General features: G+C 43.0%; 1 protein-coding gene, 1 non-coding gene and 1 pseudogene across 2 annotated transcripts; all 3 read right to left on the reverse strand.

Moving 5' to 3' along the window:
• Positions 1-19,011: 19,011 nt before the first annotated feature.
• YWHAQ (tyrosine 3-monooxygenase/tryptophan 5-monooxygenase activation protein theta) lies at positions 19,012-50,772 on the reverse strand. Its single transcript, XM_049784540.1, has 5 exons — positions 50,444-50,772; positions 25,489-25,612; positions 23,822-23,985; positions 22,170-22,265; positions 19,012-20,319 (listed from the first exon to the last, which is right to left on the reverse strand). Exons 1-5 carry the CDS (start codon positions 50,735-50,737, stop codon positions 20,260-20,262), a joined length of 738 nt encoding a protein of 245 aa, XP_049640497.1. The 5' UTR covers positions 50,738-50,772; the 3' UTR covers positions 19,012-20,259.
• Positions 26,002-34,826, reverse strand: LOC126024562 (heterogeneous nuclear ribonucleoproteins C1/C2-like; annotated as a pseudogene).
• LOC126025426 (small nucleolar RNA SNORA58) lies at positions 36,133-36,271 on the reverse strand. Its single transcript, XR_007501431.1, has one exon. It is a non-coding gene; the product is annotated as a small nucleolar RNA SNORA58 (small nucleolar RNA).
• Positions 50,773-72,089: the final 21,317 nt, after the last annotated feature.

Here is a 72,089-nt window from a genome sequence, read left to right on the forward strand (position 1 = left end):
AAACCAAGATAATATTGACTATTGGTAGCAGTACATGGTGTAGTAAATCATTATCAATCACTACCTAGTTTCAAAAAATTCTAATCACCCTAAAAGGAAAGTCCATACTCATAAATCAGTAATTTTCCTCTACTCCCTTTCCCCAGACCTGGGAAGCACTAAAAATTACAGTTTTGCGATTAAAAATTCTTTTACTGTTCCAGGATGCAAACCAGGATGCCACATTGTACATTTGGGGAACCACTAGGCGGCGCTCAGGGGTCACTCCTGGCTCTGTGCTCAGAAATCGCTCCTGGCAGGCACGGGACCATTTGGGATGCTGGGGACTGACCCTGGGACATCTGCGTGCAAGGTAAATGCCCTACCATTGTACTAGTGCTCCGGTCCCTCATTGCACTTTATCAGTCACATTAATTTTTTTTGTTTATTTTGTTTTTGGGTCACACCCGGTTGATACTCAGGGGTTACTCCTAGGTATTTGTTCAGACATTGCTCCTGGTTTGGGGGATCATATGGGATGCCGGGGGATCGAACCGCTGTCCGTCCTAGGCTATAGTGGACAAGGCAAATGCCTTACCACTTGCGCCACTGTTTCGGCCCCACACATTAACATTTTTATACTTTTGATCCTCTAAAACTGTTTCTGAATATTTTGTTAAAGGGCTCAAGAGAAAGTACAGGAGGTAAGAAAGAAACATGCCTTGCATGTGGCCAACCTAACACCACTTACAGTCCCCTGAGCACTGCCAAAAGTCAGCCCTCAGGACCATTGGGTGTGGCTCTAAACAAAACAAAAAGTCCTCTTAATAAGTCTTCAGTAGAGAACTGTAGTCAACATCATAAACTGGAATACAAGAAAACTCATATCTTCACTTGTCCCTTGTGTGCTTGTCTAATAACCTGTGAAGTCATTTGTCTCTGTGTTACTCTCCTCCAACACCTCTATTTGTCTTAGGCAACATATAAAGTATTCCTTGTGTCTCATTCGCTTCTTTTATGGCTTATGTCCATTTATTTTTCTGTGGGGGAAAAAAGTCAAAGATCTTTATTAAATAAATATTAGTGAGTTAGTTATCTGGCAGCAGCCAGATATATCATGCCTTTTTTTTTCTTTTGTTTTTTGTTTTTGTTTTTGTTTTTGGGCCACATCCAGCGGTGCTCGGGGGTTACTCCTGGCTATCTGCTCAGAAATAGCTTCCGGCAGGCACAGGGGACCATATGGGACACCGGGATTTGAACCAACTACCTTAGGTCCTGAATCGGCTACTTGCAAGGCAAACGCTGCTGTGCTATCTTTCCGACCCCCATGCCTTTTATTTTTAAAAAATGATAGACCAGGTGATTCTGGTAGTAGAAATAATTGTAATATATATTTTGTAGTAAATGTAATCCCCAGCCAAAAGATAAGTTTAAGTCTTATCACCCAGTATTTGTGCCTGTGACTTTACCTTGAAAAAATTGCTAATGGAATAGAGCTTAGATAAAGTCATGTTTTTAATGAGAATGGGCCCAATGTTACTATGAAAATGGAAGTGACACACACAAAAATAAAATCTATGAGGAGGTACAGGCAGAAACTGGAGAGATGTAGCCACAAGCCAAGAAATCCTGAGATGGTCCCAACTACCAGAAGCCAAGAAGTGGCAAGGAAGGATTCTTTGCAAGGGCAGTCATGGGAGACCAACCCCTCTGCCATCTTGGTTTTGGTTTCCAGAACTGTGCAATATGCTTATCTTGCTTATTTATTATTTAGGAGGCTGTACCAGGGTTCAAGTCTAGGGAGCATATATATATTCAAGAGATGGGTTCTACCACTCAGCCACATTCCACCTCTCAGATTTTTATTACTGAAAACTACCCACTCTATGGTCACTTGTAATACCAACTCTAAGGGACTAACATCAGTTACCCAGGGTACAGACATTAAAGTTTCCTCCCTTCTGCCATTTCTTCTGAAACTCCTCTTGCCCAAATGTGGCTTTAGCTATCATCAGGAGGATTGAGCAGAGCCTCAGTGCAAAGCCAGGAGGAGTGAGCCCTCAGTATTGCCAGGGGTGGCCCAATCACACCCCACAAAATAAAGTTTAATGTGATATATTTTAGTTTTCAGAATTGAAAATTTAGTTGTGCAAATGAAAATAGGAAGTATACTGTATGGTATTAAATGACATAAATTTATTTATATAAGTTAAAATAAGCAATCATCACAAATAAACTTTTATTGATTGTTTTCTCTCTTTTTTTTGTCTAGACTTTGGGTCACACCCGGTGGCACTCAGGAGTTACCCATGGCTCTGTGCTTAGAAATCTCTCCTGGCAGGCTCAGGGAATCATATGGGATGCTGGGAATCGAACTGAGTTCCATTGGGGTTGGCCACATGCAAGGCAAACACCCTACTGCTGTGCTATCTCTCCAGCCCCTATTGATTGTTTTCTGATAATTGCAGTTGTCATTCCTTTAAGTTTTTTTGGAGCAAGCTATATAAAATAAAAATTTTATATGTCTGTTAAAGGGACAGGTTTGAGGTAGGAGGGAATATGGGGGATATGGGGGAAGGAGACATTGGTAGTGGAATTGGTGTTGGAAAATTCTATGCCTGAAATAACTCTATTATGAACAACTTTGTAAGTCATGGTGCCTTAATAAAAAAGAAATAAAGGATAGGACAGAATCTGTTTAGTCCAGATTATGAGTCAGTGCCACCACAAAAGAAAACCATCTGATATACAGAAAGATTGATTCAAACCTCATTGTATCCACAGAACATGGAACAGAGATGCTTAGACTAAAAGTTAAAGAAATTGATAGCATCACTAGGATTAAAACATTCCAAGTTAAAAATAGATAGAAACATATAGGACAAGAAACATCCACAATGCAGAAAAAGCAGAAAACAGAAACACAAAGGTAGTAATTAAACCCCATACCTCAATAATCATCTAGTATAAGTATGATATAAAATCAGCAGTCAAAAGATGAAGTGGCTGAATAGATAAAGACAAACAAATAACAGAGGGTGGGGATAGAGTTCAAAAGTTGTAAACACTTCCCTCATACTCTGGGTTCAATCCCCAGCACCACAAAATATGAAAGAAAAATCCATCTACTAATAGGCATACAAGAAGCTCATATCATGGACCAGAGCAATAGCACAGTTGGTAGAGTGCTTGCTTTGCATGTAGCTAAGCTGGCTTTGATCTCTGGCATCCCTTATGGTTCCCAGAGCTGAGCAGGAGTAATTCCAAAGTGCAGAGCCAGGAGTAACACCTGAGCACCACCAGCTGTGGCCAAGAAACCAAAAAAAAAGAGAAACAAAAAGAATTCCTATCAGATAGTAAGACAAGCTTTGTACTGAAAGGCTGAAGTAAGGTATTTAAAGTCTTTAGTTGAGAAAAATACAAGAACTGCTATATTACGTAAAGAAGTTGTGGTATCCACAGCCATGTGCAACACCTCAATATCTTATAGTAGTATCAGTCTGGGAGTACCATAGGAAATTCGATGGGAAAATTACAAAGTAATTTACCAAGCTCAGTGAGCTGAAACAGTAATACAGAAGCTCAACAAAACCAACCACAGCCCAGTAAATCCTTAGACACTGACTTTAGTAACACCATGGAGAGATATAACAATCATTTCAAATTGACCTGGGCTGATTGATCTAAGTTTTGATCATACCATTGGCCTTTTGTATTGCAACAAGCAATATGAAGTAAATTTGTGCTTCATGGAGGCAGGCTATGGTGGTGGGTGGGAGACAGGGGGCATGAGTGTAGGAAAGGTTACACTGGTGATGGGACTGGTGTTTGAACATTTAATGCCTGTAATGATGTTATGAACAATTTGGTAAACTCATGGTGTTAGAAAAACTAAAAGAATAAAAAGATATTGCAGAATACAAAATCAGTAGGATTCTTCTTTGAGATTAAAAACAATGAAGTTCCAGGACAGGAAGTTAACTCAAAGGGTTTTGCATGTGGAGACCCCGGCAGCATATGTTTCCCTGAGCACTGAGCCAGATGTTGCCCCTGAGCATAGTCCAGTGTGGCCAAAAACAAAACAAACCATAAAAAAAAAATGAAGTCCTGCCTTTGGAAAGAAGACGGTTGGAATTTTAGCAAATTACGCTAGATAATTTAAGCCAGGAAGTGAAAGGCACCAGATGATCTTACTCATATGTAGAATATAAGTAAACAAAGCCAAAAATATCTGGCAAAGCAACAAAATAATTCTTGGACTCGGTTTAAAGAATCAGAGGGAAAGAGGAAGCAGCATGGAGACTGCTTGGTGCTGATGCGGCAGTTGAGTTGATGGGTGAGGTGAAACTTCTGTACGGAATAGATGGTGAAGCTGCATTCCTAAAACCTTACTGTATTATACATCAACGGTAAATCAATGAAATTGGATTGTTAAAAATTGGAGGAGGGGCTTTCCAAGAAGTGTTGAGGGCCAATCTGGACTGGATAGTACAATGTGGCTTCAGTCCAGAGGACCCACCAAGGCCACCCCAGCAGGGCATGTATGGGGACCTTCAGTGGCAGGGATTGAACTCAAGTCCTAGCACCTGCATGCCATGCACCTCAATTCCTGATTTCTTGGTCTTTAAAAAAAGTTGTGGGGGGTCTCCCAAGTGGTACTCAGATGTCCACATCCAGTGATGCAACCAGGCTGGTGGTTCAGCACTAGGGCCTCAGGATGCAGAGCTGCTCAGGCCCTGCACTGTTGGGGACTACCAAGATCACCCCAGAGGTGTTGGGGAGAAAACCAGGGCTATGCCACACAATGCTTGAGAGATCATATGGTGCTGAGAATGGAACCTGAGTCAAATGCAACACTGTATGATCTCCCCAGCACCCGTTAGTGTTCAAAACAAAGATTCAGGATTACATAAAAAATAATAGAGGCCGGAGCGATAGCACAATGGTAGGGCATTTGCCTTGCACACCACTGACCCAGGACAGACCTTGGCTCAATCCCCGCTGTCCCATATGGTAACCCAAGCCAGGAGCAATCCCTGAGCATCATCAGGTGTTGCCCCCCCCCAAAAAAAAAAAAAACCCAGACAGTTGATAGTTAGCAGAATTTTTGATTTGGAGACCACACTTGGTGGTTCTTATTTGTTTTGTTTTTGTATCACACTCAGTGATGTTTAGGGCTTACTCCTAGCTCTGCCCTCAGGGATTACTCCTGGTGGGCTCATGTGGTAGGGTGTTGAGATTAAATGATATGGCCTTGTACAAATAAGTGCTCTACCTGCTATACTGTCACTCTGACCCCTCATACCTGATGGTTCTTAAAATTATTATTGGTTGGGCCAGAGAACCACATGTGCCAGGGGTTCAACCTAGGTTGGCTATGCTATGTCTCTAGTCAATTTTAGATTTTTTTTTTATTATAAGAAAAAGCATCACAGCCTTGGGACACTTACCCTGCATGTGTAAGGGTCTGAAACTGCACACAGAAAGCATCTAGTAACCATAAGAATTCACCAATTTCCAGGAGCTGGATTGAAAGCATAGAGGATAGGGTATTTGCCTTGCACACAGATGACCCAGGTTCAATCCCTATTGTCCCATATTCCCATATGGTCCCCTGAACCTGCCTAGAGTGATTTCTGAGTGCAGAGCCAGGAGTAACACCTGAACACCATTTGGTATGGTCCCCAGACCAAAATATAAAACAACAACAAAAACAACCAAAAAAAAAAAAAAAAAAAAAAGGATTCACCAATTCCCTAAACCAAACCTGACTCAAATGATTCAGTGATTGGATCCATTTTACCATTTTATCCTTTTTTTGTTTTTTTAAGGTACTTCCAAATGCTACTGTTTTCAAGTTAGCCCTTAGAAGAATTGTTCTGGTCCTGGTCCCACAGTAAATTCTTTGGATATCATAGTTATGCTGTCACTTCTAAGTTGTTTTGTTATAGAGATTACATTACTGATTAGAAGAAAAAGCTTGGACATCAGAGTCACACTGTCTGATCTAGAAAACTCCTTTAGTCACAGTGAACTGGGCAGCATTTCCCAAAGTAGGAGGCCCTCTACTAGAGAGGGAGGGGGCTGAGTGCTGTTGGACCAATCCAGGAGGGTAGTAGTAGCCTCAGGTGTCATTGGAGGGTGCTCTTTGTTGGCTTAAAGATCTATTTGGGGGGAGCCCAAAGAGATCAAACAGCAGATGCTATTACCTCACCTACAGTTGGTACTTAATAGAAGTTTATTAAATAAATAAGTTGAGGCTTGATTGGAAATGAGTCCTTCTATAAAAAAGAGTCCTTGGGTACATCCTTGGCACAGCATGCCTTGCATGCAGACGATCCAGAATGAACCTGGGTTTGATCCCCAGCATCCCATATGGTCCCCCGAGACTGCCAGCAGTGATTTTTGAGTGCAGAGCCAGAAGTAACCCCTGAGCACTGCCGGATGTGCCCCCCAAAGAAAGAGTCCTAGTGGGGCTGGAGCACAGTGGTAGAATATTTGCCTTGCATGCAGCAGACCCAGGACAGACAGCTGATCCCCACATCCCATATGGCTCCCCAACCCTGCCAGGAGTGATTTCTAAACACCGAGACAGGAGTAAACCCTAAGCATCACCAGATGTGGCCCTAAAACAAAACAAAAGCATAGTGGGTAGAGCATTCGCTTTGCATGTGGCTGACAGATGTTCAATCCCTAGCATCCCATATGGTCTTCTGAGCCTGCCAGGAGTAATTTCTGAGCACAGATCCAGAAGTAATGCCTGAGTACAACTGGGTGTGGCCCCAAACATAAATAAGTACCTAGATGGATAGATATAGATAGGTATGTAGATGATAAATAGATAAATAGATAGATAGAGATAGGTAGGTAGGTAGATGATAGATAGATAGGTAGATGATAGATAGATAGATAGATAGATAGATAGATAGATAGATAGATAGATAGATAGATAGATGGGCCTTGTGAGGACAGAGAGTTAGCAAAAGCATTAAGGTGCTTGCTGTGAATGTGACAAACCACTTATGGTCCCTCAAGCACTGCCAGGAGTGATTCCTGAACAGAGCCAGGAGTGATCCCTGAGCAGAGCCAGGAGTATAGTCTGAACACCACCATGTGTGACCCTTGAACAAAACAAACAAAATGGGTCTTTGGAAGAGAGACTCAAAGAGTTGAAGAACCCAGAAGATTGGATCACCATTCCAGAGTAATGCCCTGAGCATCACTAGGTGTGGCCCAAGAATGAAATAACAACCGTTTTTGGAAAAGGAATTCCAATTGCAGTACAGGGTTTGTGCCACAGACTGGTAGCTCTAAGGGCTGCACCCACACTAGCTGATGTGTAGGGCTTTAAGTGTGGAGTTCAGATGTAGGATCCCCATCAGTGGGACCTGAAGATAAACATCTCAGAATCTAGCCAACAGAAAGATGCATTCTTTTTTTTTTTTTTTTTTTTTTGGTTTTTGGGCCACACCCGGCGGTGCTCAGGGGTTACTCCTGGCTGTCTGCTCAGAAATAGCTCCTGGCAGGCACGGGGGACCATATGGGACACCGGGATTCGAACCAACCACCTTTGGTCCTAGATCGGCTGCTTGCAAGGCAAACGCCGCTGTGCTATCTCTCCGGGCCCAAAAGATGCATTCTTGCTTGCATACTTTCGGGGGTGTGCAATTCAAGTGGTATGGCAAGTTCCTGCATTCTGATCCGGAGAGTCACCAGGTAATTTGATGCTTTACTTCTGATCACACATAGAAGAGCAAGAATAGCACCCGTAGTCTATGGGAAATGACTATTTGTTTTTGGCTTACTTTGAAGCAGTAAGATGACAAAGAAATTTGATGCGGAAGAATCACAATACTGGCTCATTTTCAGTATCATGTAACAATCCTCAATACTTCATTCCTATCTTATATTTACTTACATTATGTATTAAAATTTCAAAGTGGACATTTAGGGGCTGGAGAGATAGCATAGCAGTAAGGCATTTGCCTTGCTGCTGATCCAGGATGGACAGTGGCTCGAATCCCAGCATCCCATATGGTCCCCTGTGCTTGCCAGGAGCAATTTCTGAACACAGAGCCAGGAGTAACCCTTGAGCGCTGCTGGGTGTGACACAAAAACCAAAAATAAATAAATAAATAAATAAATAAATAAATAAAATGGACATTTAAAACTAATATGATGCACTTTTGTTTTCTATCTCAATTCTCTTCTCATATATCTTTAAATAAAACTATTTTATTCCCCTGCCAAAAAAACCCCCAAAATACGTCTTGTAAGCTACATGTAAATTTTATTTATTTATTTATTTATTTATTTATTTATTTATTTATTTATTTAGGTTTTTGGGTCACACCCACAGCACTCAGGGGTTACTCCTGGCTCTGGGCTCAGAGATCTTTCCTGGCAGGCACGGGGGGTGGGATGGGGGGGGTGGGGGGGTAGGGGGTAGGAGGGCGCGGAACCATATGGGCTGCCGGGATTTGAACCACCGTCCATTCTGGATCAGCTGCATGTAAGGCAAACACTTACCACTTTGTATCTCTCTGGCCCCCATACATGTACATTTAAATAAGGGAAGGTAACTGTAGCCTAGTTCAGTGATGTTTTTATTAGATTGTTAGTGGCTCAATGCTGACCCCTAGCAGTGCTTGGGGGACCATATGTGGTACCAGGGATTCATAATGGAGTCAGCAGCAGGCTTAATTGTACTATCTCTCTGGCCCAGTGATGTTTTTCTTGTTTTGTTTTGGGGCCACAGTTGTCAGTGCTCAGAGTTTACTCCTGGCTCTTCATGATTCAGGGATCACTCCTGGTGCACTTAGAGGACAATGTGGGTTGTTTATTATCACTCTGGCCCCAGTGATGTTCTTAGACCTTGTCTTACCTCCAACTCTTTGCAGATAATTCCTAAAATAGACCAAAGCAGTTACTAGTTTTGAAGTATGGCTGAACCATTATACTCTATTCCCAAGGCTTTCCTGGGGTTTATAGAAAGAGGTTCTGAAATTTTTGTAAAGCCCCACAGAAAGTTAACAGCAAGAAGCGATTTAGGAGCACAGAGCCAGAGAAACCTTGAGCACTGCTGGGTGTGGCTCAAAACAAAAGACAAAAAGCAAGCAAGTAAGCAAGCATGACAGAGCTCAGGGCTTGAGTGATAGCACAGTGGGTAGGGCTCTTACCTTGTACACAGCCTACCCAGAATCAGTTCCCTGCATCCCATATCGTCCTCTGAGCATCTCCAGGAGTAATTCCTGAATGAAGAGCCTAGAGTAATGCCTTGCATTGCCATGTGTGTCAAAAATAAACAAACAAAACTATGTCCTCAGGAGCCACAGCAATAGCACAGTGGTAGGGCGTTTGCCTTACATGTGGCTGAACTGGGACAAACCTTGGTTCGATCTCCAGCATCTCATATGGTTCCCCGAGCCTGCCAGGAGCGATTTCTGAGTGCAGAGCCAGGAGTAACCCCTGGGCCCAGCCAGGTATGTCCTGAAAATCAAACCAAATCAAACCAAAACAACCCACAATCTATGCTCCCACAGCCCAAAAGAATGATAAAGCTCAAGTTACCCAGTTTTCAGTCCAGAGTTCTGTTGCCTCAGCTGTCGTGACTGCACTGCACACAGCTTTTTTCCTTTTCTCACTTAGGGGTTCCTCCTGGCTATGCACTTAGAAATCACTCCTGTTACTGGGTGTGGCCCAAAAAAAAAACAAACAAAAAAATAGCACCTGGCTTGGGGGGCCATATGGGATGTTGGGGGATCGAACCGCAGTCCGTCCTAGGTTAGCACGTGCAAGGCAAATGCCCTACTGCTTGCGTCACTGCTCCAGTCCCAGCATATAGCTTTTCTTTTCTTTTCTTTTTTTCTTGATTTAGGGACCACACCCAGCAGCAGTCAGGGGTTACTCCTGGCTCAGACTCTGCACTCCTGATAGGCTCAGGAATCATATGGGATGCCGGGGATAGAACCGGGTCTGTCCTGGGTCTGCCGCTGGCAAGGAAAACACCCAACCACTGTGATATTGCTTTGGCCCCTGCACACAGCTCTTGAAAGGCGTGCTGGCAGCTTTTGGGTTGCTTTGGGACAGGGGAAATGTGTGGCCAGTTGGGAGTAAAAGACATCCTAGCATGTGCCAGCTGGGAGGACAGCCTCTCACCGCCTCAACAGCTGGGCTCCCAGACTGAGCACTTCATGCAGAACTCACATGATGGAGACATCTATTTTAGGAGAGGTAAAAGGGTAAAGGGTGCTCTCTCTCTCTCTCTCTCTCTCTGTTTTTGGGTCACACCCGGCAGTGCTCAGGGGTTACTCCTGGTTCTATGTTCAGAAATCACTCCTGGCAGGCTCGGGGAACCATATGGGATGCCGGGATTTGAACCACTGTCCTTCTGCATCTAAGGCAAACGCCTTACCGCTGTGCTATCTTTCCAGCCCCTACAGCGCTCTCTTTATGCAGATAAGAGTTCTTAGATCTTGGAGAAGTACAGGTATTTGCCCTTGAGATTTTTGGGGGGATGGTAGAGGACCTCCCCAGTGATTCTGGGACTACCAGGGGCATATCTGGTGATGCTAGAGAGGTCATCAGTACCAGGGGCATTGAACCCTGAGCCTAGTGTATGCCAGGCATACACTTCCGTCCTGAGCTACCTCCCTAGCCAGAAACCTTTAAAACTGTTTTGTTTGTGGGCTTTAGGGATCACAATAAGTAAGTGTTCAGGGAGCCATATGTGGTGCCAAGAATCAATACACCAGGATTGAGGGGCAGGAGCGGTGACACAGCGGTGGGATATTTGACTTGCATACAGCTGACCCAGGATGGACCACAGTTTGATCCCCCCACATACCATATGGGCCCCAAGCCCAGAGCGATTTCTGAGTGAAGAGCCAGGAGTAATCCCTGAGCATCTCCTGGTGTGGTATAAAAACCAAACCAAACCAAACCAAAACAAAAATCATGATTGACTGTATGTAAGGTAAGTGCCTTACCCTCCTGGATTATTTCTCTGGGCCTGAGATTTTATAGGAGGCTAGCCTAATTTAGAGCTATAATTTCTTTTATTCTGGAAAATCTGTAGAGAAGTCTGCATTTCTAACCACAGAGCTGTTGGGAATTGAGCAACTATATTTTAGTAAAACCAGGGTAAGGAAGGACATACAAAGATAATTAAAAAAATGTGGGGTCAGGGGCCGGGCAGTGGCGCTAGAGGTAAGGTGCCTGCCTTGCCTGCGCTAGCCTTGGATGGACCTCGGTTGGATCCCCTGGGCGTCCCATATGGTCCCCCAAGCCAGGAGCGACTTCTGAGTGCATAGCCAGGAGTAACCCCTGAGCGTCACCGGGTGTGGCCCAAAAGCAAAAACACAAACAAAAAAAAAATGTGGGGCCAGACTGATAACACAATGATAGGGCATTCTGCCTTGCACATAGTTGACCCAGGACAGACCCGGTTCTATTCCTGGCATCCCATATGGCCTCCCGAGCCTGCCAGGGGCATTTCTGAAAGCAGGGCCAGGGACACCACAGGTGTGACCCCAAAACAAAACAAAACAAAAACAATGAAGATAATGAAAATGTGTTTATAAAGGTGAACAAGCAAAGCTCTTGATGTTTTCCATATAAAGCATGAAGTCACGATGTAAGTTTTTTCCCAGAAAAGAACAACTGAATTTTTTTTTGGGGGGGGGGAGTTGGGTCACACCCGGCAGCACTCAGGGGCTACTCCTAGCTCTACACTCAGAAATCGCTCCTGGCAGGCTCAGGGAACCATATGGGATGGCGGGAATTGAACTACCGTTTTTTCTGCATGCAAGACAAACGCCCTACCTTCATGCTATCTCTCTGGCCTCAGCACAGCTGAATTTAATGAAACTTCGAACTAACTTGTACTTGTGGTCAATACAGATGAGAGACAAGCTCACTAAAACTACAAAGAGGTGAACCAGAATGTGGCTGGAATCTCCCCCAGATCTATACGACAACACACACACACACACACACACACACACACACACACACACACACACTGCTTGAGACTAAGGATTGTTGGGTTTTTCTTAAATCCAAGTTGAGAAAACCAGTTATTTTTGGGGAGCTGGAGTGATAGAGCCTAGTTTGATCCAACACCATCACCACAACCCCTGGCAGCACCCTGGGTATGACCTCACAATTTTTTTTGGGGGGAGGGGGAAACTTCTGGTGATGCACAAGAGTCACTTCTGTGCTCAGAGATAACTCCTAGAAGTGCTCAGGAGATATATGGGATAGCCTTAAGGCACTTGCCTTATACATGCACAATCCCAGCCTGATCTCTAGCACAGCCAGGAAGGATCCAGGAACACAGAGCCAGAAGCATTGCCAGGTTTGGCCCAGCCCTTAAATAATAAAAATTTGGGGCTGGAGAGATAGCATGAAGGTAGAGTGTTTGTCTTGCATGCGGAAGGATGGTGGTTCGAATCCCAGTATCCCATATGGTCCCCTGAGCCTGCTAGGGGCGATTTCTGAGCCTAGAGCCAGGAGTAACCCCTGAGCGCTGCAGGATGTAACTCAAAAACCAAAATAAATAAAATTTGTAATTTGGCTTGAGAAGGTATTCTGATCCTTTTGGCTTTTTTTTTTTTTTTTTAGCCACTCTTAGTGGTGCTCAGGGTCACTCATGGTGGTGGTGGTAGTGGTGAACATGTAGTATGGGGGGATCCAACCTAGGCCTCTTGTATGAATCCTTAAATTTTATATATGAAATCAGTGTATAAAAGCCTTGATACTTACAACATTTACATGAACAGCTCCAAGGAGGAGGCTCTGAATCCTCCAATGTTGTGTCCAGGTCTTCATGCTGGTTGCTGACTGGTTCCTGAGAACCCCATCGTTGGTCCATGCTGGTTCATCTTACTGGGTCTAAGTCCAAGATAAGTGTCTGGTCCATTGCTGTCCTCCTGATCTGTTGTTTGCTGCTGCCTTTTTTGTTTGTTTGTTTGGTTTGGGGGCCACACCCAGCAGTGCTCAGGGGTTATTCCTGGCTTTGTACTCAGAAATCACACTTGGGGCCAGAGAGATAGTACAGCAGTAGGGCATTTGCCTTGCACGCAGTTGATTCAAACAGACAGTGGTTCGAATCCCAGCATCCTATATGATCCCTTGTGCCTGTCAGGAGTGAGTGCACTTCTGAGTGCACAGTCAGGAGTAACCCCTGAGCACCGCTGGGTGTGACCCCAAACCAAAAAACAAAAACAAAAAAGAAATCACACCTGGTAGGCTCAGAGAACCATATATGATGCCGGATATGGAACCCGGGTCGGTCATATGCAAGTCAAAAGCCCTACTATTGTGCTATGACTCCAGCTCCAGATCTTTAACTCTTGAGAAATAAAGGCATCTCTTTCTGGGTCTAGTTCTAGGGGGCCCTTCCCCCACTTCACTTCTTTCAACAGAATGACCTTTCACTATTCTATCAGGTCAGAGTGCTAATTAGAAACAAAATTTTTGCTTATTTTTAAACTTCACATTCCCAAGTTACACTGACATTTTCTTTTTGTGTCTATGTCCTTGAAAATCTAGGGCAATAGATTTGTCAAAAGGGTGGCTGATATTTTTCCTGGGTTTTTTTTTGGACACACCTGGTGGTGCTCAGGGCTTCCTCCTGACAGCTCAGGGTTCACTCCTAGCAGGGCCCAGGCCATCAAATGGTACCAGGGATTGAACACAGGTCAGTCTTGTGCAAATGCCCTACCTGCTACACTCTTTTTTTTTTTTTCAAATCCACAAAGACCTCTTCAACACTTTATTAGCATTTTCTTCTTTCAAAATTAGCTACTCCTTCCCACTCAAGCACTCCACATACATATCCCAAAATTCTTTACACTTGGAAAAATGATCACACAAAGAGAAAAGGAATACAGCTTGCCATAGTCTAATTTCTCATGTTAAAGAGATAATTCAAAGGGCCAAAGTACATGTTTCACATGCAAGAGTCCTAAATTTTACCCTTGGCCCCACATTGTCCCCTTAAATACTACCAGGAGCAGCTCCAATGTACTAAACTGGGTGTGGTACCTGAGCACCACCAGAGGTCACTCCTGAGCAGAGCCAGAAATAACCTATATATCACGGTATGTGACTCAAAATTCTAGGTGGGAGGGGGAGGACGATAAAAAATACAATTAAATGTATTACTGTAAGCTCCCAAATTCTTTGAGATACATGTGATGTCTTTTACTCTATGCTATGGCAAGGATCGAACCAGTATTACTGGCTGCATTGCAAGACAAACACACCTTAACCCCCTATACTAGCTCTCTGGGCTTATGATTTGATTTTACCCAGAACTGAATAGTTTAAAACTAATTGAGTAATTCGTAATCCATGTGTATATTACTTTATTTTTGCTATATTTGTAAATCCAACCTGTCATATCTACTTCTGGAGTTAAAAAGTACATCCTTCATCTCTGATTGCAGAGTTTGAAAACATGGGCATATACATACATATCCACACACAAATTAGGACTGGGGTTGTAAGGGGTGGTTTCATTTTGTACATAGATCTCACATGTTCTAGTCTCTGGCACTACATAGTCCCTTGATCACTGTATGGAATAATTCATCACCACGCCCCCCAAATTAAAAAGTATCTTTTACATAATACTTAGAAGAGTCATGTGATAAATATATCGCTCTGAAAAGAGGAAGTCTCCTTCTTTCTATAGACCTTTAAGAGATGGCATATGCAGCACACATTAAAGTAGAAAGTGTTGCTGGAATGAAAGTGATCCAGCAACGTCAATAAAAATACCAATAGAATGTGCAACCCACAATCCTAGATTACAGATCATCTGAAATGGCTTTCAAGTTCAATTGAAATTACAACCCATCATTCAAGTGACAAAATATAGCCCACAGCAGCAGGCAAGTTATACTTTATATTCTATTAATCTTTCAGGGGCCTGAGAAAAAGGTAGGCTGCTTGCTTAGTACATACTAGTCAACCCAGGTTCAATGCTCAGGCCCTGATGTGGCCCTTGAGCTCAGCTGTAAGAGTAAGCTAAGCTCTAGGAGCACTGCTGCAAGTTGTCCCAAAACCAAGTTTACATATTCTTTCTGACCAAGTGGGGCCAGAGATATAGTACAGCAGGTAAGCTGCTTGCTTTGCCCATGCTGACCTGGGTTCAATTCTCCATGCCCATCAGGAGTAACTCTTGAGCACTGCTGGGTGTGCCTCTCCTCCCTCCAAATAAGGACAGAAGTGGAAGAGGAACTAAAAAATAGATACAGGGGATTAGAGTGCCTGCAGAAAGAAGGCCTGGATTCAAGTCCTGAGCACTGCAGGAAGTGAGCAGTTGGGAGTAAGTAGTCCCTGAATACTACCTAAATACTAAATAGCCACAAATTAAAACTGATAATCTTCCAAATATGAGGTTTTTTTGTTGTTGTTGTTGTTGTTTTTGGGTCATACCTGGCAGCGCTCAGGGGTTACTCCTGGCTCTACGCTCAGAAATCACATCTGGTCCCCATATGATCATGATGAGATCTTAAGAATCCTATTTGCCATAAATAGCAAGATGAAGCACCATGATAGACAAGTTACAGCAATCAACATAGTGTGGCATCTGACTTCACTTACTAGATACATTTCCTTTTTCCTGATCAAATCAACCAGGGCATTGGCGGGGGGTGGGGGGTGGGGGGGGTGGGCGAGATGGAGGGAAAAGATGGTGCTTAGAGCAGTTGAAATATGAACGAGCATTACATGCAAGAATTCAATGTTCATTCCTTACATGTTAAATTCCTTACAATTAAAGGGCTAGAGCATTTATGGTTGGTCATTTTAAACCTACAGTAAGAAATTTAGAGTATCTCCCTGGATACTTTCCTCCGTTTCAACTACTAGATTTTTATGAAAAGCTTTTTAAATAAGGGCACACCCAGTGGTGCTCAGGGGAACTTACATGGTACCAGGAATTGAACAAGGATTGGCTGATATGCAAAACAGTAGGCACTGGCCTTGCATATGGGCAACCCAGGTTCAATTGCTGTGCCACTCTGAGCACAGAACCAAGTTTAGGACTGTGACTGGACCACTGTCAGCCAGGTACGGCAAAAAGCAACTCCCAAAACAAAGTAACAGAAAGGACTGTACATCAGTGAAGTTGGTCAGTGGCAGAGCATGTCTTGCACATGTAAGGCCCTGGGTTTGCTTCTCAGTATTGCATGGTTCACTCATTACAGGCTAGAAAAATCCTGGAGAAGTTAGGTGTGTCTCCAAAATAAAAAGTAAAAATAATCCTTAGCACCACTGAGAGTGGCCCTGGAGGCCCCCAGCACTGCTGAACCATGAGGCCTGCACCACTGGGTTGAGTATGGTCAGAAGAGGGCTTCAAGTACCATGGGGACTCAAATAATCAAGTAAAATTCTTTTTTTGTTTTCTGTTTTTTTTTTTTTGGGTCACACCCGGCAGCGCTCAGGGGCTACTCCTGGCTCTACGCTCAGAAATCACCCCTGGCAGGCACAGGGGACCATATGGGATGCCAGGATTTGAACCACCGACCTTCTGCATGTAAGGCAAACACCCTAACTCTATGCCATCTCTCCGGCCCCCACTAAAATCCTTGTCAAATTATATTATTTTTCTGTTGGGATTCTTAAAAATCTGTATATGGCCTTATCAACACATACAAGATTGTACTCTGGGTCAGTGATAGTGGGTATGGCATTTGTCTTACAAACAGCTGACCTAGGTTTGATCGCCATCAATCCCTATGGTCCCAAGCCAACTAGTCAGGAGTAAACCCTGTGCACAGACAGGAGTAAGCCCCAAGCACTACTGTGTGGCCCCAAAAACAAAGTATATTCTACTAATCTTATCACCAAACACCAAGAGAAAAACCTACTGGTCTTTACCAGTCTAGGATCAACAAATATTGTTTAGAGTATTATGTATTGGAGAATTCTAACCATCTATTCTGAATAGACAAGTGAAAGCCTTTCCCAAAATTTTAGTTAAAAATCCTCCTATTGGGGCCCGAGAGATAGCATGAAGGTGTTTGCCTTGCATGCAGAAGGACATTAGCTCGAATCCCAGCATCCCATATGGTCCGAGCCTGCCAGAAGCAATTTCTGAGTGTAGAGCCAGGAGTAACCCGAGTGCCACCGAGCATCACCTCCCCGCTCCCAAAAAAAAAATCCATCAATATTGACTGGGGGATGTACAGTAACAGCAGAGCACAAATCTCACACATATAAGGTTCCTTAATCTCTATCACTGCAACGTCAGAAAGAATTAAAAGCCCCAATCCCAATAGTAAGGAAAACTGGGAGCTAGAGATAAGAATGCAGCAAGTAAGGCACTTGGCATGTGGCATCCCTAAGCATTGCCAGGAGTGATGCCTTAACATATCAGGTATAGCCCCAAACAAGTACCATTCCATTCCTTCATAAAAGCTGTTTCCTCTCTTCCTTCGTTAAAAAAAAAATAAAAAATCTGCCTTGGGTTTATGAGTGTCCTATAAATGACATCTACTTTGCAGAAAGAGGCCCTCAAAATAAGACAAAAGAACACGTAAGTAGGGATACCTTTAAAGATGCTAATTTTTCATAAAGCAGGGAGATAGAGTTCAATGACACTGCTGGAAAAAAATCTAATTTCCTGTTTTTGCTAAGGGGTAGAGGGTCTCTTGTGCTTAGGAGGCCGAGGCCCCCTCCCATGATTCTTGGCCAACCAAACTAGCAGCTCAATGCGAGGGTCTGTGGATGCGGTATTGGTTAGATCCTGGTGAACAAAAATTACCCAGGCCACCCAGCAGTGCTCTGGGACCATCTGACACTTAAAATTCAAACTAGGATTGGCTGCATGCAAGAATTTGTTTTAAGCCCTGATTATCTTTTGTCAACCCCCCAATTCTGCTCTAAAAACAGACTTAACTCTGTGATTACCTCTTTAAAATGTGATCCTTTTTTCTCCTAATTAATATTTTCCGGGCCCGGAGAGTTAGCACAGTGGCATTTGCCTTGCAAGCAGCCGATCCAGGACCAAAGGTGGTTGGTTCGAATCCCATATGGTCCCCCGTGCCTGCCAGGAGCTATTTCTGAGCAGACAGCCAGGAGTAACCCCTGAGCACCGCCGGGTGTGGCCCAAAAAACAAAAACAAAAACAAAAACAAAAAAGAATATTTTCCCTATGTTTAACTTAAAAGTTTCTTGAGGGCTATATCCAAAGGCACCCAGGGGCCACTTCTGGCAGCCAGTGCTAAAGGAAGCAATGTGGTGCCAGAAATTGAACTGATGACATGCAAGGTTGGCAGGCACAGATTCTCTGGGGAGGATACTAACTGCCCAGCCCTTTAAGTAAAAAAATTTTAAATCAAAAAGGCTGTATTTGGGGGCCACAGATGTAGTTTAGTGTATACTGTACATGTACGACACCTTGGTTTCTATCCCCTGCATACTCTCCTCCATGCAATAGTCATCTTATTTACTTTTAGGAATCTGTTCTAAAAAGTTGTTTTCCCTAAGTGGCAATCAATTTCTCCTTTTCATTGTTTCCTTAGAAAACAAATCAAGTGAAAATAAAACCTTGCTCTCTGTTTTAAGAGACAAAAGACAATTACACAGATCATTTTCTGACTTTAAATTCTTATGCTACTTTTTAAGATGTAGCAGCCACTGTGAAAAAAGTTATTTGAAACTTACTAATGATATTATCAAGTTTTATAAAGAAAACTGTTTAAAAATTAAACAAGATCCTCAGGGCCCGGGAAGATAGCACAGCGGCGTTTGCCTTGCAAGCAGCCAATCCAGGACCAAAGGTGGTTGGTTCGAATCCCGGTGTCCCATATGCACGCCCCCCCCCCCCCCCCCCCCCCGTGCCTGCCAGGAGCTATTTCTGAGCAGACAGCCAGGAGTAACCCCTAAGCAACGCCGGGTGTGGCCCAAAAAACAAAAACAAAAAAACAAGACCCTCTTGAACTCTGACATTGCTTAAGTATCACCAAAGCCTAATTATATATATATATAAAACACGAGCCAAAGCACATGATTAACTTTCCTAGTTTTAAAATGCCCATTTTATTCATGTACATCCAAGGAAGAGATGATCCATAAAACTGATTTATGGTAAAACACTAACTCTAAGATAAACATCGTTCAATTTTGCACATTTCCAGGCAGAAATATGGGTATTGTTGTTTGATTAAAAGGGACTTACCAATAAACTTCAGAAAGTAGTCAATTCACCTGTTCTTTAAAAATGAGTATGCAATTGTTACAAAGCCGTACTATATGGTTTATAAAATGTACTTTTATTTCCTGTTACTCTGCTGTTACATAGGGCATAACATTTTCACAAGGCATTTTTGGGACTACAGTCGATGATTAGCAACACACAGTAGTGGTCCAACTCTCTAAGTCACAATCACTAGACAAACTGAAACCCTCTCATTTGTGCACACATCTGCATGGAAAAGTACTAAAGTTTTAGACTTGGACTTGTTTACTTTATTTCCCCTTTCTAGTGTATTAAATGACATGCACTTTAATTTGCCAAAGCAATGCTTGTATTCTGGCAGCAACATGCTACTTTTATTACACAGTAAAGTGAATACCAGAACTACAAAGGCAGAGGTGGAAGTGAATTTTTATTGGGGCAGGGAAGTTGTCAACTTAAACAGCAGCAAATGAAGAGTGAATAAGAAAACTCCCCATTGTTTCCAATAAACAAGGCCTCCATGGTATGGTACAGGAGACGTTTCAGTATGAGACCCCCAGCCCAGAAATGTCAATGCTTTTTCATTCAATCTAATACTTCTGGATTTCGACCAAAAAAGAAATACATTAAAAGCATGGAAAAGTTGCTTATTAAAAGGAAACCCCAAGAGTAAGGGAGGGAATATAGAAACGAAGGAATTATGTATAACACTTTAAAATTGTAATTCACTACATGTTTGTATCTTCACAGTAATACAAAACACAGTCACTTGCAGAACTGGTTCAGATTACTTAAATATCAGGTACATTTTTAGTCATCTACAGAAGTGTTTGGACATTACTTATTTTTATATGAAATGAAGCTATTAATACTTTTCTACAGCAGTAACTGCACACCAGAAAAGGCCAAGACAAACACAAACCAAGGAATGGAGTTTTCCCAAAGCTGCAGTGTGAAAAGACTCTAAACAGTTGATTCCATACACATGAATGGGTTTCTTTGCTAGAGGAAATCCAAATGGAATAAGGAATGGAGATGTGTAAAAAGGTTTCTTGGGTGGAAGGAGTATGCCACCCTGTATGCACTTAGTTCTCTGCCCCTTCTGCGGCATCACATTCTTCTCCTGCACTGTCTGATGTCCATAACTAGAGGGGAAAAAGGAATCAGATTAAGTTACTAGTTGTAGGTGAGATCTTGGTATTAAGTCTACTATCCTAGCAAAGTATAGATAACTCAGACTGTAGGTCATACGCCAGCACATTCTGTAAATAATTCACAAATTCCATCAATGGGTGTCCTTGTAGATCTCATACCAGGTATATTTATGAAAGACACAAACATGTACTGTATTTCGGATTGCTCCTTATTTTAAAACAACACATTTCAGAAAACGACAAAATTCATAGAACTTAATGTTCTCATCATTCACAGTAGCCCAATGTTCTTGAAAGCACTACTGAAATGAAATTCGAGCTAATGCAGAAAACTAAGTAGAAAACCATGGTGAGGTAACTTCAAATATATAAACTTGTACAAAAGCAGCCTTACTTGTGTTGTTATAAAAAATTAAATAGGTGAGGATGACATAAATCACAGGAAAGCCAGAGAGGATATTAAATTAAATTGATCTCCAAGATTTCTTTAGTTTCTTAGAATGAAGCAATAAAATGAAGGGAATTAGCAATATTTGTTGACTATAAACCACAGCTCACAAAATGGAATTCTTGTAGACATTACTGGCTATTTTAGAAAAGCCAAACATTTAAAAATGTAAACTTTTATCAACTAACGTTCTATAATTTACAATACTGTTAATGGTTTCTCGTGCACAGAATTCCATCTCACCTCCCTCCAGCAAGGACCCAAACGGCTCTCCCTTGGCAATCTCAATTCAGTGGTATGTATCAGTTTTCTCATTCTATCATCTTTGGCTTTCGTTGCTACCTTGCTGTGTGTCTTTGTCACATAAGAAATCATTATCTTTCATATAAAAAAAAAACCTCAATACTAAGATACTGAAATAAAAACTGGCCTTTTTCTTCTTTTTGGGCCACATCCAGTGATGGTCAGGGGTTACTTACTCCTATCTCTACATTCAGGAATCATCCTTTGAGGTTCTTGAGTAACCATTTTCAGATGTTGAGGACAGAACTTAGAATAGCTATGTGCTAGTGGCCCTGACCCCAAACCAAACATTCTTGGTGCATTATCTCAAAGAAAACCAGTTAAAAGATAACAGTTCTGGGCCGGAGAGATTGCATGGAGGTAAGGCATTTGCCTTTCATGCAGGAGGTCATCGATTCGAATCCCTGCATCCCATATGGTCCCCAGTGCCTGCCAGGAGCAATTTCTGAGCCTGGAGCCAGGAATAACCCCCTGAGCACTGCCGGATGTGACCCAAAAACCACGCCAAAAAAAAAAAAAAGATAATAGTTCTGACCACTATCTGACCCCCATACAAGGTATTTCTGAATACTTTCTTTTTCATTTTTCACACCTAGCAGGGCCCAGGGCTTATTCCTGATTCTGCGATCCTTAGGGATCACTTTCTGGTGGGGTTTTAGGTGACCATGTGGGGTGTTAAGGATCAAATGCAGGTCAGTACATGCAAGGTAAGGTCCTTACCCATGCTCTTTCCAGGCTCTGCATTATTTCTATGCCACCATGACAGATATTTGTGTTCACTGTGAACAATGAACTTTCATAATTTTCCTACATAGCTACATACAGATGTCCCCAAAGATAGGGAATCTGAAATAAACTAAGTTATTCTGTTCCTAAAAAATGAAATAAAGGGGCTGGAGAGATAGCATGGAGGTAAGGTATTTATTTGCCTTTCATGCAGAAGGAGGGTGGTTCAAACCCCGGTATACTATATGGTACCCCGTGCCTGCCAGGGGCGATTTCTGAGCATAGAGCCAGGAATAACCCCTGAGCGCTGCCGGGTGTGACCCCCCCCCAAAAATAAAATAAAATAAAATTAGAATGAACTCACTGTTAGGTTGTCTCTAAGCAACTGCATGATGAGGGTGCTGTCTTTGTATGAGTCTTCATTCAGTGTATCAAGTTCTGCAATGGCTTCATCAAAAGCCTGAGAAACAATGTTTGTGATAAATATTTTCTTTTTTTTTTTTTTTTTTTTTTGGTTTTTGGGCCACACCCTGTGACGCTCAGGGGTTACTCCTGGCTATGCGCTCAGAAGTTGCTCCTGGCTTCTTGGGGGGACCATATGGGACGCCGGGGGATCGAACCGCGGTCCATCCTAGGCTAGCGCAGGCAAGGCAGGCACCTTACCTCCAGCGCCACCGCCCGGCCCGTGATAAATATTTTCATTGGCACAAATTGATCAGCCTACAATTACTAAACTATTTTTATGAAATATGCAAACAGCTACTTTAATTCTAGCAATCAAAACCAAAACTCAATGGATAGATCTATCCCATAGCCCTCTTCTTTCATAGGGCCACTCCAGGCAATGCTAATATTGGGAGGGTGGGAGAGAGTGGTAGAGAAAGAAGTGGTCCCAGAGACTTAACTAAAGGCCTCACATATGCTAGATAAGAGTGCCTCCACTTTGAGCCATATCCCCAGCCTCTCAAAACTCAACAATATGGCGCTAGAGGTAAGGTGTCTGCCTTGCAAGTGCTAGCATAGGACAGACCGCGGTTCGGTCTCCCATATGGTCCCCCCAAGCCAGGAGCGATTTCTGAGCACACAGCCAGGAGTGACCCCTGAGCGCCAAACGGGTGTGGCCCAAAAACCAAAACAAACAAACAAACAAAAAAAACCCTCAGCAATATCATTTCCTTTTATTCTGAGTCTCTCTTGAGAATGACCTGAAATTTTAAGTCCTAAGACTTATCAAAAGACATAAGTTTCTTTGCTCTTTAAAAGGATGTATGACGGGGCCAGAGAGATAGCATGGAGATAAGGCGTTTGCTTTAAATGCAGAAGGTTGGTGGTTCAAATCCTGGCATCCCATAAGATCCCCCGAGCCTGACAGGAGTGATTTCTGAGCAGAGCCAGGAGTAACCCCGGAGCACTGGCAGGTGTGACCCAAAAACAAACAAACAAACAAACAAACAAATAAAAGGATATATGACAATACTGTGTGAATACCGAAATACAACAAGATCTACTATTTGCTTGCAAAACCTCTTTTTAGTCACCCATTTTGAGGAATGCAACTACGTATTAGTTCTGTCTGACTGGGCAGGCATTCCTGTATAACTTTTTCATCTGTTTTGTTTTGGGGGCCACACCTAGCAGCGCTCAGGGTTTACTCCTGGCTCTGTGCTCAGACGTCGCTCCTGGCAGGCTTGGGGGACCATATGGGATGTCAGAATCAAACAGGGGTCTGTCCAGGGTTGACTACCATCAAGGCAAAGGCCCCACCGCCGTGCCATTGCTTTGGCCCCGACTCAGTATATTTCTTTCTTATTTCTATGAATACTCTGGCTATTGTGCACTAAACAGATCGTACCAATGCTTGTAATCCCACTTAGGAGGGTAAAATACCCAGAAAGGTGAGAGGTAGTTATAAAGCCGAAATTCAAAAACTGAGTTACCAAGTAAAATACCTAGAAATGAATATACCTGCTATCTCAACCTTAACCCAAGAGGAAACCTCTAAATGGATACGCTTACCGTTTTAGCAAGTGTGCAGGCCAGCTCTGGGTTATTGAGAATCTCGTAATAAAATACAGAAAAGTTCAGAGCAAGACCCAGTCGGATTGGATGTGTAGGTTGCATCTCTTTCTTGCTTATATCAAAAGCCTCTTGATAAGCTCCTTGGGAATTATCTATCGTTTCTGTGAAGGAGAAAAAAAGCAAAGAACTTGCTTGATAAATGTAGTATAGCAGTCACATACACAACAAAACTGAAAAGGATCTAAATTATCACTCAGAATGGCAATTTTTTTATAATCAACTTAAGTAATTAGGTTGTTTTCAGTGACAAGTTTACAAGCCTACAATAACACTCATTTCTTCTCAGAAATATATAGTTAATGTCATAATCCTTCAAAATAGGTAGCTAATATGTTATGTCAGAGAGGAAAAAAAGCACAAATCCTGTTTTACTATGTTATTTCCAGTAATCTTAAGGTCATGTGACATAATAGAATCACTAAGAATTCATGAAGAATTTGGGGCAAAGAATATGAAGACCCAAAATTAAAAGTATGAATGATCCGTTTAAAATAATTTATTTTGGGGGCTGGCAAGACAGCACAGTGGTAGGGTGTTTGCCTTGCACACGGCTGACCCAGGATGGACCTAGGTTTGATCCCTGGCATCCCATATAGTCCCCCCTAAGCCAGAAGTGATTTCTGAGCGCATAGCCAGGAATAACCCCTGAACATCATCACTGCGTGTGGCTTCCCCCCCCCCCAAAAAAAATTAATTTTGGTTTTTGGGTCACACCAGATGATGGTCAGGAGTTACTCCTGGTTCTGTATTCAAAAATAACCGAGTGCTGGGGAACATGTAGGATTCCAGGGATCCAACCTGGGTTGGCCACATGCTAGGTAAATGCCCTACCCACTGTACTGTTGCTCCAGCCCCCAGATTAAGTTTTTTAAATCATTATAAGCAGCATTTATGAGCTCATTTTTTCAAAGGGAAACACTGATGATTTTGAATCATTACATTCTTGACGATTTTGGAGACTATAGATAGTATTAGCTTCTTTATACATATATGACAAAATGGCTTTTATTTTGTTTTCTTGAGGAGGTTCTGGGCCACACCTGGCTGTCGAGGGGAAACAACATTCACTGTCAGGTATAGAACTGGTTTAGTTCATCCAAGACAAGTGCCTTATATTTGCCGTACCATCTTTCTAGCCTCTCACACTGGGATTGGAGGGCACACAAAGCTGTGTGTAGGCACTATTCCAAGAGCGTATCTCTTGGCTCGGAGAACCTTATGGTACTACTAGAGGTAGAATCACAGGCATTAGCCCTTGCACTGTATCTCCTTGGGTCCCAAAATGATTTTCTTTTCCAAAAAATTATAAAGAAATTGGAAACTGGGCCCGGAGAGTTAGCACAGCGGCGTTTGCCTTGCAAGCAGCCTATCCAGGACCAACGGTGGTTGGTTCGAATCCCGGTGTCCCATATGGTCCCCCGTGCCTGCCAGGAGCTATTTCTGAGCAGACAGCCAGGAGTAACCCCTGAGCAACGCCGGGTGTGCCCAAAAACAAAAAACAAAACAAAAAAAAAGAAATTGGAAACTATACAGTGACTCTAAATGTTTTCTTAATCTTCCCTTTTTAGTTATTTTTGTTTTACCCATAAGCCAAACATACATACGTTTTCGATCATCACCACTTGCAACTTCAGCAAGGTACCGGAAATAATCTCCCTTCATTTTCAGATAGAATACTTTACTCTCTGGATTAGTCGCATTGGCTATTAAATACTTATCCAACAATTCCTGAAAGAAATGGGATAAAACATTAGACATTTATGAAAGGACACTTGATTAGACTTACAAACTAACAATGATATGTATTTGAATCATTAATTATCAGAGTAATTTTATACCGTACCCCCTGAATTTGAAGCATGGGCTGAGAACAGGAGTCAGGTGGTTGCCAATAGCTGAACGCTTGGCTTTGGAACAACCCATAGTTTCTGATGGTAAGTTAGATTAGATCAAACACTAATTATAGAGTCCGTCTGTTCACTCCTCCATTTATTCAGCAACATTTGCTAGGTGCCAGGCACTACGTTTGAGTTAAGGGTTATAAAGAAGATATAAATAAGGTCTTTGCCCTCAACAAACTCACAGCATAATAAGAAAAGAGGTGACTACGCCATTTACTAGAGGCTGGAAGTTAGGAGGTATGTAAAGGTTAGCAAAGGCTGTGGAAACAAGGAATATCTGGCTCTGTTGGAGATGGCTTCCCTGGGAAATGACACGTAGAAGGGGAAAACAGACCCCAGTTTCCTCTGTTCATGCAGTGCACACTAGAACAAGGCAAAGGAAAACACAGGGCTCGAGACTTCAATGAACTGCTAGGAACCTACACAGCAACAGAGAGACACTGAATATCATCATTTGTTAAAATGGGTATTTGTCATTTTAATCCTCCATTTCAAAGTGTGCACTTAATGAGTTAGTACTTTGCAAACTCAGGTATTTGAAAAAGGTATCTCTGGGAACTTAAGAATCACAAAAGACAAGACAGAACATTCTTGGAGTATAATTTTTACTCTATAGTTGGTAACCAGTCTTTTGGCATTAATATATATTACAGAAACAAATTACAAATTCTAAAAAGAAATTAATACCCACACTTCAATGGTTTGCTTGGGGATAAAACTGCCAATCAGCTGTGAATGCACAGAACAGCATCACAGGGCAGCGCTTAGTAAATATCACTAGTAATTTTTGGTTTAGGCAAGATAAAACTAGTCCATACAACTTACACAGAAAGTCTGGAGAATAAGTAGGAAGACCATTTCTAATTCAGAAAAATGGACTTCTGAGGAAGTGTAAGAAGGCTGTTCACAAATAGGAAAGGGTTATAAAACTACAGGGTTTTTTTTTTTTTTTTTTTTTTGGTTTTTAATTTTTGCGTCACACCAGGCAGGATTCAGGGGTTACTCCTGGCTCTATGCTCAGAAATCACTCCTGGCAGGCTTGGGGGGACCATATGGGATGCTGGGATTCGAACCAATGACCTTCTGCATGAAAGGCAAATGCCTTACCTCCATGCTTTCTTTCCGGCCCCCAAAACTACAGTTCTAACTTAAGAACTTTATTTTAGAAGTTGTATCATCCTTAAATCTCATTGATCATCATCATTATTAGTGTGTGTGTGTGTGTGTTAAATCTCATTGATCATCATCATTATTAGTGTGTGTGTGTGTGTGTGTGTGTGTGTGTGTGTGTGTGTGTGTGTGTTACTGAGGGGTCACTCCTGGCTCTATGCTCAGAAATCACTCCTGGCAGGCTCGGGGACCATAAGGGAAACTGGGATTTGAACCACCGTCCTTCTGCATGCAAGGCAAACACCTTACCTCCATGCTATCTATCCAGTCCCACATAATTTTTTTTTTTTTTTTTTGGTTTTTGGGCCACACCCGCTAACGCTCAGGGGTTACTCCTGGCTATGTGCTCAGAAGTTGCTCCTGGCTTGGGGGACCATATGGGACACCGGGGGATCGAACCGCGGTCCGTCCAAGGCCAGCGCAGGCAAGGCAGGCACCTTACCTTTAGCGCCACCGCCCGCCCCCCCCCCACATAATTATTATTTTAGATATTGGTTTTGGTCCAAACCCTATGGCACTGAGAGCAGTGCTGTGTGCCAAGGATTGAACCTTGGACTCCTTTCTGCATACTCTGCATTACATTATTTTTTAGTTTTAAGTTATTTAAAAATAAGAGGAAAAAAACCACATTATTTTAAAAACTGTTTAAATTAAACTGATCTGGAGAGACAGTAAGGTGCTTACTGTGCCCGCAGTCAACCTGGGTTTGTTCTCCAAAATATGATCCCCAACCACTGCCAGGAGTGATCCCTGAACACAGAACCAAGAGTAAGCCCTGAACCCAGCGGGGTATGGCCCCTAAAAGAGTAATTTTTAATACATGTACATGATATGTTTGGGGATAGGGCAATTGCTCAGTGGCAAAGAATATGCCTCGCACGGATGAGTTAGACCTTTGGAATCACATGCTAATCCTTGGAGCATGGCTGGACTAGCATCTCCAGGAGTGGCCCCAAAACACCACCAGGGATGGTTCCTAAAAAAGTGATTTGAAATTCAGGGGAAGTTACTATTATAATAAAATTATCTGATGACATCTTTAGAAGCTTATACATTATAGTATGGGCAGGTATCAAAACAGTGGCTTAAATATGAAAAATTTCTGATCCAAGAATGAAGCAATGATGTCACTGAGAGTCACACCCAAACACCAAGGCAACTGAAACAACAAACACTGTTTCCATATGCCTTACTCAAGTAAAAGAATCATGGAATTTCTTTTGCTCTGTATCACCAATACCATTAATAGCTAGTTACTTAATAAAATAAACCTGAGAAACTTTTTCCAGAATCTTAGAAAAATCATACTAATTTCCCCTCTACTTTTTTAGGTTTATGAAAGAACTAAATTAGACAAAGAGTTCACTTATTTCTAAATCTCAGACTCATCCACAACCATTACTATTCTCAAAAGAAATGAATAGAAAAACCGTAAAATGAAACTGAGCAAGAAAGTGAATTCTGAAAAACAGTATCAAACAATACAGTATTTATTTACTCTGTGAAACCACTACCTCTGATTGCACACCCTGAAACGCCAATGTAAAGTACCTCTTACTTCTCACACTTTTCCAGGTGAAGACCTCACTTAGTCTCTGTCTCTCTGACACACAGACTTGGTACCTTTTAAGTCTAATACTTTATAATTACATGTAGTAGAAGCACTGTGCAGAGACAAGAGTCTGACTTGAACTAGGACTTGGGGTTGAGGTGAGTCAAAGTAGGGGCGCTCATGGAGACCTCCTACTCACCAGCATACTCCCAGGCATTCCAAAGACTTAGAAAATTACTAAACAGCTACTGGATTAGTACCTATATAGCCATGCATGGCTGGCTGCTTCTTTCTTATTTATTTTGATTACTAATTTGCATATAGCCATTACGTACGATTTACAGTGTTGGCTTTAATTAGTGACTTGTGCATTACTTCCATCCTGGAGTTTCAGCCAGGTATCATGATCTGTCAGATGACACTAGCTCTCTGTGAAGGAAACAACAGATATCAAATAATTCTGTCTTCCCGTAAGTTATCAGTGGAAGAGATGTATATTTCAGCCCAACTTAAGAAAAAAATTAAACAGACTGGAATCAGTCATGCATTAACAAAACTGATAATGGCTGTATCAAGTAAAGTCAATACTAGTTATTATGAATATCAAATGAAATAAAGGATACATAAATACTTAATATGCATAGCCTAAGTATACAACCTTTATTTAAAAAAAATTCCACAGGGGGCCGAGGAAGAGGGAGTTGGGGGGCACTGGTAGTGGGAATGTTGTACTGGCAAAAGGGGGTGATCTTTTTTGTAACTAAAACCCAACCACAAACATGTTTGTAATGATGGTGCTTAAATAAAGATAAGAAAATAGTAATGAAAGGCATACTAGATCAAAGCAACTTAAATACGGTCAAAGTCAGAGGAAAGGCTATTTTATACAGGCCATTCAATTTAGTAGCTGTTAAAGTACTTTGAAATAAACTTATACTCAGATAAATAGGATGGGAATGCTGAAAGGAGTATTCCTTAAAAACTACAAAGTACTACATTAATAAAATAATCAACTTAACTTAGAGGTGAAAAAGCTATACAAAGAAAACTACAGGGCCCGGAGAGATGGCACAGCGGCGTTTGCCTCGCAAGCAGCCGATCCAGGACCAAAGGTGGTTGGTTCGAATCCCGGTGTCCCATATGGTCCCCCGTGCCTGCCAGGAGCTATTTTCTGAGCACACAGCCAGGAGTAACCCCTGAGCATCTCCGGGTGTGACCCAAAAACCAAAAAAAAAAAAGAAAACTACAAAACACACTTCAGGGCCAGAGCCATGGCACAGTGATAGGGCATTTGCCTTGCACGCAGCTGACCTAGGACGGACCAAGGTTCGGTCCCCCCCATGTCCCATATGGTCCCCGAGCCAGGAGCAATTTCTGAGCGAAGAGTCAGGAGTAACCCGAGTGTCACCAGGTGTGGCCCCAAAACCAAAACCAAACAAAAAAAGCACCACTTCAAGAAATAAAACAAGACACAGGAAATGGAAACAATTCCCAATTTATGGATTGGGAGGATTAACATCATTAAAATGGCAATATTCCCCCAAAACACAGATTCAATGCAGATCCTATTAACAATACTCATTAGCGAGTCGGAGCGGTAGCACAAGGGCTAAGGCATCCGTGCTAGCCTAGGACTGACTTCGATTTGATCCCCTGGCGTCCAATCTGGTCCCCCAAGCCAGGAGCGATTCCTGAGTGCATAGGCAGGAGTAACCCTTGAGTGTCACTGGGTGTGGCCCCCCCCCCCCAAAAAATACTCATAGGGGGCTGAGCCATGGCATAAGCGGTAGGGCATTTGCCTTGTGTACAAACCTAGGACAGATTGCGGTTCAATCCCCTGGCATCCCATGTGGTCCCCCAAGTCAGGAGTGACCACCTAGCGTCACTGAGTGTGGCCCAAAAACCAAACAACAGACGCCTGAAATTCATGTTACGATAAACAACACTGAACAAATAAAACAATCCTTGGGAATAAAGACAGGAGGCATCACTTTCCCCAATTTCAAAATATACTACAAAGCAGTAATGATTAAAACAATGGAATAAAGATAGACCCTCAGGCAATGACATTCTTATCATTGGTAATGGAGTAAAAATACAAAGTGGAGCAAAGAAAGCCTTTTCTACAAGTAGTGTGGGAAAAACTGGTCGGGTAGGGCAAAAAAATGAACTCAAACTTCTTTCTAATGCCATACACAAAAGTCAAATTAAAATGGGTTAGAGAGGGGCCGAAATGGTGGCACAAGCATCTATCTGCCTTGCCTGCGCTAGCCTAGAACAAACCGCGGTTTGATCCCCTGGCACCCATATGGTCTCCCCCAAGCCAGGAGCGATTTTTAAGTGCAGAGCCAGGTATAACCTCTGAGCATCATCGGGTGTGGCCCAAAAATACAAAAAACAAACAAACAAAAATAGGTTAAAGATATTTGTTATTAGACCTGAATCCATAAGGTACTTAAAGAAAAGGTAAGCAGAACTCTCCAGGACACTGAAGTTAAAGGCATCTTAAAAGATGAAACACCACTGACAAAGCAAGTGGAAGGAAAGATAAAACAAATGGGATGACATTAGACTACATAAAGGGGCTTCTGCACCTCAAAGGAGAGAATGACCAAGATAAAAAGACTGTGCAAGGATCAGGAGAAATTATTACCCAACATCCAACACCCATAAGGGATTGATAGCAAAACTTTAAGGCACTGGTAGCTAAACAAGGAAAGAAATCTAACCCCATCAAAAAATGGAAAGAGAGGAACAGAAACTGTCTCAAAGCATAAATATAAATATATATAGCCAAAAGGCACATAAAATTGCTCCACACCACTGATCATTAAGGAGACGCAAATCAAAACAACAACGAGATCTATCATCTCACACCACAGACACTGGCACTCATTAAAAAGATCAAGAAGGAGCCAGAGCGGTGGCGCTAGAGATAAGGCATCTGCCTTGCAAGCACTAGCCCAGGATGGACCATGGTTCGATCCCTCAACGTTCCATATGGTCCCCCCAAGCCAGGAGCTTGAGCTTGAGCGCACAGCAAGAAGTAACCCCTGAGCATCAACAGGTGTGGCCCAAAAACAAACAAAAGATCAAGAACACCCAGTGCTGGCATGGATGTGGGGAGAGAGGGATGCTCATTCACTGCTGGTGGGAATGTAGACTGGTCCAGCCTCTTGGGAAAACAATATGGACATTCTTCAAAAAACTAGAAATTGAGCTCCTGTATGACCCAGCAATACCACTCCTGGAAATATAGAGGCTCCAAAACACAACACAGATAAAGCTTCTGCACTCCTATGTTCATTGCAGCACTATCACAATAGTCACAATTGACTTCTTTATTCGCTCTTCTGTACTTGAGCACTTGTGTTGGCTCCACATTCTGGCTATTGTGAATAGTGCTACAATGAATATAGGAGTGTAGGGAGAAGACCAAGTTTCATGGAAGTAACAGCTAACTGTGTTGCTTAGGCCAGGGCTTTAAAAACCTTTTCCACTTGCACTCCCTTTTTATTTTTATTTTTGGTTTTTGGTCCACACCCGGCGGCACTGGCTATCTGCTCAGAAATAGCTCCTGGCAGGCACGGGGGACCATATGGGACACCGGGATTCGAACCAACCACCTTAGGTCCTGGGTCTCCGGCCCTGCACTCCCTTTTTAAATGCTTCCAAACATTTACTGATAATAAAGCATATATTTATGCACGTGGTTCAATGGTAGAGGGCTTGTCTTACCCTGGGTTTGACCTACCCCAGGACCACACACAAAAATTTCAACAGATTTTTATGGTTTTTCACAATTCTCACAATTACAGGATCCCTGGACACAGTTACAGCTTAAGCAGATAAGCTATAGGACCTTTGCACTCAATTGCAGACCCAAGTGGCTAAGTAGCACCAGGAGTGGCTCCTTAGCACACCTGCAGGACACTCCCTCATCCCCACAAATCAAGGCCTTAGCTTTCCTCCCCAAGATAAACATCATTACTAGTCTATGGTACAATCTTCAGATATTTTATGCATTTAATATTTCATTTTACTATTAGTTCCTGGCACATATGTAAAAATCATGTATGCATACCACTCCATCCCAGCTCATGTTACCATAACTTCAGATATTCTTCTATACCTTGTCTTTTTGTTCTGGTTTAATAAGGTCTTCCTTATTTTGAGAAAAAAAAAAATCCCAAACACCAGGTTGTTCACAAAAATAACCCACAGTGTCAACTTTAGAACAAATCTTTAGACTATTACACAATTTTTATAGAGGATACATTTCACAGTGCCAATTCTCATTCACAAAACTACATAAGTTAAAATTGTGTTGAACAGCCCCACACTGTACTCTCACACAGAGTAAAACACATGCCACTAACTCAAAGCTGATCTCAAGTACCACTTAACTAATGAGATTGTCTTTGTAGTTAGGGAAGAAACTATTGAACTTATGTATGAACGGAAGGAATTGTACTCCCTGGATAATAACGACTCTGTTTTGGAGACAGTTGATAAAAACCATTTCTTTATTAAGTCATAAAAAAGTATCAAAATTAAAAGCGGGGCTGGGCAGTGGCGCTAAAAGTAAGGTGCCTGCCTTGCCTGCGCTAGCCTTGGACGGACCGCGGTTCGATCCCCCAGTGTCCCATATGGTCTCCCAAGCCAGGAGCGACTTCTGAGCACATAGCCAGGAGTAACCCCTGAGCGTTACCGGGTGTGGCCCAAAAACCAAAAAAAACAAAACAAACAAAAAAAACAAAAAAAAATTAAAAGCAAAAATTATAGGATAAGACAACTACTAGGAACATCAGAGGAAGTGAAAATGGGACTAGGCTCAGGGCAGAATGAATTAATGAATATAAGAAGGTCAAGGATGGAAGAACAGTGAGCATGTGGCTAGGGGAGAGGTTACTCCTGGGTAGGCGCTCAGAAATCACTCCTGGCTTGGGGGACCATATGGGATGCCAGGGGATTGAACCACAGTCCGTCCTAGGCGAGTGCTTGCAAAGTAGATGCTTCACCTCTAGCGCCCCCACTCTGGCCCCTTAGGGGAAGAGATTCTGGTAAAAATGTTCATCTTAGACAAGCCCCTAGATAAAGAAATAATGGGACAAGATTTCTGTGGGGTTTTTTTTCTTTTGTTTTTTTTGGGTCACACCAGGCAGCACTCAGGGGTTACTCCTGGCTTTGCACTCAGAAATCACTCCTGGCAGGCATGGGGACCATATGGGATGCTGGGATTTGAACCAACATCTGTCCTAATTCAGCTGTGTGCTAGGCAAACACCCTACCGCTGTGCTATCTCTCTGGCCCTGGGACAAGATTTTTGTGCTGAAGAGTCAGCCTCTCCTTCCTCAGCCTCTTTTTCATCCTGACCAACTCAAGCTGGTCTTCCCCCATCTTCTTCATCATCAAATAGGTTCCCCTCATCAGCAGAGTCATATGCACTCCCTGCAGACTCCATCTTCACAATAGTCCCATCTGTCTTCAGGGAGCTGCTGCTCTGTTCTTTTTGTTTGTTTGTTTGTTTTGTTTTGTTGTTTTTCGGGCCACACCCATTTGATGCCCAGGGGTTACTCCTGGCCAAGTGCTCAGAAATCGCCCCTGGCTTGGGGGGACCATATGGGACGCTGGGGGAATCGAACCTCGGTCCTTCCTTGGGTAGCGCTTGCAAGGCAGACACTTTACCTCTAGCACCACCATACCGGCCCCTGCTCTGTTCTTTTGACTTATTCTTCATGTCTATTGCTTGTTTGCTCTGTTCCTGTTTCAATATTTTTCAGGTTTTCCATCAGAGAATCTTTTGTTTTATCTGGATCAACCTCTTAATAGCCTGAATATCATCTCCTTTCAATTTTCCAGACTTAGAAAATCCTCGCTGTCCACTCTTTAAGAGTTGAAGCCACTTTTGCCTCCGAAGTGTTTACTGATACAGACTGGCGTTTTAAGGGCACTACAACCTGAGTAGTGGGGGGGGGGGTACACATGCTGGAAAACTGTACATCCTGTCATAATAATCTTGTTGAGTATTGCCGTCCAAATCAAAAGAAGAGCTGTACATCTCCTTCACACCTGCTTTTCCTCGGGGTTCACTTTCCACTCTGTAGCCAGATTAATGTCTAAAACCTGGCCAGCTATCATTCTAACATTCTCTTCTGCCACAGCAACACGGCCATTTCTCTCATTAACATACTTAACAAAGGCAAAGCCTTTTTGAACAGAACAGCTCGCAATGTTGCCATATTTTGAGATTCCCAATGAATACCCAGGAGTTCATGGAGTGAAGGTCTTTTGTCTTGTTGGTAACACTGCTGGCCATTATCTTTACTGATTTGGTTCCTCATGAAGTAAAAGAAAAAAAACTGTAGCTAAAGAGCAAAAAAAATCTCATTCCAGGGGCCGGGCGGTGGCGCTGGAGGTAAGGTGCCTGCCTTGCCTGCGCTAGCCTAGGACGGACCACGGTTCGATCCCCTGGTGTCCCATATGGTCCCCCAAGAAGCCAGGAGCAACTTCTGAGCGCATAGCCAGGAGTAACCCCTGAGCGTCACAGGGTGTGGCTCAAAAACCAAAAAAAAAAAATCTCATTCCAGCAAAGTCCCACTAACTGAAGTATTTTATCAAGTGGTTTGTAACTGTGGGAGAGAGAAGAGATTTGATTCTGAATCTCCTACTCCTGGGTTCTAAGGTGGAAAAGTTGACTGCAGTGTGAAGTTACCAATGTTATCAATCATAACAGCTCAGTCTTCGTCTTCACAAAATCTACACCTTGCTTTTTCCATCTAACAATCACTCCACAATCATTCAAAGTCCTCATACCTATAACAGCCTTATTCTATATTGAAACACAGTATTTGTCTAACTATTTAAACAGTCTCTAATAGGGGCCCGGAAAGATAGTACAGTGGTAAGGCATTTGCCTTGCATGTAGCTGACCCAGATGAAGCCAGTTCGATTCCTGGTATCCCATATGGTCCCTTAAGCTTGCCAGGAGCAATTTCTGAGGACAGAGCCAGGAGTAACCCTTAAGCATCGCCGGGTATGGCTCAAAAAGCCAATCAATTAATAAACTGCTTTTAAAAAAATATTTAAGCTGTGTCAAGTCTTTTGATTTTCCAGTAACTTACTAAATAAACACTTGATCACTAGAAAATTGGTAAACTTTCCTCCCTGGAGGCAAATTGAATATATTTTTTCACCAGCAATATATCAATGTTCTTATCTTTCGGCAACTGTCTGAATCTGATGTACTATCAAACATCTGAAACAATCTTTTCTGGTCAGGTAAGAGAAATGTATCTTACACTATCTCAACTTGCAATTTATTATAATGAAGATCTTTACAAGTCCTTTTCTTTTGCCTTTATAACTTTCTTAACGATTTTTCTTCTCAATTTAAAAGAATTCTTTATGTTAATGATTAATTCATTTCCCAAATTTATATACTTAATATATCTAAAATTTTTCTGTTTAGGGCCAGAGGGTATTTTAAGTACTTAAGTAGAAAATGTGACTATTGGGCATTTGCCTTGCATGCAGCCTAACTGGACTGACTATTCAATTCCCAGCATCCCATATTGTCCCCCAAACCTGTCAGGATCAATTTCTTTCTTTCTTTTTTTTTTTTTAAATGTAGGAGTACTGCTGCAGTTTATTCAGCCACCCATTAAGCTGACAAGAGCTGGCATGAACTCCAGATTTCTCTTGCATACACTGTCCCCCCTGCCTGTCCATAAGCAGAGTCAAGCAAGGTCTACGGGTATGCCTGCCAGGATCAATTTCTAAGCAGAGCCAGAAGTAACCCCTGAGCACCGCTGGGTGTGACCCAAAAACCAACCCCCCAAACATAAATATTAATTGGTTTTGGGAACATATCTAGAAGTTCTATCAATATAGAGGGCTTTCTTTTGGCTTTTCCCAGGAGCTGTTTCCTGTGGTGCTGAAGACTATGTGATTATAGGAACCAATCCAGGTCAGTTAAGGCCAGGGGTTGCTAGTCTTAACCCTTATACTATATCTGGTACAATATTCAATTTTAACACATACAAAATAAGACATTTAATTAAATGTGTATCTAAATACATACACATCTAAATGTGTATGTTGTTTATTGTCTACCCAACCATATAAAATGGTAGTACTTTTAAAATGTTACCTAAATAGGAGTACATTTGATTAAAACATACACACAGACACTCATAGCTCACTGACTGTTGGTAAGGAGTACAGAAGATATCTGTGAGTCACCACCTTAAAATAGATGGGTAGAAATATGACTTTCTGATTTTGGCAAAAGAGTGAGACCAAGCAGACTTTTCCATCTAAAAATAATCAATATACTACACAGAAATAGATCAAAGGGAAAAATATAGCAGATCCAAAAAAAAATTGGAGATATCAAAGTGCTAGATAGAGAAAATAAAATTAGAACAAAAAGGAAAAGCTTACAACACAGTGACAGAAGAGTATCCTACTTTGAGGACATACAGGGAATGCTGTTTCCCACAAAGAAATGAAATCCAAATCCATAGATGCAGGTACTACTCTTAATTTGATTTCATATGTTCTATAAAGCATGGTTAGAACTGGATCAAAACTTAAGTGTGCTCACAGAAACAAAGCCACTGTGTAAAAGACTATCAAAGGGCTGGAAGGAGAGATAGCTCAAGTGATTGGAATGTACTTTCTACGCAAGAGGTCCTGGCACAGGCACTACATACCAGGAACACCACCCAACCTACAAAATAATAATAACAGAACTATTTTTTTAAAGACAGCCAAATGCTTAACAGAAAAAAATTACATTCTTATTATTAACAATAAGCAAATTATTCAAGAGATAAACACTGTATTAAAAGCTAAACAGATAATAGAAAGATTAATACCTAAAAAATAAAAAATAAGTGTTGGCTGCACATGGATGATCCTGGTTCAATACCCAATACCCTATATGGTACTCTGAGTACTGCTGGGAGTAATCCCTAAGAGTAGAATCTAGTAGTCCCGAGTACTACTAGATGTAGTCCAAAATCAAGAGAAAAAGTGTAACAGAATACACATTGAAAACTGATTAAAGAGGTAACATCTGCCAGCCCAAGCACGTGTCACCCACATTTCCCCTCTTGAGATGTGGACTTTCCGACTTTCACACTGGATGTGTACTGGGGTTCTCTGTTGCTGAAGAAGCTTACATTTCCTCTTGGACACATCTTCCTGCACCCGACTCCACCTCACAATTTCAAAATGAAACCTGATTTTACTTCAAAAAAAAAAAAAAAAAAGTTAAAAGTGCACGTTTTAAGGGCCAGAGAGGTAGTGCAGTGGTTAAGTGGCTTCCTTTGTATGCAGTCAACCCTACTTCAATCACTAGCACATGGTTCCTGAACTTAACCTGGAATGACCCTCGAACAAAAAACCTAAGAGCAGCTACCAAACACCACAAAGTGTGGCTAACACCTCCCACTCATAAATAAAATAAACAAAATTAAAAAGCACTACTGGGCCCGGAGAGATAGCACAGCGGCGTTTGCCTTGCAAGCAGCCAATCCAGGACCAAAGGTGGTTGGTTCGAATCCCGGTGTCCCATATGGTCCCCCGTGCCTGCCAGGAGCTACTTCTGAGCAGACAGCCAGGAGTAACCCCTGAGCACCGCCAGGTGTGGCCCAAAAACCAAAAAAAAAAAAAAAAAAAAAAAAAAAAAAAAAAAAGCACTACTATAGGGACTAAAGATATTGTACAGGGTTAAGGCACTTTGGTCCCAGCACCATATACGGCCTAAGTCCCCTCTCACTCAAAAGAAAATAATACATATATAAACAACTTTAGATTAAATCGATGGTGTCCAGAAGTAACTACAAAAAGCCAGGGTGGGGGTAGGAGAAGAAGTGTATTTGAGTGGAAATCAAAACAACTCAGTGGATTCGAGTTTGGCCTTTACTAGTGAGCAGTATCCCTGGCCCTACCTAGCCTTTTTCTTGATTAAAATTAATCCAAGTGATGAGAGGGCTCGGAGAGGAGAAAGACTCTGGCTTGAGCCCCCGCACTCTATATGAACCCCTGAACATCATCAGGAGTGCCCAAAAAACAAAACTAAAAAGAAACATCAGCTTGGAGAAAAGTGTGAAGAGCCATTAGAGTTTAAAAGAGAAATAAGTAAAACAGAAAACACATTTAAAGAAACTACTCAAAACTTAGACCAAAGAACCAACAAGATAAAAAAAAAAAAAAAAAAGAAAAATATCTAAGAGGGGATATGTCTTGGATATTAATAAATAGAAATTTTGAGAAAATTGGGTAAGGGAGAATTATCCAGAAAATATGGCTAAGACTCTCCCAGCAGTAGCAGATACAATTTGAAAGTAGGAAAAAACAAACAAACAAACAAACAAAAAAACGCACTAAATTCCAAGCAAGATAAAATAAAAGGAAATTCGTACCTAGACCATCAGGGCAAAACTGCAGAATGCCAAAGACAAGAAAATTTCTTAAAAGCAACCAGAGAAATGACATGTTACCTATAAAGAAAGAAACAATATAACCGACAAATGATTTCTCACCAAAATACAATCAAATATCTTCCAAGTGTTAAGAAAAACTGACAAATGGAATTCAGTAACCAGTTAAAAGTACCATGTAAAAAAAAGGGGGGGGGGAAGTAACAATAAAGAGAAAAAAAGCCCCCTGCTGGCCTAATACTTTAGTAAACTCACTGTCCTTGACCACAGATCTCTAGGCACGATTACCAACCATGACCACCCTCAGCACTCAGGCACTATTACAAGACTGGTACTTCAGGAACATGGAAGGCCCTTTTGTGAGCATAGAGGGCTCTTTCTTTCCTAAACAATGAGCACTTAAAAAAAGTCAATGAACAATGAAATGTTCTCATGTAAGAATGTCTACCTATCTTCTAATTTAGCTAAAAGAGCTATTTGACTCAAAAATTTTAAGCCTGAAAATGAAGATGTGTGAACTGCACTGTGCCTATCTTATAAAAGGCCACTCTTGGGCCGGAGAGATAGCATGGAGGTAGGGTGTTTGCCTTGCATGCAGAAGGCCGGTGGTGGTTCGAATCCTGGTATCCCATATGGTCCCCGGAGTTGGCCAGGAGAGATTTCTGAGTGTAGAGCCAGGAGTAACTCCTGAACGCTGCCTGGTGTGACCAAAAACCAACCAACCAACCAAACCAACAACAACAAAAAAACCCCCAAAGTATTGTAGGAGCTATAGATAGATAGGTTGCCTGCTTTGAGTGAAGCTGAGATTGACCCCAAGCATCAGCCCACATGTCCCAAGCATGATCCCAGCAGCTCTCTTCTTTGGGATCCTTGCACCCAACAAACTGTGTCAAGGCCAGAACACCACAAACTAAATCTGTGTGAGATTCTGGTTACAGCAGTAATAGCAACAGAGAGAGGAAAAAAGAAACAAAAAATTTGCCAAAAAATGAAAACAGTACCAACCTGAAAGGTCAGACACCTAACATTACCAAATTCATTCTCATCTCTCTCCCCTTCCTCCCCCTTTCCAAACCACACCCAAATTAAAAAACAAAAAGACCTCTCTACCAATACCTTAGAACTCAGAAAACCAGGAAAGGCTCAATGGGCTATGCACAAGCTTTGCATGAAGAGGCAGCATATGATCTCTGAACAGAGAGCCAAAAGTAGTACTGATAAAGACTGCATGACCTCAAACAAAAACAAAATGAGTAACTTAGGCCAGGGATGTAGCTCAGGAACAGAGCACTTAGCCTTGTATGAGTGAAATTCTGCAGGCTTTGAAAGCCAACAGAACAGATATATCACACTGTTACCTTGAAAGAAATAGAGCTAAATACAGAAAGGACTATTTCCAAATGTAATGGAAGGTCAAGGTCAACATGTAAAATGGTCATGCTGATTTCCCATTATGATGATGCAGATTAGCCAAGTTAATCTCATTCTAGAGTATGATTTTAGTATGATTCTAGAGCAGGGGTCTCAAACTCGCGGCCCGCGGGCCATTTGTGGCCCTCCGTACAACATTTTGTGGCCCTGCCCTAGAGGAATCTTTTTTGTTTTGTTTTAGTTGTTTGGGTCACACCCCCCAATGTTCAAGGCTTACTACTGACTTTGCACTCAAGGATCACCCCGACTTTGCCTCCTGCGGCCCCCAGGTAAATTGAGTTTGAGACCCCTGTTCTAGAGTATTCCTGAAGTTAATCTCATTCTAGAGTATGATTTTACATGCAAAACTATGTGAGATTGACTCGCAATTGCTCTAGCCCCCCATTTTTGTTGTTCACAGAAAGTTGTCTGTGCTGTAAAGGTAGGGTCATTTTCAACAGTTATCACCAGCAGTGTCAAACAATACTTTCAAAGGGCAAAAGTACTTAAAAATAACTGTTAATTTGAAAGTTTTTTCCAATAACTATTAAAAGCGTTTGATAAAGGATGTTTTTCATAGGATTGATTAAAATGAAGAAAAATGGCTTACAACCAAAATGTTGTAGAATAAATTATGAATAAAATTACACAACATCGAAATAAACATACACCACAGGACTGAAAGCCTGAAATCAGTATATCAAACTACTACTGGCAGTTAAGGAAAAGACTTTACTGTCCATGAATTTTAATTGCCTCTTCCTAAGTCTTCTCTGTGATGTCAGCTTGATCTTTGTTCTTCAACTATTTCATCAAGCTTTTAATTGTATTTACATTTGCACAGAACTAGAGACATACCTATTTTCCGGCGTATAAGACGACCCCCTAATTTTGCAGTGAAAACATAGGTGTAGGCCTATATTCGCTCTATCAGACAGAACGTTCCTGTGCTGCAACTGTATGTACCACAGTGAGCCAATCACAACAAGCAAAGGTTCAAAGGTTATACTGTCATAGACTTCTGCCAGGGGTCCTCAAACTTTTTAAACAGGGGGCCAGTTCACTGTCCCTCAGACCATTGGAGGGTCTGACTATAGTAAAAACAAAACTTATGAACGAATTCTTATGCACACTGCATATATCTTATTTTGCAATGAAGAAACAAAACAGATGCAAATACAATATGTGGCCCGAGGGCCATAGTTTGAGGACCACTGCGTGATTTGAGCAGGCTTTTGACAGTATAGATTCGAACATTGTCTAATTTGCATGCAAAAAAAGCCTGCTTGGATTGGCTGAGTTAGAGAAGCGGTCTGGACCAAGCAGCCTTGCAGTGCTTGGTGCAAGATTGAGTTGGAAAATTCGTTTTGTGGCAATATTCAGACGATTTTTGTTTAGCGGCATATTGAAACATTTTTCGGGATATACTTGACCCCCAATTCTTGGTTGACTTTTTTTTTTGTTTCAAAAATCGTCTTATACGCCGGAAAATACGGCAGCTCAAAGAGCTGAGCAAATATGCTTTTGCATACAGAACAGGGTTTGATTCCCGGCATCCTTCCAACATCATAGGGTCTGTCCATAAACCATAAAATAAAATCTATCAACACTGGGGGCCAGAGCAACAGTATAGCAAGTAAGGTGTTTGCCTTGCACACAGCCAACCTGGGTTTGACTTCCTATCTTCAGCATCCCATATGGTCCCCCAAGTACTGCCTGGATGCAGAGCCAAGATAAATCCCTGAACATTACCAGGTATGGCCCCAAAAAACCCAAATGAAAAGAGAAAAAAGAAATCAATGCTGGGGGTCTGGAAAGAAACCATGAGATAGAATTCTGAAAGCATGGAAACCACTGAGTACATTCCAGAATGGTGTACAAGGGTTAAACAGCAAACACAAAATACTAATAAGAAAAAATGACTGGTCTAGACAAGATTCTGACAAGATGCCAAAATGTAGTAAGGATCCAAGTAACAGGCCTGATATAATTCAGTACAAGAGGTTAATATTGCTCATTTGTCTTATTTATGATCTAAACCACAGGCTTTCTCAACTTCAGCACTACTAACATTTTGGCCCAGATAATTCTTGGCTGTTAAGAGTTCCCTTTGCTTTTTTTTTTTTTTTTTAGCATATTCAGGTCTCTACTCACAGGATGTCAGTAGCTCTACCTAGAGCTCTCCAGATATTGTCCCCCAAAAGTTGCTAAAGTCCCTGGGAATGGGTAATTTCACTCTAGGTTGAGAATTCCAGATTCAGTTTTAAGACTTAAGTATCTGTATGCTAAATATTATATTCCACTTGATGCCTTAAAATATAATTTGGGACTTCAAAAAGTATAATCTAAAGCAAAAAAATTTCAAGAAGCTTCAAATTTTATTACAATATCCTACTAAGCCATACACTTTTGTTTTGGGGCCACACCCAGCAGGTGCTCAGGGGACCAGATGGGATGCTGGGGAGCAAACTCAGGTTTATCCCAATCGGCAGTGTGCAAGGCAAACACCCTACCATTGTGCTATCACTCAGACCCTAGGCCATCTAACTAAACTGGAATTTTTTCCCCACCAAACATTTATCTTTTTAAAATTTATCTTTCAAAAAAATGTTTCCTTGTTTGTCCACATCTGGCTGTGCTCAGGCCTTACTTCTGATCGGAGTCTGGGGGAAATCAGGCAGTGATGGGGATAGAATTAGAATGCTCTGTGCAAAACAATTGATTTATCTATTGTATAAACTGTTTTTCTTCGGCTTCCCTTTTATACTTGTAAGCTGTACTTAAAATAGCCACACTGTGGTTTTCAGTCAGCCACCTTGTATTTAGTATAAAATGAATCACTTAATTTTATCAGGCATCACACCATCCAGGGTTCAAATCTTCGTTACCTCTGTGATGCTAACCTTCCTTATGCCTCAGGTTCTCTCAATTTTAAACCACAATACTATTAAACTAATGTACAGAAACAAAGTGGGTATATAAAGTGACTAGTACACAGTAATGCCCAATAAATGTCAATAGATAGCTTTTCTTTTTTGGGGTGGTAGTGGAAACTCCCTGTTGCTCAAGAGAGTACATCGTTCTCATGGGCTGGGCCTTGAAACCAGGTTCTTTCATGTAAAGCATGAGCTCCAGCATCTATCTGCCTAGTCCCTATTAACTATTATTTTAGTTATAAGCAGGTACCACCTAGGCCAATTTGTATGCAAGGAAACAAATGCTGAGAGATTAAGAAATTTCTGGGGCGGAGAGATAGCATGGATATAAGACGGTGGTTTGAATCCCGGCATCCCATATGGTCCCCTGAGCCTGCCAGGAGCAAATCCTGAGCGTAGATCTAGGAGTAACCCCTGAGCACTGCCAGGTGTGACCCCCCCCCACAAAAAAAAAAAGAAAGAAAAGAAAAGAAATTCCTACATGTTTGCAAAATGTTAGGTTTTGTTTTCTGAGGGGGCATAATACCACATCAGGTGATGCTCAGGGTGTACCTAACTGCTGTACTAACTTGCAGTCCCTGGAATAAAACCAGTTTTCCATCATTGCTCCAAAACCATACAATTTTGGAGCCATAGTGATAGTAGAGCAGGAAGGACAATTTGCTGCATGTGGCCAACCCTGGTTCAATTCCCAGCATCCCTTATGGTCCCCCAAGCACCCAGGAATGAGTAATCCTTGATCATTGCCAGGTAAAGTTCCAAAACAAAAACACAAGCCTGATACCAGAGCACTTGTCCCCCCCCCATATATCATAAAATTACAGTAAGATTACCAAGCATATCATATTAGTCTTACTTCAAAATAACCAGCATAGGCATTTCATTGAGATTAATTTAGAACACTTAAAGAATACAGCACTAAATTCTAACAAATCACTAAATTAAGTTTGCAAAGCTTTTACACTATGACAAAACAACCAGGATTTCTATATACTATTTTACTTCTTTATCAACAGATTTTAGTTCTGAAATTGTCTGTTAGAAACAAAGCAACTGGGGCCGGAGAGATAGCGTGGAGGTAAGGCGTTTGCCTTTCATGCAGGAGGTCATCGGTTCGAATCCCGGCGTCCCATATGGTCCCCTGTGCCTGCCAGGAGCAATTTCTGAGCCTGGAGCCAGAAATAACCCCTGAGCACTGCCGGGTGTGACCCAAAAACCACAAAAAAAAAAAAAAAAAAAAAGAAACAAAGCAACTTACTGAAATTACTCACAAGATAACATGGAATTGTTTGAGAAGATGATCTTGTATATATTCTTTGTCTTTTTCTTTTTGACTTTTTAATTATCTTTATTTAAACACCGTGTTTACAAATATAATTGTTGTTGTATGATTACAGTCATGTAAAGAACACCCCCTTTCACCAGTGCAGGATTCCCACCACCAATTTCCCAGATCTACCTACTCCCCACCCCACCCACACCTGTACTCGAGACAAGGCTTTCTTTTTCCCTCATTCATTCACATTGTTATGATAGATTTTAGTGTAGTTATTTCTCTAACTGCACTTATCATTCTATGTGGTGAGCTTCATGTCATTAGCTATATTCTTTGTCTTGCTCATACTCCAAAATCATTAACTTATGCAAATGAGATTTTCGCCCCTAAGACCCAGAAGAGCTTTATGGACCCTTTTATTCCTCAATTTGACCTTACTTCAAAAACTCAAGTACCTCACACCATAATGTATGCCCATTATTTAATCAATGTCCAGTTTTTATTCCGCTTGTTCATTTTTGCTTAGACTTTATTAATCCCTGGGCCAGGAGATAGTAATGTAGGTTAATACAGGGTTACTTGCCTTGCAATCAACCTGGTTTTGGTTCCCTGGCACCATTAAGATTCTCCTGAGTACCACCATGAGTGATTCCTGAGTGTGCTGCGAAGTTTGGTTCAAAAGCCAACAACCAAACAAACAAATCTTTTTTAAACTCCCAACATTAAGTGACTATTAACTATCTCTTCCTGAAAACATTTCACTAAAGCTGATTATTTCTCAACATTTTATTTAATATTGATGACGTAGCTTTAACCTGGACTTTAGGTGGTTTCACATCACACAATTATGTGACACAAAGAAAAAGCTGTGCTGGTATTACTTAATACAGGGTGCAACCATTTATGCTATAAAATATAGTAATCTCTTGTACCCTGTGCGACTGGATTTTATTTTTTCAAAACTATTCACAGTTCAATAATTTTTCAATAGGAAGACTATAAGTGTTGTCTATTAAATTCATCTTGAGTCAACACTTGCACTTGGGCTGGAGTGATAGTACAATGGGTGAGGTGCCTGCTTCATATGCGGCAGACCCAGGTTCATCCCCAGCAACCCATATGGTCCCCTAAACACTGCCAGCAGTGATTCTGGACTAAGCCCTGAGCAGAGGGAAACTCAAAAATAACTACCAAAAAAAAAGGGGGGGGGCCTGAATGATAGCATAGTGGGTAGGGGGGAGTTTGCCTTGCATGCGGCCAACCTGGGTTTGATACCCACCATCCCATATAATGCCCCCAAGCACCGCCTGAGCGCAGAACCAGGAGTAACCCTGAGCACCACCGGTCGTGGTTCTCAAAAGCAAAAAATTTGAGGCTGGAGAGGTGGCGCAAGCAGTAGGGCGTTTGCCTTGCACAAGCTAACCTAGGACGGGCTGTGGTTTGATCTCTAGTGCCCCATATGGTCCCCTGAGCCTGCCAGGAGTGATTTCTGTGCGCAAAGCCAGAAATTTGGTGTTTGGGTGTGGCCCAAACACACACACACACACACACACACACACACACACACACACACACACACAAAGGCAAAAAATGTTCACTCCCCAAATCACCTAATGTTAGGAAAAAAGGCTGAAAATTTCTTGCTTTTGTAAGATCAAATGGGGGATGACTCTTTAATTACTCCTGGCTATGAACGAAGGAAAGACTCCCAGGAGTGTTCTTAAGGGTCATATGGGATGCTGAGGATCAAACTTGAGCCAGGTGTGTATAAGGCAAAGCATTCTTCCCACACACTATCTCTCCAGTTCCTAAGACCAAACTTTTGCTATAATCTTTCAATACAAAGAACATCAAGAATTGTCTACCAGTCCATCGTGAGTCAATATACCAAATTTCATACCCCAAACTACTCAATGTAAGGGGAAAGAGGCTCAAACTCTCTAAGACCAAAACTTTGCTACCCTTTTTAGACTTCCATAAGTCAGTTTCAATTACTTTCTCCAGACCAAATTCTCTTCCCCTTTCAAAGGTTGAAAGAAAAGGGGGGAAAAAATCCTTCAGTTTAACACGTGCATTAGGAGACTTGGGTTTCACTTTTCTTGTTTGACTTATAGGCTCATTTATAGGCTTCTATCATGTTATTAATTTTTTAAACAATTATTAGACCCTTTAAAGAGGATTTCACTTCCATATCTATTAGATTACAGGCTGGCAAACAGCACTCAAATCAGGAATTCTACATGTCACCACATGCACACCATTCAAAAACCACTAAAAATCTTCAGTATCATCCACTGCCTACCAAAGAAAATTCTCTGGCATTGTCTCATATATTTCCAACCCTCCTTTCCAGGCCTTTCTCCTGCAAAAAAGCTCCACATATAACCTGTTTCAAGCACACAGAAACCTTCCCTGTTTCCTGTTTATTCTTTTTGTTTAGAATAATGACTCCCTAGGATTCTTAATTCTTCCTCACTCTAAAAGGTCACGATGTTTGTGAAGTCTTTCCCAAGGTTTGAATTCTTTTAACAGACACTTAGTTCACATATTATGATGTTCTACATGCACAATTTCTAATACATTATTGGAAAGTCTATAGCTCTCAGTTCTGCCCTTACCCATAATGCTTTGTGTAGGACCTTACATATTAAGCTTTCAAAATGAGTTGCAAACTTGAATATGGGCTTCTCTAGATTTTTTTTTTTTAAAAAACAGGCTACCCTGACTTGGGCGGGGGTGAGGGGAGGAAAAAAAACAGGATACCCATCATATCAATCTTTTTTAACCATTTCATGACTGATTAACTATACAATTATAAAAAGGCATAATTTAAAAATCAATCTATGTGTATATTAGTCCTTCTCCAGTCATTAAATCAACTAAGCAAAACTGCTACACACACATACACACAAGCAAAAAGAAACTTCCTCATTAAAAGTTGTAAGAACCACTAAATAAAACAAGCATTCTACTGGGGGCCACTTTAATCATTAGGTAAGTCACAAGTCTGTAGTAATTGTGAGCTGCGACAGGGTAACCAACTGCAAAGAGCTGAATAGAAAAAGATGGAAATATACTGGAGCCATAAAGAATGAAAGAAATCTCATTAATGGACTCATGGACTTCTTAGGGGTCATTCCCTAACAACAGCACCGATGCTGTCAATAACCATTGTTGGGTACTATTGAAGACTACCCTTCTACCCTTCCTCACCTTTAAGAACATTTCCTTGAGTATAAGTAGTTGAGTCTACAAAGCTTTTTTAAATAGCTCCTGTATGCAAGGAAGGAAGTGAAAGCTAAGACAGAATGACTATATAACTCTTGCCTTTATAAATCAATCATCTCCTAAATTCTCTTCCTTGAAATATGCTGCTTCTTTACCAGCAATGTTCAGTGCTATGATTTCGTTCAGATCACCAGATATTGCATTAAAAAAAAAAAAGGAATAGGGTAAGGTAGCGATTAGATTAAGGAAGGAATGAGGTATTTCCCTTTTTTTCGTTGAAAAAGCATTTGATCATACTTGTCTTTGAAAGCTTGCCTAAAATATGTGAGGCAGGGAACTACACTGTAAAACACACACACACACACACACACACACACACACACACACACACACACACACACACACACACAGTGTCTATACCATCAGACGTCTTGTAAGTGTCCCTGAAAAGAAGTGGCAACCACATCACATATTTTTACTTAATAGTAAAACCACTCTGCTGTATAAGACATTCAAAAAACACTCCCGGATACAATGTTGGTATTTAAATTTCAAAAACATCTCACTGATTCGAAGACCCACGCCATGACAAAAGGTGAAACTGTTCCTTCCCTCTCACAGAAGTCACCTATTCCACCCATTTAGCCACCCTTGCACAGAGCGCACACAGTCCGAACCTGGAAAGCTGGAAAGCTGCCTACTCCACAGCAGAAAGAGAATCGGTGGCTGATTCAGTGAGTGTAGCGATTGTGATGGCAAGAAATGTTAAAGACTGATATTTACCAGGACATCTTGTTCTTCTGGTTGAACGGTGCCCTTGACAGTTACAATATTCAGCGCCTTCCCACCCCGCCCACCCCAATACCCCAGGTTTTTAAAAAGAAAAACAAATACCCCGCTGATATATCCATGCTAGGATTTTCCAGGCTGTTTTAGATAGGCCAATGGGGAGGAGTTGGGGGGGTGGGGGGAAGAAACCTGCTAGGTACACTGCCTCTCCAAAGAAATTGCTTGTGCCTTTCCGGACTTTTTAAAATCTGCTTTGATGGGTCTCAGCTCTCTTAGGGCAAACAAGGTGGGGGAGGTGAAAAAGGAACCTCCGGTGGGGAGATGGAATGGAGGTAGGGCGTTTTGCCTTGCATGCAGGTTGATGGTCGGTTCGAGTCCCAGCATCCCATGTGGTCCCTGGAGCCTGCCTGGAGCAATTTCTGAGCCTGGAGCCAGGAGTAAATCCCTGAGCGCTGCCGGGTGTGACCCAAAAACCGAAAACCAAAAACCAAAAAAAAAAAAAGGCAACCTCCATGCTTACTAAACCAAAGCTCTGAGTCACCCGGGTGGCCACAGCCCCAGCATCAGGGGAAATGACTTACCCATCCCTTTAAATGCAGCTTCCTGAACCTGGGGAGCAAAGCTGAGCTGTGCCTGCAGGAGCTAAATCGTGCTCATGGGTGCCCCTTTCCGTGTGTGTGTGTGTGTGTGTGTGTGTGTGTGTGTGTGTCTGTGTGTGTGTGTGTGTGTCTGTGTGTGTGTGCGTGTGTGTGTGTGTGTGTTAGAACGGGTAAGGTTAGGGATGGGGCTACTATAGGACAGAAAGGGGGAACCCAGGATGATGAACAAGCAACCCCTCTCCCCCCCAAAAAAGGGTTAGGGAAATAATACACTGACAACTAGCAGGGCAATGTTAAAGAATGAGAGAGATTTTTGTAGAATGCCTGTCATGAATACAGGCAGGGGGTTGGGGAAGAGAGATATAGGGGGCATTGGTGATGGGAATGTTGTACTGGTGAAGGGTGTGTGTGTGTGTGTGTATGTTCTTTTTTATGGCTGAAACCCAACTACGACCATGCTTGTCATCACGGTACTTAAAGATTCATATATATCTGTATATATATATGATATATATATATCATACTTGTCTTTGAAAGCTTGCCTAAAATACATGAAACACAGAACCACACTGTAAGACACACGCAGTGCCTATGTGAATATACGTGTCAAACACCATCAACCTCGTGTCATATATATATATTTTTAAGCGTTATATATATTATAGTTTATATATAAGTATTATATATACTTAGTTTATGTATTTATCATACATGTCTTTAAAAGCTTGTCTAAAATATGTGAGACACAGAACCACACTGTAAAACACACACATTGCCTATGTGAATCTACGTGTCTAGCACCATCAGACCTCTTGTGTCATATATATGTGTTATATATATTTATAGTTTATACATATATATATATATATATATATATCATACTTGCCTTTGAAAGCTTGCCTAAAATATGTGAGGCACAGAAGCACACTGTAAAACACACACAGTGCCTATGGGAATCTACGTGTCAAACACCATCAGACCTCTTGTAAGTGTTTTATATATATATATTTATAAGCGTTATATATATTTATAGTTTCTATATAGATGTCATAATTGTCTTTGAAAGCTTGCCTAAAATATGTGAGACACGGAACCACACTGTAAAACACACAGTGTCCTATGTGAATCTACGTGTCAAACACCATCAGACCTCTTGTGTTATACATATGTGTGTGTGTGTGTGTATATATATATATATACATATAAATAAAATATATATAAGGGGGGGGGGGTCCTGTCCTCACCAGCACGGTGGTGCAGATGGAGCGCAGCTCCGACTCCACCTTCTCCCGGTAGTCCTTGATGAGCTGCAGCTTCTTGTCCGAGGCGTCCGTCTTCTGCTCGATGCTCGAGATGACCCTCCAGGCCGAGCGGCGGCCGCCCACCACGTTCTTGTAGGCCACCGACAGCAGGTTGCGCTCCTCGTTGGACAGCTCGGCGCCCTGCTCCGTCACGGCCTTCATGCAGGTGGCCATGTCGTCGTAGCGCTCGGCCTGCTCGGCCAGCTTGGCCTTCTGGATCAGCTCCGTCTTCTCCATGGGGGCGAGCGGGGCGGGCGGCCGCGTGGGGGGCCAAGGCGGTGGGGGGAAGGCGGCGGAGGAGGAAGCAGCAGCGGCCGAGGCGGGAGATGCGACCTGGAGGACCTGGAAGGCGAGGCGAGGCGGCGGCAGCGGCAGTGCGCGTGCGCGTGGGGCCTGTGCGGGGGGGGGGGGGGGGGGGGGGCGGACAAAAGCGGGGGAGGGGGAGGGGGCGCGCCGTCAAGACAATGCGTGGGCCCGCCCGCCCCCTTTTGTCCGTCCCCCTCCCTCACCGGAAGTGCCCCTCCCTCCCGCCGTCCAGGCCCCTTCTCGTCGGGAGGCTCGAGGGGCCCAAATCTCGTGGACGAGGACGAGAACGAGAACGTGAACGAGATCGAGGCTCAATTAAAATTAAAAAAAAAAAAAAAGGAGGAAGTGCCGTTCCCGCGGCCGTTAGCCCGCACCTTCCCGCTTCCTTCAGGGGAAGCGTCCAGGACTGGTGCTCTGGTGTGTGTGTGTAGATGGGTTTGGCCTCCCGTTTTGTCCTCATACCAGGCTGAGGAGGAAGGCTGGATCTAAGGGGTGCGGGCGAAAGCCACCCCGATACTCACCTAACCTTCTGCTCGCGTCTCCGCGGCCGCGGCACTTGGATCCGCTTTGGGGCTAAGCGAGCCGAGGAGCCTCCCTCTCTCTCGTCTCAACCTACTCCGGAGCTGAGGAGGCGGGCCTCCGCGCTCGGACGCCGCCCAATGACGCGGCGAGGTTTCGGAGTTGGTCCCGCCTCTCGCCTCCGCTGCTGGCCAATGAGAGCTGAGCGCGCGGGGATGGGGGCGTGGCTAGGAGGAAAGCGGCGGCGAGGAGGAGGGTGGGTCCGGCTCAGGCAAGTTTGGTGGGCCGACAGGCTGCGGCTTGGGCCACGGGGTTTCCTCCAATGAGATCCAGGGTACAAGGACGTCACTGTTGCCATGGCGATGCTGTTAGCAACTCCCTCTCCATCCTCCCCCATCCTTCCTCACCCCCGGTCCTTCTTCTGGGTGCGGCACGGGAGCGGGGTGGCGAGCACGAGTTCTGGCTGGGGCCCGGCTCTGCTTGCTGCAATCCTGCTTCCAGAGCGTTGCAGGGCATCTCATGGGCTCAATGCATCTGCGGGTTTCTACTTGGTCGCGGTGGCGAGGCCCGGGCCAAGAACGGTGACACCCAATCGAGTGTTTTTTTTTTGTTGTTGCACAAGCCCTTTCTTCCACCTTGCTATTTCGTGACAAAGGTTTGGAGCACAATACACGGAGCACATACAGACTTCAATGACACTGGGATTGCGAATTAGAAAGGAAACTCTTCCCCGTTAAAAGAGGAATTAGGACTTGGAGAAAGAGGCCTAAATATTACTTTCTTTTTTTGTTTTTGTTTTTGTCTTCCTCTGATCATTCAAGTTTTTCAGACCAATGCCTTAAAAAAAAATTCTCTGGTAGACGTTCTAAGAAAATCCAAGCAGGTTTCTCTGGTAATGCCAGGCATTATTGTTGGTGTTATTATTATTTCAAATTGTGACAAACGAGAGGGATCATTTAGAGGAAAACACTCATTCAACAATACCCTCCAAAATAGCAAATGTTTTTTTTTTTATTTATTTGCAGCCTTTCCAGGTTACCCAACCTCAAAGTTGATCTAAGATAGACTTTTGAGAAGCCATCTGAAAAGTTAAGACTTCTCCATGCTGTCAACTTCACACTTTCCCTAGTGAATAATATCTGAGGTGAGCAGGATTGCCTCAGATGCCTTTTAAGCCTGGCACTTACTTTCTCCTTCAACTAGGCATTTCTTCACAGTCCTTCCCTTTTCTTCTGGCTTTTGCCCAATACCCTGCCTCCAAATAAGTTGGCTGTCCTGAGCATCTGGAAAATGCCTTTGTGTCATCATCCTAAAACGAAAATGGCCCTGATGATGCTGCCTGCTCATGCATATCCTGGGGAGCTTGGTACCTTGCAATCCAAGAAAGGCAATGGCCAAAAAGTATTCTATGCCAAGTGAAGATTGGAGAACCTCTTGAGAAGCCTGAGAAGGGACAATCTGAAGTCAAGACAGTGGTAGAAGAAGGTTTGGATTATGCAGAAATCTAAACTCCCTGCCAGCTACCCTGCCCTGCCCTGATTTGTAAAGGTTGCTTTGTGCTTTGACAGACAGGAGAGGCCGGACTGGAAAGGACCTGTGTTCTCCATGCAGAAATGCTTTACTATGTCCAGTGTTCTAATGGAGGGCCCTGCTGTTATTTCTGGAATCCCTGGGGCCAGTCTGCAGACACAAGAGCATTTATAGCCGTGTGGGCTGAGGTGGAGCTGGACACCAAGAAATCCCAATGGAAAGAATTTGCATGTGGAAGGTCAGATAAAATGCTTTCTGTATGACCAGTGAATTTCAAGCTTACCAAAATTACAGACAGCCCTGAAGAGGGCTGAAAACAGTGGAAGAGGGGGTGGGGGAATGGAGACCCTTCGGGGAAATTGTCAGGGAATTGGACCTCTGTGATAGTAAGGAGGGAAGGGCCACACACACTGTATCTTTGTCTGGACTGCACTGCCCTCTCTGAAGGTGACTTTGGACAAGCTTCTGCTAATCTCCGTTATGCAGTCTCTAAAATTTCAGCTTTCAATCATCAAATGTTTCTTACATACTGACACAGTTAAGACCATCTGGAGTCAGTGGTAAAACTACTTTGAATCAAAGGCGAGTTATGAAATCGTCATGTTTATTTTTTTTTGGGGGGGTGGGTTCCCGAGCAGTGCTTTCAGCAGTAGTGGGACTACTCCTGGTGATATTTAGCAAATGAAGCTGGATGATTCTATGCTAGGATTTAGCACTGCTGAAGCCTTGGACTGGGGCCACCACGACCACACCAAGAAATGCACTATCAGGGATTGAACTGCAGTCCCAAGCTTGCAAAGCAAGCACCTTTGACCCCTGTGCTATCTCTCCAGCACTGCAAAGTAGTTTTAGGGGTCAGAGGAATAAGTATATATCTAAATAATTACATGTGAAACAACTGAGGCAAGACAAATGAAAGTCATGGGAACTTGAAGTCCTTGAACATACAGAGATAATATTTATTGAGTGATTTTGTGTTTTAAAAAAAAAAAACTATTGTAGCATTTTTTGCAAATGTTACAAGTGCTTAATGCCACAAGTGGATACATTATGACCAAGATGTCCATTTATTAGCTTAGGAAATAGGGGCACAGAGAAGTTATTATGCACGAAGTCACCAGCCTGAATAATCTTCCCAAACACTGCCCCAGCCCCTACCCCCAGCACACGAAAGCCAGTTGGGGTAGCAACTGTTCCAGGTCTTTTCTTTTCAGTAAGGGCTCCAGAAATGATCCGAAAGTCTCCAGGATTCCTCCAGGAATTTCAGCCTAGAAAATAGGAAATGTGTTACAAGTTCACATTCAATTGCTGGAGAGATCTCGAGGGAATAGAGGAGACAGAAAGCTTCAGGCCTGAGAATGTGTTACTTTATTTGATACTCTTTTCTAAATTACTTGGTGCAAAGAAGCTTCTGGAGCTAGAGGGAACAGGTTGAGTTTGAAGCAAGAGGAGCCTCCATTTCAGCTGTATTTTCTAATTACAATATGACCTTGAACTCAGTTATTCTCCCTGAACCTCTGTTTCCCGACCTGGCAAAACAACTCTGCTTACCTCCACTGGTGGTTAGAAAGCCATCACATAAGAACATTCTGATCATATCACAAGTAGTTCTTCTACAAATAGTACTCTTTAAGTCTTTCTTTTCCCTCTGTGGATTCCTATCTTGTTGCAAAGAGCCTTAGCACCTTATAAAATATTAGTGAAGGTTTGTCTCTGGAATCCCAATTGTAATTAGTGGAGTTAATGGTCTGCACAATGGCTACATCCAGCATGCAAAGTGAATGAAATGAGTCCTTCCTTTAGAGCTTACCCCGAGAAACCCCTTCAGTGGTTTGTTTCCTCCCTTCTTCTTCTTCTTCTTTTTTTTTTTTTTTTTTTTTGTGTGGTTTTTGGGTCACACCCGGCAGTGCTCAGGGGTTACTCCTGGCTCCATGCTCAGAAATTGCTCCTGGCAGGCACGGGGGACCATATGGGACTCTGGGATTCCAACCGATGACCTGCATGAAAGGCAAACGCCTTACCTCCACACTATCTCTCCGACCCTGTTTCCTCCCTTCTTAAGAGGAATTCTACCAGATGGCAGACAATTTTCAAATGTTTGAGACGGATTTTCATTGCTGATTCCCATAGAATCATTATTGATATCTCTGTTTCGTGGGCAGAGAGTTGTGCACATTATCCATTCTGTCTGCAAGTGCTGCATGGGATTTATGGGGACCAGAATAGGAAAGATGGCTGGCACAGTACCGAGGCTGGGTTGGGTCAGTTCTGCAGAGTCTAGTCTCCCTCAAACCTGTAGCAGAAGTTTGCTTCTTATCATCAATAAGCATCTCTGTGTGCCCCATGGCTATCTGCCTTTCTGGAATTTCCTAGACCACCCCCCCCTTCATGCTCCCCTTCCATACATGTTATTATTTTTTTTCTTTCCTTTTTTAGTTTTTGGGCCACATCCAAAAACTCGGGGTTACTCCTGGCTATGCACTCAGAAATCACTCCTGCAGGCTTGGGGAACCATCCAGTTCTGTCCCGGGTCGGCCATGTGCAAGGCAAACACCCTAGCTGTGTGCTATGTCTCTGGCCCCATAAAAATTATTTTCAACTCTCTCTATGTGCTCTCAAGTAAATATCAGATTGAATCATTTCACCATTAAGAACAGATAATAGGGCCAGAGAGACAGTACAGTGAGTAAAGCAGTTGCCTTGCACATGGCCAACCCAGGTTCAATCCCTGCATCCCATAAGGTCCCTGAGTATTGTCAGAAGTAATCTCTGAGCACCTGCAGGAGTGCTCTCTGAGTGCAGAGCTTGAAGTAACTACTGAGCACTGCTGGGCATGGCTCAAAAACCCAAATAAATAAAAATAGATACACCTTCAAGAAATATTTCTTCTGTGATTTGCATTTTGGGAGAGTGGGATGTTGAGCCACACCTGGTGGAAAGGGTCTACTCCTGACCCTGTGCCCAGGGGTTTCCCCACCCTGTGAAAATTGGGGTGGGGCTTATGAGGTGCTGGTGATATAAACCGGGTTAATCACATGCAAGGCAAGTACCTTACCCTCTGTGCTATGTCTCTTGTCCTGCCATGACTTCCATTTTACAAAGGAAGAAGATGCTTACATTTATTTTTGTTTTGTTTTGGGGCTACATTCAGAAGTGCTCAGGGATTATTCCTGGCTCTGTGCTCAGAGATCACTCCTAGTGGTACTTGAGGGGGACCATATGGGGTACTGGGAATCAAACCTGTGTTGGCCGCACACAAAGCAAACACCTTACCCACTGTTCTATCTGGCCCCCCAAAATATGGCTCAGCAGTCCAGTAGTAGTACTTACCTTGCATGCGAGGTCCTTGGTTACATCCTACACTGGAGAGGAAGGGGGCGGGAGGAAAGGAGGGAGGGAGAAAGAGGGAAAAAGGAACAAAAGAAAGGAAGAGAATTTTCAGGCATTTTCAACTGCTTTTGCTTAGTGAGTCTGACAACAGAGCTCCCACATTCTACCATTTCTCCAACAGCATTTTTTTTTTGTTTCTATTTTGGGACACACCAGAGGTGCTCATGGGATACTCTCATTGGAACTCTGAGGACCATATAGGGTTCCAAGAACAGAATATCTTTGTAATGCTTGTGTTTTCTTATTTTATTATTTGTTTTTAGGGATATACCTTCAGGTGGTCAGGACTTACTTCTTTTTTTTTTCTTTTTTTCTTTTTGGGCCACATCAGGTGACACTCAGGGTTTATTCCTGGCTATGCACTCATAAATCACTCCTGGCTTGGGGGACCATATGGGATGCCGGGGGATATAACCACGGTTCGTCCTAGGCCAGCCACATGCAAGGCAAATGCCCTACCACTTGTGCCACTGCTCCAGCCCCAGGACTTACTTCTGGCTCTGTGTTCAAGAATCACTCCTGGTAGTCCAGAGCCTAATGCGTCACTGTTTTTGCAATAATGATGGTGATAATAGTCTTAATAAAAATGTAATGGTGGGACAGAGATAATATAGGGGTAAGCTTCATACTTTGAATGTTTAACTGACCCAGGTTCAATTCGGGCATCTCATGTGGTCCACAGGACCCCATCAGAAATGATCTCTTAAATTCAGAGCCAGGAGCAAGCACTGAGCACAACTGAGTGTGACACATACCTCCAATTAAACAAATAGAGCTAGTGTGTAGTTCAGCAATAGGCACATACTTTGCAGGCTAGAGACACTGATTTTGATAGATTGCATGGCCCCCCAATCACCCAAGGATATACCTCCCACAAATTAAACAATAAGTATATTAAAGAGAGTTAAAAGAACTCTAAAGGTTGTTTCTATTCGCTTTCTGGACCTCCTTCTCTTAGACATACACATGTTTTTACTTCATAAAATACATTCTTCCCTTTGCTCAGTGATAGTTTTAAGTGTCATTGTAACTGAACTACCAGGAAAGAATCAAACCTTTTGGATGCTTCTGTGAGGGTGTTGTGAGGCGTTATTAAAATTTAAATTCAGATGTATAGACTTTTGGGAATGGGACATAGCATATGCTTTGCATATATGAGTCCTAGATTTAATATCATCACCCTGTGATCTCTTGAGGATCCAGAGTGATAGTATAATGCAGGGGTCCTCAGACTTTTTAAACAGGGGGCCAGTTCACTGTCCCTCAGACCATTGGAGGGTCTGACTATAGTAAAAACAAAACTTATGAACGAATTCTTATGCACATTGCATATATCTTATTTTGCAATGAAGAAACAAAGCAGATAAAAATACAATATGTGGCCCGTGGGCCATAGTTTGAGGACCACTGGATAATGAGTAAGGTGGGTAAGGTATAGTGGGTAAGGTATGTGGCACACACACACACACACACACACACACACACACACACACACACACACCCCTAAATCCCAACTGAAAAGTATCTCCAAAGGTCTCCTGAACAGTCCTAGAGGCAACTCTTCCAAGCACCTCTGGGTATGCCCTCTCAAATTTGTGGACTTTCAGCAACCAACAAATATGAGTGGGTCTCAATCAGTTGAGAGTCTAAATGAACATAAGATGTTCTTTTCCCATCATCCATGAGCAAGAGATATTTTCTTAGCAGATAGCCTTTTAATTCATCTACATTAGTTCTCCCTAAGTCTAGGGACCACTTTTGGTCCTTGACAGTCTTCAGACTCAGATAAACACATTAGTTCTCCTGAATCTCCAGCAGGATCACTTTAATATCCATATCCACCCTGGGTTTTACCTCAGTATTGTCTTGTAATTAATTTCTTTCTCTCTCTCTATTCTCTCTCTCTTTTCTCTTTCTCTCTCTCCTCTCTCTCTTCTTCTCTCTCTCCTCTCTCTCTTCCTCTCTCTCTCTCTCTCCACAAAAATGTGCATGCTCATTTCTTTTTTCCCTTATACTCTTTGCAAGGGGTTGGTTGTTTCTTTGGAGAACATTGACTAATATCCTCCAAACTTACTTTGTTCGTTAAACAGATGATATCATGTCTTTAAGACCTTTAAATACTTGCCATGACACACCATCCTCTCTTCTTTCCCATGAAAGGTAAAGTTTCCAAAGGGTATCATATATATGTTGCCAGCCCTCTCATATGGACTCTGCACACATAAATCATCAGCATTTCCCCTCTTGAGATGCGTACTGCCATACTTAAACTCTGAGACATGTACCAGGGCTCTATCTTTGGAGAAACCTGAACTCTCGCCTTGAGTGTGCTACTTTTCCCCTTTCTTATCCTTTCTCCCCCCTTCCTCCTTTTATGTTTGAATAAAACCTGTTTGTACTTGAAAAAAAAATACCCAAGCCTAAGAGTTTCTTTTAGATGGTGCCCTTCCAAAGTTAGGTATGATTATTCCCACTGTACAGTTGAAAAAAATGGAAGTTTTGGAGTCCACCTTGCCTGTCCAAGGTTGGCATACTGTTCCATACTGTTTGACTTTAAACTTCTGCAATGGAAAGGGCAACCTGCCTTGGAAGATGTAAATTGCAATTGTATTTTCATGTAAAGCTTCTGTTTCATGTGCAGTGCTCAAGGTATCTTCCTGAGAAGGTACCTATCCCCAGCCCTGTCTGTTCCATGTAATTAATCACAATCTATCCCTCCATTCAACTTCCATCTCTCCCCTTACACTGTAACCATCAAAGGAGCCAATTTCCATCTTCACTCTGTCCTGATGACTCTGGCTCTAGACAGCATTCATTGAAGACTTGTTTAGAGAGTGAATCAAGGAAAGGTTTTCTCTCAAGAGCAATTGTTTGTGTCACAGGTGGACTCTGTACCCAATATATTAAGTCATCAGAAGTGTTATGTCAATTCAGTCAACATCACAAAGGGAAAGATACAAAGATACAAAGCCAGTCTCTATAGAGCAGGTATTTTATAAACATGGGATTGTGTTTGCACTGATGAATATTTTTGAACCTTGAAGTTGGCATGGAAGCTTCTGATTAGTGTAAAAAGTGCCATAAAGTTCCTTACACAGAGGAACACATACAATACAGTAAATCCTCTTTACCTTGTCAACATCTTGGAAACTATGGTTCTAAGTGAAATGACTTGCATTTTCAACATATTCTCAAATAACACCACTCTGTTCAATACCAGATAGTGCTCTGCAGACCAGGTGGTGCTCCTACATTTAAAGCAGCTGCTCCACCCCTCGTGAGCTCCCCTCTTGCCCTAGCCTTTGCTTTTCAGCATAGATTGGGACTGGTTTTATCCACATCAACATTAGAAGAATAAAACATTGAACAATGAATGGCCCAAAGGAGAAGTATAAACCACTAATCCAGATTCAGTTCTCTATTAGTTCATTCAGCAAAATATTCGGGGGTTACCCCATGCCAGATATGGTTTTAGGGGTTGGGGCTCAAAAAAAAAAAAAGACTAAGACACAGTCTGATTAGAAGCTTGTTGGAGAGCACAGGTATGGAACATAGAACTCAGAACTTTGTTTTCAGTTCCAAGATGCTTAGTTACTTTATTTCCAAAGCCAAAGTGATTGTTCAGAAGATAGGGGTTGAAAATTCTCCAAGGTGAACAGTTGAATCCATGCTACTTTCTTACCTGGTGATGCTGAGTAGAAAGAAGTCTTGTGGATTTGGAGCCAGCCCAGGCCTGTTCTGTGGGCTGACCTGGGGTCCAGCCTGCTTCTGTGTTACATAATCAGTTATCAGGTGGTGACAACAAACTGACAAAAAGCTCATAAGAAAGCTCTCAAGAGGCTAATGGCATTTAGTAGAAGGGCATGTGTCTCAGGCAAAGACTGGGTGTGCAACAAGGCCAAAGAATACTCCTTATGCTCCATTTGGGGATGGTAAGGAAGTTAGCTCTAGAATATTGATTTCAGCGCTATTTCTATATTCATCCATGTCTATATTTTTCTTTTTAACATCCAGCATGTTGAGATAATCAGATTTTGGAACATCAAGTAACAAGCCTTCAAGCATCACCCCAATTATGACTCATTTACAGACAATTCTGGACAGTTGGCTGGATGAATGAACACAGGGCAATTAGAGAACAATGCACACAGGCATGGATTGTGTGGGCCTCACAGTACGATGGGAGTTTAGAGAAAGCACACACACGTGTGGGCTGGAGCAACTGCAGAAGACTGCAGGCCTCAGAGTTTCTACCGAGAAGAAAGAATCATGATAGGCAAAGAGGAGAGCTGATAGGATGAGGAGAGTCCGTGTTCTCTCCTTTCACCACTACAGTAAACAGGATGGTCCCAGCTGCTCCTCCTTGAACTTGAATAAGCTTCAGACAGGGCTGAGCCTCCAGGAGGAGGCTGTGGATTCTTATTGAAATTCAGACCCTCTCCCATCAGGAGGGGTTGGTGAACTTATGACCAAGGTCCAAGGGGAATCACCTCTGCTTCTTCACCTCTTATTGCCTTAACAGACTCATGGAAAGAATGACAGCCACCCAGGTGTGCTCATTACTTTCACCTCCTGGCCACTTCAGCAGCTGGATACTGTCATGAATATTATCCAGGGTATAGGGAGGTGGGTGGAAGAATGGGGAGATAAGACAGGAGGCAGGATCCCTTGCATGCAATGGTTCTGGTTCAGATCCTAACATGCCATGTGGGCCCTTGACCACTTCCAGGGATCATGCTTGAACACAGAGCCAGGGGTAATCCCAGAACATCATCCAAAACAAAACTAAACAATGTCTCTTCCCTCCACCCCCCAACAAACAGCCTACCCTTTAGCAGCATCTAACTACAGCTGGTAGACAGAGATGTCAGGTGACCTGGATTTGCTCATTAGATGCAAGAACTTGAGCAGGTTCCCTAATCACACTGGGCCTCAGTTTCTGGTCTCATAAAGTGTGGGTGATAGAAATGATAATACTAACTTCATATGGTTGAAATAGAGTAGATGTACTAGTGTTTTACTCAAGTAGAGCTATTGACGTGTTTAATATAATAGAATTAACTAAAGCTATAAGGTGACTTACCAGGCCCACTGAAGAGCCCCACAAGCACTCTCCTCTCTTTCCTCCTGGGCCCCCTCTTCTGTGCTTCTAAGCTTTGCTCCCACTATCTCTCTTTCCTTGTATCTTCACCTCTGGAGTGACAACAGAAAGGTCAAGTTCTTTCTGACTTGCCTCTCCTCTGCTAGGCAGGTGATTATTTTCCTCTTCCTGTATTGCCCGGCATGCAGCCCTGGCCATGCCTTGTGAATGAGGGTTAAGAAGGGGTGATGGCACCAGAAAGGTGGATCCATGACTCTGGCTTTCTGGAGCCCTCAGGGAACACTCAATGCTGAATAATAATACATGGAGTACCAAGGTGTGGATGAGACATTAGACCAATTAGCCAAACTGGAAGGAGTCACTGGCCTTTGAGCTGGATGGAGGTCATGGGTTCTAGCTGTAAGGAACTGGAAGCTCCATGGGCCCTACAGTCCTGTTTCTTCTCTTTTCCATTTGGTTCTGTCAACAGACCACAGTGCACCAGAAGGCCTGGGATCAATGATGCAATCTTTTACAGAGACAATAACTCTTGAGGGGGCGGGGTGTACCACAAAGGGTATAACCCTTTTTACTTATTTGTACATGTTCTATTTTGAATTGTGTTACTTGAGTAAGGAATTTGGGGGGGAGTGCTCATTCCTCTAAACAAAATCTTTGAATGATTGCTCAATAATAACTGCCCTTGGAAGAAAGTCCACGAGGTTCCTGAGACAAGGATGACTGCCTTCTCAAGAGGGTGCACGGGCATGTATCCCTGGCTCTGGGTCTGGACTTTAGTTTAAGCTCTGCCATAGCTCCCTAGGGCCTGATGGCCCCAAGTGTGTCCAGGTAGATGCAGGAGCTACCAGTGCTTCAACAGTCACACTAGTTTCCTGAAATAAAGAGGAGGTCAACTTCTTGTCTTGGGTCCATGAATTTAGAATAGGAGGCCAAGTGAGAGGGACAGGAAAAAGTCAGCAAGTTGGTGAAATGAGAACTAGGTGAGAGTGTGGGGTCCATTTCACAGGTAGCTGGGGGGGCTAGGAAGTGGGGGGGGGTATAATGCTGACTCAGTCTTGAGGTGAGAAGATGACAACCCCTATCGGCCCTGAAACATCTTAGGGTTCTGGATCCTCAAAGACTCCATAAATAAATGGTTATTTGGTTAGTAGTAGGAGCTCAGAAAAACACTTTAGTCTCCTTCCAAAAGTTCAGGGACTGAGCTTTGTGGAGCATAATAACCACATCAGAGTTCTAGGCTGCAACTAAAAGAAAGGGACTCTTTTGGACTGAGATAAAAGGCCACTACTTCTTTTGGAAAGAGAAAAGTTTGGGTCACATCCAGCAGTGCTCAGGGTGATTTCTGGCTCTGTTCTCAGGAGAACATGTGTGATGCCAGGGATTAAACCATAGTCAGTTAAAGGCCACATCCAGGAAGAATGCCTTACCCCTCCTTTACTGGTTGTAGCCTTTATGGCCATTACTTCCTGTAATCGGAAACACGTTGGTGAACAAGGCCCATGAAATGGATCAGCACTGGGCAGGGCATGCCCTCAGAACCACAGTCATTCTTCACCTGGCAGACCTCACCCAGAGAGATCTCTGTGGGTGCTGCCATAGAAACTCAGGCTTTGGCCTTCCCATCCTGACTCCTTCTGTGACAAGCACTGGCTCAGGGGGCTTTCATGAACCCAATCCTCACTGAACAACAAGGTACTTGGCTGCCTTCCAGAAGAAATTCTCCACAATACTCAATTCCTTGGGTCACATTTTCTATGAATAAACTTGGCCAGCTGTTTGGTCAGGTGTTTGGTCAAGCCTGAGATAGGCACCAGACCTCAGACCTCATATGGGGTGGGTTGTTGGGGAAGTATCTAGAATATATTCATTTTAAAGAGGAAGTTGGCTTCTGTCTTCTACTCAGACTCATAAAGTGGGGGAATTCCTTAAAGGAAGGGACTGCTTGTTCTGGGCAACCCAAAGTAACTATGTCCATACAATAATACTTGGACCACAGTTCTGCATGGTGAAGAAAAGCAAGTCATGAGAGGTGCACGAAAGTTGGAGTTGGCAAAGCCTTTGCCTGAATCTCATCTTTCTCCTGAAAAGTGGGGCTGTGGGGGCCCCTCTGCTCTCATGGGCTTGCTTCCTCCCTGGAAGGCATGTCCTCACTTCATGGGCCTCCTCCCACACCTACAAAGGTCTCTCTGTGGGAGATGCTGACCCACCTCTAGGTTGCGTCATCCTCTTTAGAAATGAATTACTTCATTTATGGATGTCTTGTAATGCTCCCCCAGGAGGAAGACAGAAATCTTATTCATCGAACAGTTAACAAACATTTATTGAGTGTCTGCTTGACCTCTGGGAGGCCAGGGTGGGACAAAGACAGGCTCTGTGCCTCGGAGAAGGTCATCCTGGTGCCAGGTGTGTGGAGGAGTGAGGTGACTGGCTCCAGTGGGTCTTCAAGATGAAGATGTTCAGGCCTGTCTGAAGGCAGTTCAACAGGCAAGAACCTGTGGGAGTCTTGGGTTTGATTCCAGCCCCTCCTGGTGTCCCTTGCCAAGTACTTACCTGAGAATAGTTTCTGAGAACTTTTGGGTGTGACCCCCCCCCCCGAAAAATGTAACAAAATATTAAGATATTTTTAGTACTTGAGCAGACATGTGCACTCCAGAATGAGTGTGTATTAATACACAGATGAAAGGAGGCTAGAGAAACCAGACTGTGTTTGGGGTAGAGGAGGACAAGATGTGTGTGGTCCAGATAAAGGTATATGGGGTAAGATTCCAAGTGAGTACTACAGGCCTTGATGACTTTCTAGGAAATGAGTCTTGTATTCTGAGAGCACTAGGGAAGCTCACTCTTCATTTTGTATAATAAACACGATATGGTATTGACCTTTTCCCCTTTCCTAAGGGTCATATTTAGTGGCATTAAGTATCCTCACACTCATCCATAGTTAGAAGAACTTCCAGATCTTCCCAGCTCAGCATTTGCCTTTCTACTTCCTTTTCCTGTTGTCCATACTTTTTTCCACAGAGTGACTTGAGATTTTCTCTTTTTCCCTCCCCTATTCCATCCCTTCCCTCATGAGGCTGCTGCAATGATCTGAGGTTGCACATGCCCTTGTTGTGAAGCTTGTAGTTGTAGTTGCTTGCACATGCACATGGTTTTGGTGCAATTAGAACTCTTTCCAGGTGCTGAAGACTGACAGACAACAGGGCTGCCAGGAGCACACTCAGTGTATATGGGTAATACAGGAAATCAGACTCATGGCCTTACACTTGCAAGGCAAATGCTTTAGTCAGTGAGCCATTTTTCAGTGCTACACTGTCCCACTAGCGCGATTTTCTAGAAGAATTTCTCTGTCTATTACCTTATGAAGGATAGGCTGGAAGATTTGAGGTAGGAATAAATGACAGAAAATTTCAGAAAAACAAAGGAGAATGAGTTGAAGCATGAATTGGAAGGGAAGAAGGTAGGGTTGAATGTTTCAGAGATGCTTGACCAGCTTATAGGCATCAAAGCCATCCAAAATTGCTTCAAGTTGTCTTTATCTATTTTATTTTCTGTATATTGACTCTCAAATCCTTTCTTTTATGAGAAAGAGAGAGTTACAATCCTATAAAATTGATTTTTAAATAATCCTCTGATCCTCTGGACTCACAAATATTTCAGAATAATAGTCTTAGTCTAAAGAAATGGTGCTATACATCCCCATGTCATTATTGCAGGATGTCTGAAATGGCTTTGAAAGAACTTTCCTCACGGCATGCTTTGCTGCATTTTATAAAATAAATATTTTGCAAGATAACGTGTGATCATTGACTGTGCAAGGACAACAAACACCCTGTCTCTGTGTAAGGAAAAAGTATCTGAAGCTTGACCACTGAGCAGACCTTGGGTCCATGTTGACTCTCAGAAGACCTGGTTTCCAGCCCTGTCCTGCCATTCATCAGCTGATAGGCCTGAGCAAGTGACCTTGTCCTCTCTTCACTTCTGTGTCTTTTGTGTAGGACAGTGGTGAGGATTAACTGACCAGATTGTGGAAAGCAGAAGAATGTCAGAATGCACATGTGCTCAGTTAGTCTTGTGGATGTGGGGTTGATGATGATGATGAAGAAGGTGACAATTAACTTGAAAGTTGAATCTCTGTGTTTGTCATTGTTCTTGAGTGGATTAAAGATTGGTTCATTGCTTGTTGTAAAGGAAAGGGGGAATTGCCTGATTGATGGATGGATGAATAGACCAAATTTGGTGATGAAAAATGTTTTCAGGTGCTTTAAAAAATGTCACAGTGGGGGCCGGAGAGATAGCATGGAGGTAAGGCGTTTGCCTTTCATGCAGGAGGTCATCAGTTCAAATCCCGGCGCCCCATATGGTCCTCTGTGCCTGCCAGGAGCAATTTCTGAGCGTGGAGCCAGAAATAACCCCTGAGCACTGCCGGGTGTGACCCAAAAACCACAAAAAAAAAAAAAAGTCACAGTGAAATGAAGCAGGCTGGATTCTGAAGGTTCTGTGTGGGATTTCAGATTAATATTGCCCTGAAGTTTGTTCATTGAAAAAAAAAATTTTTTTTTGGTGTTTTTTGGGTCACACCCGGCAGTGCTCAGGGGTTATTCCTGGCTCCAGGCTCAGAAATTGCTCCTGGCAGGCATGGGGGACCATATGGGATGCCAGGATTCGAACCGATGACCTCCTGCATGAAAGGCAAATGCCTTACCTCCATGCTATCTCTCTGGCCCCTCATTGAAAAAATTTTAAATTATTTTTTGAATCACACCTAACTGTGCTCAGGGCTTACTTTTTGTTGTTGTTATTGTTGTTGTTGTTGTTTGGGCCAGACCAATTTGATGCTCAAGGGTTACTCCTGGTTATGCGTTCAGAAATTGCTCCTGGCTTGGGGGGACCATATGGGATGCCAGGGAATCGAACCACGGTTCATCCCAGGCCAGCGCTTGAAAGGCAGATGCCTAACCTCCAGCGCCACCGCTCCAGCCCATCCGGGCTTACTTATGGCTCTGTGCTCAGGGATCACTTCATGTGGTGCACAGGGGACCATATGGGAAGCTGGGGATCAAATCCAGGTTGGTTCACATGTAAGGCCAGTTTCTAACCCACTCTCCTTTTGCTCCAGTCTCCTACCCTGGGAAATTAACTTTCCAAGTTTCTGTGATCATTGGGGCTCTGGAAAAGACATTTGTTGTTCACTACATGTCACGGTATTTCCCCAAATTGAGGTTAAGAGCTGTTCATCTCTCTGTTCTATACATAGAAAGTATTCAAATATTAATGCCTGAAATCATTGGCAGCCAAAAAAAAAAGTTGTGAGATAATTAAGTTCAGAGACTCTTTAATCTTAGTCATTTCTGAGTCTTGGCTGGAGCAAGTGAGACACCCTTTGGAGGTGCCTGTGATTCAGGGCATCTGTAGTCTATTGGGTCTCCCTGAGTCTGGGAAGCCCTCTGCAAGTTGGCCTCAAAGGAATCAACACATCTTCAGAGACTGGTTTTCCATTTGTGACCTTTTCCTGGTTTCTGATTCCAGTCAATGTTAGTAGCTTACATTTCTTCGTGCAGGATTCTAAACTCCTGGCAGCTTTTATGGAAAGGTTCAGGCAAGAGAATAAGAGCACAGGTTCTAGAGTTCCATTAAGGTGTAATTCATCATTTGAAATACAAAGAATTGGGTGCACACAGATTTATACTTTGCCTTAGCAGGGAAGAATGGCTTCAGCAAACAGAAGCTTCTGCCAGTCCTATGAGTTGGACTTGAACTAGGTTTCACTCTGTCTCAAGTCCTGCCCACCCTTTTCTGAAAGGAGTGACAATGAGAATCTACTCCATTACTCTACCTGCACAAGGTCACCTGGAGACCAGAATTAGCCTGTGTGTCCTAGGACCATGATGCAGGTGATGAATATATTGAAACACATCTTCTCCATAAATTCTTGCCATCTTGAAGCCTCGCTAAATATTTGTCCCTCTATGGTTGGGCCCCATAGTCTTCCCACTCTGTCCAATCCAGGTTGAAAGGTTTGACTGTGCAGCTACAGGGACACAGCCAACTGTGAGTATCTCAGTATCTGGGTCATTGCTCCCCGAAGCAGGTTTGATTGCAAGATTTTAGGGAGCTGTGTTTCGGAGTTTGCTGCAGTGGGGAGAGGTGAGTGTGAGAGAGTTTAAGATAGCAACGTCCACTGATGCCACTCCTGCAGCTCACCCTTAGGGACATAAAAACGCAGTGGCATTAGAGTCATGTCTGTGAAAGGAGGGTGCTTCCTGCAGAGTGTAGAGGTGGTGGCATAAATGATGAGTGAGCAAAATGGGGGTGGGTGAAAAGAGGATGCTGTCACTTCTTAGTTATTGGCTGATTGATTCAGAGTGTTTTGGGGGCCTGGGAGAGCCATACTCAGTGGTGTTTAGGTTTGCTCTCAGTGGTACTGGGAGGACTAGGTGATGCTGGGGATTGAACCCAAAGGCCTTCAACCTTTGGAGTTCCCAGGAGAAGTGTGTCACTGCTTAGTTCCTCCTCTTTGGTGATTCTCTAGTGCACATACCCCAGTGATGTGAATCTTACCCTACCAATTCTGGTCCAGGCCTACTTCACCCCACACCCACCATCCACCTACTCCCAGCCCCACTTTACCACCCACCTTCCTCCCTGTGGACAACCTCTTTCTACCTCTCTCCTTTGGCATTTCTTTTGATTTGAGGGCCACACCTGGCAGTGATGAGGCTACTTTTGGGGTAGCCCCTAAGCTTGCTCAAGGAACATGTGGGGTTGGGATTTGAACCCAGGTTTCCTACAAGCAGCAGTTTCCTACAAGAGCTATCTCTCCAGCCCTCTTCCTGCCTCTTGGACCATTCCAGGTATCCTTACAGATTGTGGTTCTCTTTCAGACTTGCCCCAAACTTGCCCCCCACTCCCAGCCCTGAGTAAGTGCTGCCCCTCATCCACATTGTTCCTTTGCAAGCTCTAGAAAGAAAAGTACTCTCCTCCACCCTACCCCACCAGAAGATACTGAGGTTGGCTTTGAGCCTTCCCTGCTCACTCTCCGTGGTCATTCGCCAGTTACACACTCGATCCCCAGCTCTCTGCCCCCAGACCTCATCATGGCCTTTCCTGCCCTCTGTGGGTTTCCTTCCTGTGAATGCTCCAAAGTCAGGGCCTGCGCTGTTTAGTTCTGTTTTTCCAGCACCTAGCCGAGCAGTTTGGCTGCTTAAGGGTAGGGAGGATATCTTTGGGGGACTGCTTAAGAAAAGGATGCTCTTGGATACATGAAAACTTGGATCAGGCTGGGCTGAAATGATAGCACTGTAGGTAGGGTGTTTGCTTTGCTTGTGGCTGACCTGGGTGCAATCTCTAGCATCCCATATGGTCCCCCAAGCCTGCCAGGAATGATTTCTGAGTGTTGAGTCAGGAGTAACCCTTGAGCACTGCAGGGTGTGACCCAAACCAACCAACCAACCAATAAACTTGGACCAGCCTTAGGCTTAAGGGAAAATGAGGTCCTTGGACATACTTAGAAAAACATGACTACAAGGACATGCCAGATCTGCCATCACCTGCCTGAATATTATTATCTAGCCCAGGGGTACAGAGAAGTGCAAGATACTTCCCTCCTTAGTAGCTCCCAGATTCCCTGGAAGAGGACAAACCTGGCCCAATGTAATACAAAGCACACAGGAAGAAAAAAGAGGCAGTGGTAACCCCAAAGAGGAAGAAGCAAGTTCTCTGGGGAAAGGAAACTCCCAACGAATTCGAATGCAGGGGAAGGGGGTGGAGAGGATTTCCCAGAGGAAATGACATCTAACTTGACTTTTGAAGAATGAGTAAGCAGCTGCCCAGCCAGTCAGGGTGGAAGGAAACTCTAGGTAGAGGGAACAGCATAAGCGAAGACAAAGAGCCCTGCCTGGAAAACAGAATGTTCAGAAAAGCGCAAACAAGCAATGATGTCCTGAATTTCAAGGGCAAGTCATTGAGATGGCTGGAGGGTGAGGAATTGACCTCTTAGAGTTCAGACTTACAGCCCTTTGGTTCCTCATCTCATAGAGGCTCTTTCTTCCTGACTTGGGGGTGGGGAATCCCTGGGGAATCCCACAAGCAAGGCAGAGTCTATCTACTATGCTCTCTCTCTTTAGCCCCCAGTGGCTCTTTCTATAGGTAAGTTATTTTTTTCCTGATCATCCTGTAGCCCCCTCACTCACCTGTCACTAATGAGGTTGTCTGAATCACCTCACACATCCTAGACCCATTTTAGAGACAAAACTCAACTCTGATTATGTTAAACAAAGACCTCCTGGTAAGTTAGTGGCAGAACCAATAATAGAACCCAGATCGCCAAACATACTTGTTGGAGGGGCCCCGTGTGTCTTGCTGATGTGGGCAGGGCAAGTCCTTTGGAGCAAGCATGTTGGATTTATTTAAGAACTTTATTTAAGTATATATAACAAATTATAATCAGGATAGAGAAATGGCAAATCTTATCTAAAATGCAGAAAAATCAATGGAACCTATGGCTTGTTGAGTAGACTTCCATCTCAGTGTTCAGAGTGGCTGCAGGCCATTGATCCTTCTAATGCACCAACTTTACCAGGGCCACGTGAATCCTGCAAGCCTGCTCTGATCTCCAAAGTCACGCTCAGCTGCCAGCAGTATTCTTTGCTGGCTGCAGTCTTATGGTTTGCAGGAACAGCAAATATTGGGGGATGAGAAGCTGTATGCTTTTGGCTTTCCTGGAAAGCATGGGGCCCTGTACAAGGCAGGGTTCCTGCGAGAGGCAGACAGAAGTAGCTGATGCTTAGGCAGTGTTCCCCGGGGGTACAGAATGCGAGATCCCAGAGCCCCTTCTGTTGTGTACATTCAACATTCAAGTCCTTGTAGCTGATCTGAGACTGAATTTTCTTGTTTGCTTCCCCCCACTTCTCTCTCCCTTCCAGGCACCACCTTCTTCACTAGATGTCAGAGGGCAGCAACTCTGCCCCAACCATGGGAAGTGCTGGGTCCCAGAATTAGAACTAATTAGACCTAAAGGTGAATGGGACCCTGTAGTACCCTAACAGTGTAGGGTGATGGGAAATTCCAGACTTTCTAATGAGAATGGACTTTGGACTTTGGGATTGTATCCCAAAGATGCCACTTCTGGGCTGCAAGGATTCGGGATGGCCTAGCGGGTCACGGGATTATTTTTATTACTGACAAGCTCTGTAGCTTTGAGAGGGTTCCCTGCTTTTTCTAGGCTTTTGTTTTTCAGTGGGCAGTGTTGGGGCTAAATCCTCTGGATGCTATACCCTGGGATACAGATGAGCCTTACAGAGAGGTGCCATAAGAGTGAAATGCAGGAGGATTTCCTCCTGCACTGGTCCCGAGTGACTGACGGTGCTTTGAAGCTGCTTTCCTATACCTCCTGGAGGTGGAGACTCATGTGGCCCCCACCAAGATTTGAAGACGAGTCCTCCTTCAGATGCATCACTAGCATAGGGACTCCAAATGCTTTGGGCGGTCAGGCAGATACTGCATATGGCAGCCTCTGTATCAGACCTCACACTGGACTTCATGCCCCAAGTTAGAGGGACATGCAGTGGGGTGTGGAATGTACCTGCAGAAGTTGTGTAGGTCTGATAGACCACAGAAAAAATCTCACTCATCTGGTATTTAAGAAAAATAAAAGACAATAATAATAGCCCAGAGACCAAATAGAGATGAGGACTGGAAGGACTGGCCCACAGTATGGAGCTTTAACCACAAAGAGTATGAGTGTAGTTAAGAAAATAACTACACTAACAACTATCATGACAATGGTAGTGAGAGAAATAGAATGCCTGTCTCAAATACAGGCAGGGATGGGGAGAGGAGGGAGATGGGGGGCATTGGTGATAGGAAGTGGGCACTGGTGAAGGGGTTATTTTTTTATAACTGAAACCCAACTACAAACATGCTTGTAACCATGGCACTACAAATAAAGATATTATTAAAAAACTTGAATAAAAAAGAAGTTCTAGGTCTGAATTTTGACTCTCCACCAGCTGGCCTTAGAAAACTTCTCCTTCCAGACCTACACTTGCCCATCTCTAAAAATGGGCTGATTTCCCAGAGCCACTGAGAGCAGAAGGCATGATAGCAGCCACTGAGCATCATTACAGCTTGGCAGACATACTGCACTACTAGCAGGCACATGTTGGTTCTGGGCATGCAGGAGATACAGGAACAGGTGGAGATTGAGCTGAGTTTGGCTGCTGGGGCTGGCACTCTCTGAGACTTTCTAATGAGCATGGACTTTGGGATTGTGTCCCAAAGATGCCTCTACTGAGCTGCATGGATTCCGATGGCCCAGAGGACCTCAGAGAAGCTGTAGCCCTGGGAACCCAGAGCTTTGTCTCTCCAGTTCTGGGACTCTTTTACATTTTTTTTTAATTTTTATTAAGACACGATGAATCATATAGTTGTTCCAACATCAGGCCCACAACCCATGTCCTTTCTGCACTGTTGTCTCTGGGGCTCTTTTTTTTGTTTTGTTTTTTTTGTTTTTGTTTTGTTTGTTTGTTTTTGGATCACACCTGGTGATGCTCAGGGGCCACTCCTGGCTATGCTCTCAAATATCGCTCCTGGCTTGGGGAACCATATGGGATGCGAGCGGATCAAACTGTGGTTCCTCCTAGGCTATCACATGCAAGGCAGACACCTTACCGCTTGCTCCACTGCTCCGGCTCCTCTCTCTCTTTTTAAACTTTATTGATTGATTGATTGATTGATTGGTTTCTG

Source organism: Suncus etruscus, chromosome 12 (genome assembly GCF_024139225.1).
Source record: "Suncus etruscus isolate mSunEtr1 chromosome 12, mSunEtr1.pri.cur, whole genome shotgun sequence".
Lineage (NCBI taxonomy): Eukaryota > Metazoa > Chordata > Mammalia > Eulipotyphla > Soricidae > Suncus > Suncus etruscus.

Bases quoted from the DNA above. Each gene is read 5' to 3' on its own strand.
- YWHAQ (XM_049784540.1), bottom strand. From the start codon at position 50,737: ATGGAGAAGACGGAGCTGATCCAGAAGGCCAAGCTGGCCGAGCAGGCC. The intron at 23,986-25,488 runs GTATGTATGTTT...TCTCCTTCACAG, and splicing joins AAGTGGTGATGATCGAAAAC to AAACGATAGATAATTCCCAA. The intron at 22,266-23,821 runs GTAAGCGTATCC...ATTGTTTCTCAG, and splicing joins CCTGCACACTTGCTAAAACG to GCTTTTGATGAAGCCATTGC.